This window comes from Ochlerotatus camptorhynchus, unplaced genomic scaffold (assembly GCF_037179485.1).
Source record: "Ochlerotatus camptorhynchus isolate MF236.1 unplaced genomic scaffold, CSIRO-AGI_Acam_v1.1 ptg000144l, whole genome shotgun sequence".
Classification (NCBI taxonomy): domain Eukaryota; kingdom Metazoa; phylum Arthropoda; class Insecta; order Diptera; family Culicidae; genus Ochlerotatus; species Ochlerotatus camptorhynchus.
Window position 1 is genome coordinate 1,868,681 of NW_027040634.1, and position 72,089 is coordinate 1,940,769.

General features: G+C 38.8%; 3 protein-coding genes across 5 annotated transcripts; all 3 read right to left on the bottom strand.

The window, feature by feature from the left end:
- Positions 1 to 26,907: 26,907 nt before the first annotated feature.
- On the bottom strand, positions 26,908 to 45,136 carry LOC135700908 (uncharacterized). 3 transcript variants are annotated; one of them, XM_065221578.1, is made up of 3 exons: positions 45,059 to 45,136; positions 27,174 to 27,556; positions 26,908 to 27,137 (listed from the first exon to the last, which is right to left on the bottom strand). In XM_065221578.1, exons 2-3 carry the CDS (start codon positions 27,544 to 27,546, stop codon positions 26,995 to 26,997), a joined length of 516 nt encoding a protein of 171 aa, XP_065077650.1. In that variant the 5' UTR covers positions 27,547 to 27,556; positions 45,059 to 45,136; the 3' UTR covers positions 26,908 to 26,994. The 3 variants fall into 3 exon arrangements, with proteins under 3 accessions (XP_065077650.1, XP_065077648.1, XP_065077649.1); XM_065221576.1 differs by having other exon boundaries at positions 26,908 to 27,556; XM_065221577.1 differs by lacking the exon at positions 45,059 to 45,136 and adding an exon at positions 33,630 to 33,732 and having other exon boundaries at positions 26,908 to 27,556.
- On the bottom strand, positions 43,655 to 44,125 carry LOC135700927 (heterogeneous nuclear ribonucleoprotein A2 homolog 1-like). Its single transcript, XM_065221597.1, has one exon. The coding sequence runs from the start codon at positions 44,123 to 44,125 to the stop codon at positions 43,655 to 43,657; it is 471 nt and encodes a 156-aa protein (XP_065077669.1).
- A 4,558-nt stretch (positions 45,137 to 49,694) lies between the features above and the next one.
- On the bottom strand, positions 49,695 to 50,334 carry LOC135700875 (acanthoscurrin-2-like). The gene is made up of 2 exons (XM_065221532.1): positions 50,184 to 50,334; positions 49,695 to 50,093 (listed from the first exon to the last, which is right to left on the bottom strand). The coding sequence occupies exons 1-2, from the start codon at positions 50,332 to 50,334 to the stop codon at positions 49,702 to 49,704; spliced, it is 543 nt and encodes a 180-aa protein (XP_065077604.1). The 3' UTR covers positions 49,695 to 49,701.
- Between the last annotated feature and the right edge of the window lie 21,755 nt (positions 50,335 to 72,089).

Below are 72,089 nucleotides of genomic sequence, written 5' to 3' on the forward strand. Positions count from 1 at the left end.
TTGGGAACACTAAATTTTACATGACATGTTTGTTTACGTTCCATAATTTACGTCAAAGATGGATTACGTCTCATGTAAAAATAGTTATTTTTAAGTGTGTGGCCTAGATTCAGCAGCTACATAATATACCACAATCAGCAGTCAAGGACCAATTCTATTGACCGCAAACGAAGTTTCAAGCTCAGGTTGTACCTCAGGTAACCGAAAAGGAGCATTCCCCTTTTGGAACGGGTCACTCCAGTCACTCCTGTACCGTCGTAGGCCGTGTCAATCCTCACCAACGAGGGAAGGCGCCTGAAAGGCATCCAAGCCCCGTAAAACCATCGTGCAGTCAAAGCACCACAGTAGCATTTCGTTTGTCCACAATTCGATTTGTTAAACGAGCGATTCGATCTGTCAAATGTGCGAACAGATGATTTAACGTCAGACGATATTTCTTTGATCAGAAAATCGAGACTACTTTGTTCATTTTTGAGTAAATATGAGTAACTCTAATTTACTCGATGCAAATATATTTACTCTGAGTGCAGCTGTCTTGCCCCCAGTCGCTCACTTTGTAATTCTACATGACATTTAGAATTACACGCATTTGGCTTTTTGAACGAATTTGCATAAAATCGAACTGATTCACCCAGCGCATTTTTGAATGTTATTCTATTTTTCCATATCCAAATGTTTGATTTTCTGCAGAACCTTAAAGTGCTCTCTGTATAAAACCGCTGTAATCACTATTTTGTCTGTCATCCATTTTCTATTTGTGGACGCGTGTATGCACAGGTATGCACGATAAATCGTTCCGCATAAACAAAACTGAGCGCACAAAACAAAACAAACCGAGCGGAGAAAAAACCGTCCGCCATATTAGATTTCTCAACGTTTGTTGATTTAAATTTAAACGAGCATGTAAATTCATAGGTTTTATCGTTGAAAATCCGATGTCCTTCTATAAGTTTTTACATCACGTGGTGATATTACACTGTAAGAGAAAATTAATCGAATAAACGTGTAATGTTATGAGTTTCATCATGTTGTTATTATGTGCATGATTTTTAATGTAAAATTAAACTAAAATATAGTTTAAAGCTATGTTATTTTAAAATGGTTTTGGTTTACACGTCATGTAATATTCATTATTTTTTGCTATGCATAAAATTAAAAATTAAAAATGTATTGAAAATCACATATAAAAATTTTGAGAGCCACCAAACTATCCGCTCTGCCAAAACGTACCAACAAGGTTACCTGACTTTTAACAAATATACGTTACTGTAACCCAATCAACGAATGTAGAAACTAATCATTAAGAATAATGATACCGACCCACAGATAGTTCGATCATGGATAAATAATAGGACAAAAAATGCCTCAAATGAGGATCATGAATGAGTTCGACCCAAATTTGAGTTTAGTTAATTCATAAATGGCCGTTAACTCATAAAATCCATAAATGGTAGATAGCTCATAAAATCTCTGGTCACGTCTTCCTTCGGAAGGGAAGCAAGCCGTTGGTCCTGACTAGAGCTTCCAACCCAGGATGTCCCGGGATGAAAATCACGGGATTGTTACATTTCCCGGGATTTCTGAATCCCAGGAAATTAATTTAAAAATCCCGGGATCGTGTGTACCCCAGGATTTTTAAATTTGAGACTCTTTTACCACTTTAAACCTTTCTTGGAATATCTGTAGCAGAATTTGAATCCAGAACTTTTACATCTTATGAAATATATCTCTTCCCTTAGTTTGCCATTCATTCTGATTTTTCGAAAGAATTGCACCAGACATCACGTTTTGTATATGATCGTTGTACAAGAAGCACTCGTGAAAAATAAGATCTAGCAGTGAAACAATGAGATGTCCATCATTCATAGTTGATCTATAACCATTGAAATGCATTGCTAAGATGGTTGGAAGTACGTAGTGCTAGTCTCAACTGATGAAAAGACTCAGTATTTGCAGTTTTTAGAGTCCTTCCTTAGATTAGCTAGCGGAATCTTGTCGTTACGTTGAAAGGTATGCATTACCTTTACCCGTTAGTATGAAATCTATGTAATCCTAAAGCACGGCAAAATAGTTTTTACAAATACATTCATGAGAGAAATTATCCACCATAATCATCATGATCTGCACAGACTATTGTGTAGTTTGGCTGACAGACATAATATCACGTCCCATTAGGGAACTTCTTAGATGTCAAGAGACATTTATTTGATTTTAGAGAACTTCATAGAAGTTCGTGGAACTTCGTAAAAGTTCAGGGAACATCATAGATCTTCAGGATACTTCGTAGAATGTTAAACAACTTTGTGGACGATGATTACGGAACATCGCATGAATTATTTGAAATTCGTACAAGTTCAGCAAGCTGGGCAGAAATGCAGTTGTACCCATCGAAAAATTAAAAGATGTAAGCTATGGAAAAAATATTTGAAGTACTGGGAACTTCGAAGAAGTTGACGAAAAATCCCAGGATTTCGTAGAATATTCTACATATTCAGGGAACTTTATATAGGCTTTGAGTTCATGGAACTGAGTTTAAATTCAAGAAACTTCTTGAAAGTACACGAATCTTCGTATAACTGATATTCACGGATTTGTGATGATATCGCTGGATATTATTCAAGACTTTCCAACTTAATCAAGTAATGTTCTGAATATTTGCAAGTGTTCAAAAATTCAAAAGACGTCTTCTTGACATCCTTCCCAGACGGAAGTTTGATGAGAGAGTATTTAAAGGATGTACAGCTGGTCGGAGATTTAAAGACTTCTGGATATTTTTCAATACTTCAGATCGATCAAGTATTATTGTGAAGATATTCACCCAAAACTGAACGTTGATCAGGAAGTATTCGAATATTTCCGTGAAAGTCCTGTGAATATTCAATTGGATCAAGTTTTATTTTGAAACATCCGATTTTGGTTACATTATTCATATTCAACATATTCAGGAAGAAGCTTAAAATATGAAATCAAAAACTTTATTTATTTAACAAAAATCTTCATATGCCAGCTTAAAATAAAAAAAATCCATCGGAAGTCTGCTTCAGCTTCCACATGTCTTGAAACAACTTCACATATCATTAAATGTCTTCAAAATGTCTGCATATCTGCCTTCACAGAATTTTAAATGTCTTCAAAATAAAGATATGTCGTTAAATCTGGTGTCCCTAGTATTAAAGAAATCTCCTTTTTTAATCATTCTTCTAAGGAGATGAAACATACATTTCAGAACATCGTTAAAAGAAATTAGATACATATGAATATTAAAACAATTTACTGCCTTTATTGACTTCCCGGGATCCCGGGATTTCCCGGGATATCAAATAAATATTTCCCGAATCCCGGGATGGTGAAAACAACCGGGAAATGGAAGCTCTAGTCCTGACCCATGTGTGTTTAAATGAGTACGATATCCTACGCAGGTGTGGAAGCTACCTGCACATTCGATTACCGTCAATGGATGGCAATCGATGTTCATCGGTGATTTGCACTAGAATGCGGAACAGAGACCGACGTTAAATAAAGAAAAGAAAGGACTCATAAATCACATAAAGTGCAGGAACTCAGAGATGAGTAAATTTGCCTCAGGTTTTCCCAGGTTTTCAAGGTTTTTCCAGGTTTGTCCAGGTTTATCCAGGTTTGTCCAGCAAAAACTTCATGAATATGAGAAAAGTAAAGATTGGATTCACTCAATCTATTTTCGTCATTTTTCCTCATTTACTGGTAGATTCTTGCGGATTTTTGAACCCGAACACGCAGGGGTGAGAAAGCAGTCTTGCATATCACTCAACAACACACGCCAACTAATTATTTTATACTTACATACTTAGAAAACAATACCGAGCTCGGTTTAATTTCAACCCAGTTTTTATCTGCTGAACGCTCGGAAGTCTGTTCGGTTCAAGAAGGAACAACCGAGCTTTCGTTAAATTTTCCTTTCCCGGAATCTGTCAAACTTACCGACTCACCTGTTGCAATTACGGAATTTAGTTCTTTTTGGTAGCGCTCGGATTTCCCTTCAAATATTACGTTGCTTCGAATTTCGAGAAATAAATCCAGTTTTGGCAGTAAATGAGAAGCATTATGTATAATGAGATGTATTAACATACATGCACCCGATCACGCCGAATCATTATTTTTATTTTGCTTCAAACCATGGGACGGACATTTGTACACGCAAGAAAAAATAGCTGACGATTTCTCTGGTTTATTCAACTCATCCAAGAAAACCAAGTTTCGATATCGTTTTGAACGCTTTACATTAGGCCTTTATTAAAACAAAGCAAAAATCACATTACAATTTCAAAGAAGTAAAAATAATGTGATAACCTATTTAGAACTAAATAGCCATCATTATTCAGCTAGAGTACAGTAATACACTTTAGAAAGTCAGATCGATTGATTGGAAAACAGCCGCATAATAACGGTGGGTTGAACTCATTGGCTACCGCATACATCAGAGGATTGACCTGGGACCAGGTCAAGGCAAAAGTGAACTGGGACACAGGATGGAAGTCTTAAACTTTGGCCCTATGCACCATTAGAGGCATGCACGATACATGAGTGAGTGAATGTACATCAGGGGATTTGTGTTCGTCTGGAAGCTCTCGAAAAATTCTGCGAAATCTGGAGTCTGCTTGAAAAATTTCTCGAAGTTTGGGAAATCTCATAAACCAAGTCCACAATAGCTGAACATTTTCATTGAATTCATTTTGCGGCCAAACATCTTCATGTAAATAGACCGAATGCCAAACGTCCTGGCCTCTTGCATACAAGGGCTGAGATATTCTTTATTCTGATATTTTCGGAGAAAAACGTAATAAATTTTTTTGTTTGTAGGTTCAAAAATACCACCAAACATGGTTGGGATATGGGAAAGTAACGGAAGTTCCTATATATATATCAATTGAAAATTGTTCATTAAGTCCAAAAATTCACTAAGAAAGCTGAAATTTATGTAATTTGACAGAACAAAATAAAGGATCCATATTCGATTGCATTTAGCTCCAGTGGTCCTATAATAAGTTAATGGCAAGGTTGACAAAATCCACAACTGGCCGTTATTATGGATGTTTCACCATGCCGCTTCGAATTTATTATAGCTGAAATCTAGGAAACAACAAAGTTTGCGTGTACAAAATAAGATCAACACATACGAGTTAATATAATTTCAGCAGGATTACCATTATAATGGAAAATTTTGGATTCTATCAGCCTTGTCCTGAATTATAAAAAAAAATTAATAACAACACAGAAAAAACTGAATTTTAATAGTGATGCAAACATACATGCAAACATTCATGCATGTTATCTGCCTTTAACGTAAACTAACAACTTGCAAAAAATATTATTTGCAAAGATGGATGGTTGCATACAATATTTTGCGTAAGGCTTAAATCAGGGCCCAACAAAGTCACTTTCAATCGAAAATCGTCAAGCGACGACGAAGCTGTCAACCATCGATTTCAATTAAAAGTCATTCTGTCTTCTCTTCGAGCAGATTCCCTTCAACATAAACAGAACCACTTTCGATCAGTTTTCATGATGTTTGTTTGGCTTGACTCACGTTTTCATCTCGTCTTTCATTGTCAAATGAACTTACGTTCGCATTGAAGCAAAGCTGTTCGATCCAAATTCGCGCAGTTTTCTGACTTTTGTGACCATCCAATATATTGTGATACATCCAAATGACCATCCAATTTCCGTATCAACGCGTTGTTCCCGTTGGGAAATTACCGATATCTTGTATTTGACACTTTTCTGAAAACCGATGGCCACCATATTGGATTTTCTGCATCTATGCGTCATTCCCGTTCCGAAAAAAATCCATATCTTAGGGTATTTGACACGTTTTCTGAAAACCTATGGCCGCCATATTGGATTCCAAAATGACGTTGAATATCGATTTTCGCGTCGTCCCGTTCCGAAAATACCCATATTGTAGGGTATTCGACACTTTTTCTTAAAACCGATGGCCGCATCTTGGATTCCAAAAAGGCATCGAATAACGATTTTCGTTCTACGTTCCAAAAATTCCCATATATTAGGGTATTTGAAACGTTTTCTGAAAACCGATTGCCACCATCTTGGATTCTAAAATAGCGTCGACTATCGATTTTCGGTATCTATGTGTCGTCCCCGTTCCAAAAATACCCATATCGTAATGTATTTGACACTTTTTCCGCAAACCGATGGCCACCAAATTGGATTACAACATGGCATCGGACATCCAATTTCCGTATCAACGTTCGGAAATTACTCATATCTTGTATTTGACACTTTTCTGAAAATTAGATTAGAGAAAAAATCATATCTTAGGGTATTTGATACATTTTCTGAAAACCGATGGCCGTCATATTGGATTTAAAAATAGCATCGAATATCGATTATCGGCATCTACGTGTCGTTCACGTTCCGAAAATACCCATTTTAGACTTTACTAGAGCCCTTGGATTGCAAAATGGTGTCGTACATCAATTTTCGTCCCCGTTCCAAAAATACCCATCTTCGACTTCAGAATGATCTCGTTAATTTAATTTTCGTTTAATATGAAATAACAATTTATATTGTGCGGATACTATCCGGATACTATATTTTGATGCCCGACGACGCGACGCGTGACAAGTCGAATGAGATCCAAATTCAAGTGAAAGTTGAAGAAACGAAGGAAGCAGTTTTCGAGTCATTCATTGCGTCAATTGAAAAAAATCTTAGTGTCAATTTAAATGAACTGATGATATTGACGAACGAAACAAACGATAGCCATGTCATGTTTGACAGGAGAAATGTGCATCGTGACTTGATTACAAGAATCACAATAGCTTACACGAAAATGATATTGCTCGAAATAAAGCGCTTCTGCGGAAAGTTCATTTACTTTTCCTTGCTTCAAAAATGCAGAACCCTGGCTTAAATACCAAATCGATAAAATGATTTCAAATTGATTGAAAAAATGTGCATAGATCGCAGGACTTGTTATCAAGATGTTTTCAGTGATAAAAAGTAGTTATTCTTGTGATATCCAACAAGAATTTTTTAATTTAATTTCTGCTATTTCGGCTGTTTATTCAACCACAATGATAACATAATCAGTTTTTCAGAGTTGGATGGAAACGCTATCTATCAATATTCAGTTATTGAACCGAGTATCAGAAATTGTTATCATTTTGGTATAAAATTTTACTCGGGAAGATGCACTCCAATAATGCACTCTTGTCTTTTAAAAGATGAAACATCCCAAAGGTATGCGATGATTAAACCTTATAAAACCTCTGTTTACACGTGTGTTCTTCGTGTAAACAAAATTAAAACATAGAACCAGAAAGTTCTTGATACACTGCCCATTGAAAAAAAAAGTTAATCAGCTGGCCTTCTACACGGGATGATTAGAACTTTGTTGCCTTAATATGTTTTCACAGTTCCATCAAATGGTTGAGCAAACTGATGGCACCTACGTGTACGGGCGCACGTGGAACATGAGAACCAGGTATGATGATGATAAGGTTAAGAAGGACGCAAATTATTTCATTTATAGAAATGATCGTCTTGATGGACCCTGTGGGGGCGTTGCCATCATTGTTCATAGACGAATCAAACATAAAATTCTTTCTTCATTTGAAACCAAAGTTTTTGAAACTTTAGGAGTTTCTGTTGAAACAAAATTTGGGCAACTTAGCTGCCTATTTGCCATTCCAATGCGTAGGCCAGCAAAAGAATTTTCTCAAGGGTGACCTTCAGAAACTTACCCGTCATAGGTCTAAATTCTTCATTATTGGTGACTTTAATGCAAAACACCGCTCATGGAATAATACGCAAAGCAATTCCAATGGCAATATTCTGTTTGATGATTGTTCTGCAGGTTATTACACTATTCAATATCCAAACAGCCCAACATGCTTTTCTTCTGCAAGAAATCCCTCCACTATTGATTTGGTCTTAAATGATTCGTGTCAACTTTGTAGCCAATTGGTTACCCATGCTGACTTCGGTTCTGATCACCTTCCAGTAACTTTTGAAATATCCCAAGAAATAATTTGTAATCCCAACCAGGCTTCCGGAAATCTCACGCGTACACAAATGCGACAGCGAGCTGTGAGACGGAGCGTCGCATGACTCTCAAATCCATGATGTGCTACATTAATTGTACAAAAGAGAAACCAGAACGATGCGCGCGACAAGCTACACGCTCTCAACAAATTCGAGCGTTTCAATTTTTTTTGTCTCATCGCATTGCTCTTTCAATGCGACGCATGCATTCAATCACATGCGACTGTTTCATTGAAACATCTCAATGCGCTCCCTCAGGGCGCCATCGCCGTGCGCTGTTTGGCATGCGTTGACTCTCGCGGTCCCATCATATGTGATGTTGTCGGGTGACGAGAGAAGGCACAGAAGACTTGTGTGCCCTTTTCACATGTGGCTTTTGAAATGGGGTGAAGTTTTTAGATGGTTCCAGAAATATCTTCTAGTAAAGATTCAAGCAGGCTCAACACATGGTTCCAGAGATATACTGGAAACACCGTAAGATCACCATTCATGCTCCTAGGAAGACGCAATTGCTTGTCGAAAGGATTCTAAAGGAAGGTAAAGGAAGACTACGTGAGCGGTGGATGGCAACCTTACGGTAGTTGGGATACCGTTAGCATGTTAGCACCCCAAATAATTCCGGAATATCTCTGGAGCTATTTGTTCTTCAACAAGTCCTTATGCGGAAATCTTCTAAATTACATTTTTTAGAAGCCTCTGAAGCTATCAGCCCATTTGGTGGAAAAATAAACAAGTTATTGCGCATTTGCACCAAATTAGACTGCCACGCCAAAAAAAATCCCTCAGAATACTTTTCCTCAGACCAGTAAAAAAATAAATGGACTATTTTGAATGTAAATAAAAACAAAAAATGAGTTAATGATATTATAAGATCAAGAATTCCCTCAGCTACATTTCACTTTTTCAGCCAGATTTGAAAAATTAGAGTAGCAAGAGAAAACGGTCGAAAGATTTGTACCATTACATAAGACACAATATTGAACAGCCAACTTTAAATTCGTTTTTCTCAAAATCAAAAAAAAAATGTCACAGTTCGGTCTGACTTGACCGATCATATCAACACGCTAGTAATGATATAACTCTAAAGATTAATATTGGTATGTTGTCTGGCTTGAGTGAACAATATTTTAAGGGCTTATTTTCAACGCAGAAGTGTACTTTGCTGCAAAAACGTTGGTGGTGACTTCTCATGACATACACACAAATCTACACTTAAAAGTTAACCAAGTTTAACATGCTGTAAATTTGTTCTGTTATGATCAATTGAGCTGAAATTTTGACTAAAAACTTGCTTTTTCATTGACCTTTGTCCGATCAGCGATGCACAAATTTTAATTTTTTTGTCACCTTCCAGCAGGTGCTTCAAAAAATTTGGTATATTTTACACGTAAAATTCAACATATTTGTAGTTTTGCGTCAAAATTTCAGCTCAATTGATCATAACAGAATAGATTTACAACATGTTAAACTTGGCTAGTTTGTATGAAAACGTCCTCTGTCCGATCAACTTTGCACCGCAGTGTACGTTTGTACAAAATGCTGGATTAAGATTAATGACGGATTTCACGCCAACTCATCCAGTGGTTGGCAGCACCCTCTCAGAACCTTATGGAACTTTGTGGGTGTGGAGACTTAGCAATTTTAAGCAACTTTGCGTACTTATTTATCTCGCCTAACATTTGATAAGGGTCAAAGTTTTTTGTCGATTTTTTGTTCAAATCGATATAGCTTAAAAATGACAAGCCCTACAAAATAGTGATGTATGGCGAACTTTTAGCAAATAATCTGAAATTTTATAAAAAAATTTAAATAAAATAAAAAATCGGTTTCTACACTCTAAAAAAATATATTTAAAAATTAAAAGTCATTTTCCCAAAAATGGTACCCTCAGATTTGCTTGATATTTTTTCTTATGAAAGGCAATATAATTACCTAACTTTTCTTCATACATCGCAAAGTGGGCGCTTTTAAGGAAAAAAAGTTGTTCGAACAACAACTTTTTCATGTTAATTTTTTTTTAGCGTGTTTCACTCAAAGTCGAATAGTAATACGCGCACAACCTTATTAAAATTCGATTAAACTTTATGGGTATACTTTTCGATAATCTGGGCGAAATCTAGCCTAACATTTGAAAAGGGTACAGAGAAGTTACCTGCAAATCGTCCAATAAGAGTTCAGAACAAAACGTTCTAATGAGGAACAGCCATCTCAGCATGGTTTGCACTTTCCTGTGATGGATTGTATTATAATATATGCATACACTCTATCCAACTTCTATAAAACCACCCTCAAATTGTTCCAAATCAACAGGTAAACTAAGTAAAAATCACTTAGTATGTTTTATTCATGAAAAGATTTCAATTCATGTATTTGTGATTAATTTAATTAGAAAAATAATCATTCATTTATTTTTATGTATTAGGTGTGTCCATTAGTAAGCAATATGCATATATGTTTATACCTCATCTCTCAAGTGAATACATATAATAGCACAGGTAACTTAACGATTATTTAAGGCATGCCTAAAATAATCGTTAGGTTACCTGCTATATAGCAGTTATATAACAACGCAGGTAGTCACATGAGAGATATAAGGTATAAACTTAAAGCACCGCAGTCTGTTTCTACCGACATAATCTAATATTTAAGTTTGGTGATATCACAACAATGCTCATAGTTGCTGTAGTGCATAGTTGTTGAAAGTGTAGTGCTGCATAGTTGTTGAAACGAAAAAGTGTTTATATATACAACAATGGAAAAATCTGCTGAATTGATTATTGAAAGGGTGCAATGTAGTGCCAACATAAACAATCCCAATTGCAGCCGCAATAATTTACGTAATTTACCATCAAGTCTCATAGAGAAAATACATTCATGGGGCTTTGATCATCAATTGGATGTAACAATGCGTATTTGTGAATCGTGTCGTGGAATTTTAGTGCACAATAGGACACCTTTCCCGAAAAAGAGGCGATCGGATGGAAAACAATCAAGCCATGCTCGGAAGTTTGAAGAGCCGCAACCATCAACAAGTCATCAGCAATCAGAACATCAGGAATTTGATGATACACTAGGTAAATAATAATAACTTTAACTGTTTCAACTGTGTGGTTTAAGAATTGTACATCGAAGATACAACTTCATTTTCAACATTTTTTTAGAGCACGAGCTGGATGAACCGCTTATCGTACAAATTTGATCGATTTGTAGGCCAACCTCGGTGAACAATCTATCAAATTTTCACGACTGTACGATATGCGGTTTATGCAGCTCGTGCTCCACAAACATGACGATGTCAATAAATCAAATGATTTTGACGAAATGATCATGCAGTTAAAAGAGAAATTTAATTTGCCTTCTACGAGTACAAATGACAAATTAAAAGTGTTATCAGTGCTCCCTAAATCATGGTCAGTGAATCAAATAGTTAAAGAGTTTAATGCACCCCATCATACAGTGAAACAGATGAAAAGGCTAGTCAGAGAACAAGGTATTCTTTGTAGTAAGAAAGCAAGAAGTGGTCATGGATTTAATGATACTGAAAAACAAATTGTTTTAAATTTCTTTGACAGTGATGATATTAGTAGGCCTATGCCAGGAAGTAATGATTATGTTTCTGAATATCGAAATGGATATAAAGAGCATGTCCAGAAACGTTTATTGATGATGTCTCTTAAAGAGGCTTTTATGATTTTTGAAGAGAAATACAAAAGTGTTAAAATCGGATTTACTTCGTTCACTCAGCTCCGACCAAAGCATTGCATACTGTTGGATAGTACAGGTACACATAATGTATGTGTCTGTACTATACATGAAAATGTTAAATTGATTATTAATAGTGTAAAATTTGATTCATATAAAGAAATTGCAGACAAAATACTTTGCAGTAGTCCTATTAGAACCATAGATTGTTTTTATCGTACATGTGAAGAATGCATTTCCACAGATAGTATCGTGAGGGAACTTACATCAGTATTAGAAGCAGATGATATGGAAGAAGTTTTATTTCAACAGTGGTTGACTACCGACCGTTGTAATTTGGAAACTATTATTAAACCTGCAGATGAGTTTGTTCAATATTTGACGGAAAAAGTTGAAAAGCTCATAACCCATGATTTTATTCATAAAGAGCAATCATCTTACCTAAGTAATAAAAAAAATTCTCTTCAAAACGGTGAAATTTTAGTGATTTGCGACTTTTCTGAAAATTATTCATTTATTATTCAAAACTCAGCACAGGGGTATCATTGGAACAATAATCAAGCTACGATACATCCTTTCAAAATTTACTACATAAAAGAAAACAAGTTGGAAAATTTAAGCTTTATTATTATTTCAGAAGTATTGACCCATGATACAATAGCAGTTCAATTATTTATATCAAAATTGTTAGATTTCATTAAACAATCTATTAGTTTCACAAAAATTACTTTCATGTCAGATGGAGCAGCGGCTCATTACAAAAATAAAAAGAATTTTGCCAGTTTGTGCAACTTCAAGTCCAAGTATGGCTTGGAAGCAGAATGGCACTTCTTCGCAACGTCTCATGGGAAAGGCCCATGTGACGCAATTGGAGGAACTCTCAAACGAATGGCAAAGAGAGCAAGTCTTGCTCGAGATTATGGAAACACAATCACAACTCCACAAGAACTGTATGACTGGGCAGTTAAACAAACAGATACAAGCATAACAAAATTGAACTTCTGCTTCATATCAAATGATCAATACACAAAGATGTCCGATGAACTCAAGGAGCTGTTCAGTCATGTAAAAACTATACCTGGTACACAAAAATTTCATTGTTTTGTACCTATTTCTCAAAACATAATTTCTACTAAGCGATTTTCACATTCAAAGGAAACTCCGAAAAATTTCACTCTGTTTCCGATAGACTAATAATCAATGAAAAACTCAAATTATGTATGGAGAATTATAGGAAAATAAATTATGCACTAAACAAAAACACTAGAATTTTCATTTATTAAAACACCATTCGAAATGCAGGAAAATCCTCTGTATTAGGCCCTTTCAAATGTTAGGCTAGATTTTTGTTTAAAGCACGCCCAGATTATCAAAAGGTCAAAATCTTTATGCTCATTAAGTTTCAACGGATTTTAATAAGGTTGTGCGCGTATTACTATTCGACTTTGAGTGAAACACGCTAAAAAAAAATTAACATGAAAAAGTTGTTGTTCGAACAACTTTTTTTCCTTAAAAGCGCCCACTTTGCGATGTATCAAGAAAAGTTAGGTAATTATATTGCCTTTCATGAGAAAAAATATCAAGCAAATCTGAGGGGTACCATTTTTGGGAAAATGACTTTTAATTTTTAAATATATTTTTTTAGAGTGTAGAAACCAATTTTTTAATTTATTTAAATTTTTTTATAAAATTTCAGATTATTTGCTAAAAGTTCACCATACATCACTATTTTGTAGGGCTTGTCATTTTTAAGCTATATCGATTTGAAAAAAAAATCGACAAAAAACTTTGACCCTTATCAAATGTTAGGCGAGATAAATTTTGAAAAAAATAAGTACTAAAAGTTGCTTAAAATTGCTAAGTCTCCACACCCACAAAGTTTCATAAGGTTCTGAGAGGGTGCTGCCAACTCCGAAGACGAGTTGGCGTGAAATCCGTCTAATGTAATAAATTTAGGAAAAAGTTGTGTCATATCTGTATTACGGATTGTTGCTAAGCTTCTTGCTTCAGGAATTGTATTGAATACCTGTCAATCAACAAAACTTACTACGGCAGCATCTGAATTCTTCAGATGTGTTAGTGCTCACAGGATAGTTCATACCAGCCATCATGATGCTGAATTGAAACAATCAATTTGCGACAACAGATTTCCAAAAAGACCTAGTGTTAGTACCGTAGACCCCCGGTGAAATTTAAAAAAGCATATTAACGAGCAAATAAACCACAACATGATTGTACATTTCGCTTACCAAAGCCACATCTCTTCCTTCGTTCGTTATGAATGGGCTATTTTTCAAGTTAATCCTTTAGTCAACGAAAATTGCCGTTAGAAAAACTTTGTTGGTCATAGACATCTGACACCTCATCTCCATGTTAGATAAGCGTGTAGTAGCTAGGTCGCTTTCCATCGTTTTCAAAACAAAGCAACACTTTTCCCACATCAAGAACACGAGTTGGTCTTCCAGTTGAGTTTGTTATTTCTATGTCGTATTGAGACGTCGCTTAGCGACGTCTCATTGCGAAAAGCGCATGAGCTTCGCCTCACGCGATGTCGCATGATACTCGTTCTCATGAAACGCATACATCCGGAAATGTGCTGTGCTTACAAAACAGTGCGACACACAGACTTTATGAGAATGTGAGATGCGACAAAACTGAAGAGAGAGAAACAGAGTGCTACAAATCTCTTGCGCATGAGACTGCTATGATTATGAGACTATTCGTATTGCGTCTCGCATACGGTAGCGCGCGCACTGGAAGCCTGATCCCAACAGCTCTACTTTCAATTACCATAGAGCTGATTGGGAGCAATATCGAACATTTATGGAATATAACTTCGATCCAAACATTCCTTTGCAAACCAAAGATGAAATTAATTATGCTCTTGAATCTCTGACTACTTCTATAGTTGAAGCAAGAGCTGCCTCAGTACCAAAATGCGAGGCTAAATTCGATTCAATTATAATAGACGACGATCTTCAGCTCTTGATCCGTCTTAAAAATGTCCGTAGGAGACAATATCAAAGAACACGCGATCCTGCCATGAAAGTTATCTGGCGGGATTTGCAAAAACAAATTAAAAAGCGATCTGCCGATCTGCCCTGAGGAACAAAACTTTTGAAAATAATGTTTCGAAATTAGGCCCGAGTTCCAAATCTTTTTGGAAACTCACAAAAATTTTGAAAAAAAACCTCAAAAGCCTATTCCAGCGCTTACAGAAGGTGGTAAAATTATCGTTATCGTTATCGTTGTTATGATATACTTCGTAGATTGGATACTAGCGACACTCACGTCTCTTCTGGAATTCTCAGTTAGACTACTTTCAGGAATAATGCTGGGGAGTAAACATTGGTTCCAATCTAAACAAGAGTAACAGAAGCATGACTGTCGCTATTCCCGGCCACGCCCATCTTTACCATAACTAGGGATAGGGAAGGAAATGTTGATGTAGTACTTACTTAACGAGAGGCCACCGACTTAGCGACACCCCCATAAGTGCTACGGAGTTGGAGGGTTGGGTAGGGTATTCGGTTAGGATTCACCTCAAGTTGGCGATGCAACCAAAAGTATGTATTGTTTATTTGCTGTTTATTTAATCTCTCGATAGCCGGCTATCGAAAGAACATATTCATTTTGTTTAGTGAGTCATGACGGAGAGCTTGGGATTAAACCCATGATTTTCTGCTCAGTAAGCAAAAACGATCCCTCCAGGGTCATCGAGCATCTCAGAACCATAACGCTTCGCAAAAATACAGGACTACATTTTCGCCTGATATGCAAATAGTTTCCAAGGTTAATGTTCAATATCAAATATACAAATGATGGTGGCGATTTATTGTGCTGTGGAAGAGCTTGGGATTAAACCCATGATTTTCTGCTCAGTGAGCAAAAACGATCCCTCCAGGGTCATCGAGCATCTCATAATCCAGAGCGCTTCGCATCAAAGTACGAATATATGGATAAAATATATATTATTGAATAACTATTATTTACGATAATTACATGAAAGAAATAAAATATAAACTACACACAAAACGTGACTACTAAAATCTCAAAAAGATATTCTCACAAATATATTTCACGCAACCAGGAATCTCAAAACCATTAGACGCTATAATGAAACTCTGCACATGTTAGACACAAAAAGAGGCCAAAAAGCAAGCGTCCGACACACAAAACCCGCCAAATCCACTTGCAGTCACAATCAACGATTCTACGAATCGCGAGCGCTCACGAATCATAAAACCGCTGACTGCGACACTCTGAAAGCGAAATTAACAGGCTCTATGCGTCAAACACCCACCTTCCAATATCCTCCTGCATCCAACAACACAAATCTCCATTACAACATCTAACGCATTCAAAACTCCGAAAATCACGCATAGCAAGTGAGTGGAAGCAACCCTACATGCAACCATTCTTCATGATAAACTTTTTCTGCCTATCTTTCTATTAAGCCTGTGGACATGCGTTAGCTTCGAAACTTCTAACCAAACTGGAAAAATTTTCAGATCACAAAATAAACATGAAAAAAAACTTTCAAAGGTTATTACAAGTAAAATAAATTTTGATTATTTTACGCAAAAACGAGCAAGTAATATTAAATCTCTTTTATTGTATGCTAATGCTAATTGACTGTAACAAAAATAATATGCTTAAATAAAATAAAATATTAATAAATTATATGCAAAATTTACTAGAAGATTGGTGAGAAGTTTCTAATAAGCCCTCCCAGTTCCTCTGTATACAGAACAAATCTGATACTATAATCAGAATTGCTCAGTCTGCATGAAGCAGTCGATTTCATCAAGGAAGTTCTATTGACAACCAAGAATTAATCGTTTGAGGCATACTGAAGCATTAAGAAGGTGATATGTGTCACTATAGGAAATCATCATCGTTGCAAATATAAAGAAAATAAACATAACCCTTTGCTTCAGTACCGTCAACCTCCATGTCCATGGGGAGGGTATACAGAAGGTGGTAAAATTTAGATCACAAATTCGGAAAAAAGCTCAGAAACTTGCTAAGCAAGTCGAGAGTTCCCATAATTTCAGTTTGGGTCTTACTAGTCCTATTGAGAATCAGGTTGCTCGGGATTATCTGAATATTTTCCCCGGGAAATATTTTTGATGATTGCTGACTGATTTGGACGAAGTAAGGTCTTTAACTAAAAAGTTTCAAAATATGGAAGCTCCAGGTGATGACGGAATTTTCTATATCCTCATCAAAAAACTCCCAGAGAGTACCTTGGTAAAATTATTTAACTGATGTTTCCATTTGGCATACTTTCCTGATAAATGGAAAAATGCAAAAGTTGTTGCAATTGTGAAGCCGGATAAAAATCCAGCTGAAGCTTCTAGCTACCGTCCAATAAGTTTGCTTTCTTCAATAAGTAAACTTTTTGAAAAGGTAATTTTAAATAGAATGATGCTTCACATCAATACAAACCCAATTTTTGCAGATGAGCAGTTTGGATTTCGCCATGGGCATTCAACTACTCATCAACTCTTAAGAGTTACCAATTTAATTCGTTCAAACAAATCTGAAGGCTGCTCAACTGGAGTTGCTCTTCTAGATATAGAAAAAGCATTCGACAGTGTTTGGCATGAAGGTTTGATTGCTAAATAGAAAAAGTTTAATTTTCCACTTAACATTATGCAATTAGTTCAAAATTAATTAACTGACAGAACTCTGCAGGTAAATTATCAAAATTCCAAATCTAATCGACTACCCGTTAGAGCTGGAGTTCCTCAGGGTAGCATTCTTGGGCCTATATTGTATAACATTTTAACTTTGGACCTCCCTGATTTGCCCCAGGGTTGCCACAAATCTTTGTTCGCTGATGACACAGGCATTTCCGCTAAAGGAAGAAGTCTTCGTGTTATTTGCAGCAGACTGCAGAAAAGTTTAGATATTTTCTCTTCTTATTTACAAAAATGGAAGATTTCTCCCAACGCTTCCAAAACTCAGCTTATAATATTTCCACATAAGCCTAGAGTTTATTTTTTGAAACCTAGTAGTAGTCACATAGTCACTATGAACGGAGTTCCAATTTCCTGGTCAAACCAAGTGAAATATCTTGGATTAATACTTGACCAAATTAACTTTTAAAGACCACATTTGTATCCTCTTATAAACAGGAAATCCAAACTTTGCCTGACGAATAAACTTCTAATATTTAAACAAGTTTTTAGAACGGCCATGCTTTACGCTGTGCCAATATGGTCTTGTTGTTAAGCTACCAGTTACGCCAAATCGACGATCAAATGCATTGTGTACAAAAGCTGATACGTCCCTTTGAAAAAGTTATCGAGATTCACTCAAAAGAATGTTGACTTATCCGGGCACAAACCGTACACGGCGAATGAGAACACCCCAAATTTAAATCACATAAAGTGCAGGAACTAAGCAATGAGTAAATTTACCTCATGTTTTTTCCAGGTTTTTCCAGGTTTGTCCAGAAAAACTTCCCTAATATGAGAAAAGTAACGATTGGATTTTAGGGGGCGACCCCGGCCTAGTGGTTAGAATCCATACCTCTCACGCCAAAGTCACGAGTTAAAATCTCACCCCAGACAAGTCACGAATGACAGCGGTGGTGGTGTAGTGGTAAGCATGATTGCCTCTCACCCCAGCAGGCCTGGGTTCAATCCCAGTCAGCGCCGCCGGGATGTTCTGGGGCATAACATCTCTGATGACGCCTTCCTTCGGAAGGGAAGTAAAGCCGTCGGTCCCCGGTTCATGAATTGATGGGTCGATAGGTAGCGTCCAGGTGTGGGAGCTGTCTCCCTGGCGTCAGTAGCATTGGTGCTCAGCATGGAAAACAAGATCGACGGAAAACAAATTAAAGAAAACAAAAAAGTCTCTAATTACCCAAGAGCGTTAAAGTGACTATAATTTATAAAAAAAAAGATTGGATTCACGCAGTCTATTGGTTCTACTCCTAGACTGCGTAACATTTTCGTCAGATCAAGACCAACAGTTGAACCTTCATTCGCAAACCTAAACCACAATCGGGTAGAGGAGAATTTCCCCTACCTGTTCATTATGTTGGTTTGCCTTTGCGGACTTCGGTTCGCGAGAAAATGGTCTTACAAGGTTTGTTTACAAAATGGAGTTAAGGCCATTTCAATTGTTGGTCTTGAGATTTCCTCATTATTTCGGCAATTTTTTTTTAGGTTTCCCACAAGAAACCACGAGGCAAATTTTCTCATCGCTGAGTTCTTGCACTCATCCTAGCGATTATGAGTGAACTAAACTCAAGTTTGGGTCATTCTCATTCGCCGTTTAAAAACTAGGAAAAACTTTTCTAATAACAGGCAAATCATATGCAAAGGTCTAGGTACTATAGACTTAGTGAAAACTCTATCGATGATCAATTTTGTGTTGGTCTGAACGACCGTGTATGCAGTGATACTTTGCTGAGCAACCAATTTAACACTTCGAATACGATGCCTCCGAAAAACGTGTAACGGCAAGTTTGCAATGACATAGCTTAGCCATTTCTTAATGAATTTCAAAAATTGTCGTACCTTTAGAATTCCTAGGGTTTGAAGATGATTTTGATTGCAGAAAGATTGAAAATAGAGTCGTCTACTTTTTTGAAAAGCGAAAAGAGTTGTCACACGTTTTTTTTTTAAAGTGTGCGTGTAGGGTTTTGCAAGTGGCGCAAGATCTGTAATTTAGTTTAATGGGCACAAATGTTCACAATTAGCCAGAAAACAGTCATGGTTCCTATATATCGATCCTGGAGACAACGGAACGGTCCTCAAAAAATCCGGAACATCCGTAAAAGTGGTCAATCCATGAACCTGATTCTAGAGCTCTGCGGGTTTTTTTTTGAAAACATTAGGAACTGTGATATAAAAAAATATTTCCAGATGGCCATCCGTCCAGCGGAAGATCCGGAACATCCGTAAAAGTGGACAATCCATTAAACTGATCCTAGAGCTCCACGTTTTTTAACATTAGGAACTGTGATGATATAAGCAATTTGGGGTTGTGACAAAAACATGAACCTGGATGTCCATGGGACCGTCCTCCGGAAGATCCGCAACATCCGTAAAAGTGGTCAATCCATGAAACTGATCCTAGAAGTCCGCAATTTTTGAAAAAAAAAACTAAGAACTGAGATAGTAGAATGAATTTGGGATCGTGACATAAACATGGACCTTGATGGCCATGAGACCATCCTCCGGAAGATTCGGAACATCTGTGAAAGTGGAAAATTCACGAAACTGATCCTAGAGCTCCATGGTTTTCTTGAAAACGTTAAGAACTGTGAAATTAGAATGAATTTGGGATCGTGAAATATGGCCATCGGACCGTCCTCCGGAAGACCTATGGCCATTCAGGTTCATGTTTTTGTCACGACCACAAATATCACAGTTCCTAATGTTTTGTAAAAAAAAACTGCGGAGCTATAGGATCAGTTTCATTGATTGACCTTTTTTTACGGATTTTCTGGACTTACCAGAGGATGGCCCCATGGCCATTTGGGTCCATGTTTATGTCATGACCCCAAATTCTTTCTTATATCGCAGTTCCACATGCTTTCGAAAAAAAACGTAGAACTCTAGGATCAGTTTCGAGGATTAACCATTTTAAAAGATGTTCTAGATCTTGCGGAGGACGTTCCCATGTCCTTCTAGGTACATGTTTATGTCACGACCGCAAATTAATTTATATATGACAGTTCCAAGTGTTTTCGAAAAAACCGTGGAGCTCTAGGATCAGTTCCACACATTGACTACTTTTCCGGATTCTTCGGATCTTCCGGAGGACGGTCGGATGGCCATCTGAGTCCTTGGTTATGTCACGATCCCAAATTCATTCTAATATCAAAGTTCCTAACGTTTTCAAGAAAACCACGGAGCACTAGGATCAGTTTTGTGAATTTTCCACTTTCACAGATGTTCCGAATCTTCCAGAGGACGGTCCCATGGACATCCAGGTTCATGTTTATGTCACAACCCCAAATTCTTTCTATCATCACAGTTCCTAATGTTAAAAAACGCGGAGCTCTAGGATCAGGATCGTGGATGTTCCAGATCTTCCGCTGGATGGTCCGATGGCCATCTGGTTCCATGACCCAAATTAATTCTATCATCTCAGTTCTTAGTGTTTTTCAAAAACTGCGGAGCTCTAGGATCAGTTTCATGGATTGACAATTTTTACGGATGTTCCGGATGTTCCGGATCTTCCGGAGAACGGTCCTATGGACATCCAGGTGCATGTTTATGTCACAACCCCAAATTGCTTCTATCATCACAGTTCCTAATGTTTATAAAAAATCAGGATCGTGGATTTACTACTTTTACGGATGTACCGGATCTTCCGCTAAGATGGCCATCTGGGTCCATGACCCAAATTCATTCTTATGTTACAGATCCTAATGTTAAAAAAACGCGGAGCTCTAGGATCAGTTTCATGGATTGTCCACTTTTAAGGATGTTCCGGATCTTCCGGAGGACGGTCCCATGGCCATACAGGTACATGTTTATGTCACGACCTCAAATATTTTTTATATCACAGTTCCTATTGTTTAAAAAAAAAACCGCAGAGCTCTAGGATCAGGTTCATGGATTAACCACTTTTACTGATGTTCCGGATTTTTTGAGGATCGTTCCGTTGTCTCCAGGATCCATATATAGGAACCATGACTGTATTCTGGCTAATTGTGAACATTTGTGCCCATTAATCTAAATTACAGATCTTGCGCCATTTGCAAAACCCTACACACACACTTTTCAAAAAAACGTGTAACAACTCTTTTCGCTTTTTAAAAAAGTAGACGACTCTATTTTCAATCTTTTTGTAATCAAAATCATCTACAAACCCTAGGAATTCTAAAGGTACCACAATTTTTAAAATTCATTAAGAAATGGCTAAGTTATGACATTGCAAACTTGCCGTTACACGTTTTTCGGAGGCTTCGTAGTCGGCGTAAAGTTTTTTACCCACCGTATTCGGAGTGTTAATCGAGTCCCAATCGGACATTATATGTACGAAGTATACTTAAAGGCGTATGGCCATTTAGTGGGTTGAGGAGGTGGGTCAACAACAATGGGCTAGTACCGTAATTAGCTGGTGGCGAGGGTGCCACCTAAAAATCCCTGAGCGGGTGGAAAAATAGTTAGTATGTCACAGAGAGAATTTTTGATTATATAACAGAGAATCACGATGCATATATCTGTAAGATAGATAATAAATTGTGTTGGTTGGAAATGCTATACCAATATGAGCATTAGTAGCTCTATTAGTATAGCATTTGCGAGTCGGGTGATAGTGATGGCTTTAGTGTGATAATTTAATAGCTAGAGAATATTCTGAAGAGGGTAGGTTGATATTTCCGCTAGAGTACGGCAGTGTGAAAATTGAATGAAAGTTGAAATTGAGCGGAGGGCCATTGGTGATTTAACGATAGCGCTCATCTTTCACTTTGCTTTCCTTTTTCCTTTAGTTGCTTCTCCGGTTCCTTCCGAGCCTTCCGCTTGGGACAGGAAAATATTTATCTTTGTTGCCATCATAAAATATATTTCCTTTGCGATTAAAGAAATACAATGACCTGGGGATTTCCTTCTTCACATCCATATATATACCGCGTATCCCTGTATATACCTCAAAGCACAGATCAGATGGAAATTTCTCCCGGATGATGCGTTTAATTTTTCTATATTTCCCCAGCACTTTATCCAGCTCGTTGTCCGGTACCTCTGGTGGAAAGTCATACACACACACACATACTGGATAAATTCACCAGTATGGGACATGCATACCTTTGCCGCCATTCGCATAATGGAAGATTAAATCCTCCGAATTGTATGTCAGAGCATGGAGCATCACTTCCTCTGATTTGAACTTCATGAAGACTCCCTTTTCCTCACCAATGCGATAAACAGCTTCCATTCTCAATCCTCTCTCAACATAACCAATTTTCCACTCACGTTAGCTTTTTTTTTTGCAGATATCCTTATGAGATACTTTTAATTTATATTTTACAGCGAATCCTGATAATGAAGAAGTTGAAGACGAAACATTACAATTATTATTCGACAAAATATCTTATTTTGGTCTTAATCAAATTAACCATGTGAAAAATCAACAAAACTCATATTTAGACCCTTTATTTACAAATTGTACTGAAGACTTCTGTGAGTATACATCATTAGCACCTATATGGAAAAATGAAGTGTTTTACACAGCAATTCAATACTTTTCAGCAGGTGAAAAATCTAATTACAAGTAAACAGCACGGCTTTTTTAAAGGTCGGTCAACTACCTCTAATCTTCTAGAATATGTATATTTCATTCTTAAAGCGTTGGATAGTGGCAAGCACGTTGAAGCGATATACACCGACTTCAGTAAAGCATTTGACCACATCGACATACCATTATTAATCCTCAAATTGCAGAAAATAGGAATGGAGCCTGGCCTTTTGAATTGGCTTCAATCATACCTAACAAATCGTAAACAAATAGTCCACTTTAAAAATAAACTTTCAGAACCAATTTCAGTCACCTCTGGGGTACCACAGGGTTCTCATTTAGGCTCACTTCTTTTTATTTTGTATATAAACGACATTTCTTACATACTTAAAAAAATAAAACTGCTTGTATATGCAGACAAGATGAAGCTCTTTATGAAAATAAGTAATTCTAGCGATGCAGAAGAACTCCGGAATGAAATCAAAATATTCCACACCTGGTGTGGTAAAAGTCTATTTCAACTGAACGTAAAAAAATGTACCGCAATAGCATTTAGCAGAAAAATTGAAGCACCGCATATTGATCGGTCAACTACCTCTAATCTTTTAGAATATGTATCTTTAATTCTTAAAGCGTTGGACAGTGGCAAGCACGTTGAAGCGCTATACACTGACTTCAGTAAAGCATTCGACCGCATCGACATACCATTATTAATCCTCAAATTGCAGAAAATAGGAATGGAGCCTGGACTTTTGAATTGGCTTCAACCATACCTAACACATCGTAAACAAATATTCCGCTTTCAAAATAAACTTTCAGAACCAATTTCAGTCACCTCTGGGGTACCAGAAGGTTCTCATTTAGGCCCAATTCTTTTTATTTTGTGTATAAACGACATTTCCTACATACTTAAAAAAAATAAAACTGCTTGTATATGCAGACAAGATGAAGCTCTTTATGAAAATAAGTAATTCTAGCGATGCAGAAGAACTCCGGAATGAAATCAATATATTCCACACCTGGTGTGGTAAAAGTCTACTTCAACTGAACGTAAAAAAATGTACCGCAATAGCATTTAGCAGAAAAATTGAAGCACCGCATATTGAAATATCATTAGGCAACCAAATAGTAGAAAAAAAAGCAAAATTGTAAGAAATCTAGGTGTAATCCTAGACTCCAAACTAACTTTTATAGAATATTATAATACTATCATTAGTAAAGCAAACAAAATGCTAGGCTTCATTAAAAGGTTCAGTCATAATTTCGAAGACCCATGCACTATTAAGCTATTATATACCACATATGTAAGGCCAATTCTGGAATACTGCCAACTAGTATGGAATCCATACATGTCCATACACGAAGAACGCATAGAATCTGTCCAAGATTCAGAACCATCTTTAGGATGATCCTAAACAGTCCCACGTTGAGCTCTGAGGTCCACCGTCTGGCTGGAATTCAGACACTCATACTAATCTAGGCCTCCACTGTTCAGTATTTTTTTTAACTACGGAACAGAGCGGTAAAAGTTTCATAATGAGTGAAACATTCAAAAAATATTTAATTTATTCCAAACCTGTACATACTTTGTTCAGATAACCCGTTGTCTGTATGTATGTATGTATGTATGTATATACAATCCAACTTCCACTGTCCGGCAGTGTTTTTATGGAAGAAAAATGTTTGCAATATAATCTATCATTATTATACTGATCTCATTGCAAACAATTTTAGCCCGGAAGTTGAAAGGTGATAGCTCTGTTGAGATTCAGTAACCCATTTCAGAATGTCTGGTCACTCACGTCCATTCCGAGGTTACTTTCACTTACAACAAGCCCCGCATACACGTAGTACCGATATAAAATGTATATTGGTACTGCGTGTACACTTCCATCATCAAAGCAATTCCTGCTTTGTAGATGGCACGTATTTAGTAGGATGCATTTCATATTTTTATATCTAGTTGTAATCAGTTAGATCTCACCGCTTATGTATTGTGTCCTCGACGTGGAAGCATCGTAGTCTAATCTGCAAATTCATCTTTCCCGGTTTTTGTCTAGGGGCAGAACGCCAATGCTTCCGGAAGTGGAGGCGTAGCACCGGAACACACTAGCACGACGCTACAGCAACACAACTATTCAAACAAAATTCTAGCCCGGGAATTTTCACAATAATTCACAATATTAAAACACTGATAAATTAATCATAATGAATCTATATACACATGATAATAATAAAAACGAATTACTTTTTGCCTTAGTACAAGCCAAAAAGCACGCGGAAAATACGGAATTTGTGACAGCGAAATTAAAACAGCCCGTTTGCGGGCAGAGCCTACTGCGCACTCAGCGTTCAGTTAACCCGTTGTCTGTACCTCTAAAATAAAGTTAAGTTCATTGCGGAAATCTTTCAAAACATGTAACGGTCATTTGAAATTTTACTTACTTTTTCAGCAGCGACTTCTGTGATCTTCAATTCAGTGTGCTGGAGAAGTTGGTAAATATCCTAGCCGTCATGTGACAATGAGAAAACAGGTCGTCTCACTATCACTGTCTATTCTGTTATTTCCCAATGATCAAGCATTCAAGAGTAATTCTCATACGGTTGTGACATCAAAATTTCTTACTGATTTAGATGAATTAAGGCAAAAAACGGTATTCAATCGGTGAAGTGAATATATGTTTGAAACTTCCGCGGTATAAGTAACAACTTACATCCGTTCCCATATTCGAGAACGAGAACCGTTTGTTTGAATGCTGGTATTGAATGCTATTGAACAGTAGTTCGTTAGTTTAAAAAAATCACTGCTTCCGTGAGCTTGTAATTGCTATATTCACAACACTGTCACGTTCTGTCATGGCAAAAAATCGATGACATTTTCAAAAAAATCTCTATCATCGTTTTCTCATCCGATGAAAGTGACAAAACTACATATCTCTAAAAATCGAGTGAGATTCTTCATTGAAAATATCATTTACCAGCCCTGGTTGTGAGCGATCTGACCAGCAGATCATACGTGATCTTACAAACCACAAAAATGTTCGATTCTAACTACCCCCAAGGGAGTTCTCAAAAGAAAAATTTCATATGATATTATTAAAATCCAATTCAAATCCAAAGATGAAGAACCCATCAGGCAAAATCAATTAAAATTTAAAAAAACAAATGCAACACTTTGATCAATGGAATTAAATTGTCATTTGACAGCTTCAATACTGCTCTGACATGTCATCATAAATAATTGTTTTGAAATCATTTTATCACTCAAAGTATATATTTCCTAAAATCGTTCTCGCAAATCATGCTCGTTTATAGAATACATTCACTTCGTTTTCCAACAACCTACAACACTCTCATCTTCAAACTCCACTCATCACAAAATAATAGCTGGTGCAGCAAACACTGGACTATCATAATCTATATCCGGTGCGTAATACTCCGGTACACTGTAAATCGGCGGAGATATGTAGTAAGTGGAAGGGTACGGCTCAAACCCGACTCCGAAACCTCCGAATCGTCTATAGCCATAGTGTGGAGCTGGTGCGGGTGCAGGAGCGGGAGCAACAGAACTGATCGCGAGCAATACAAACAGAAACAGAAGTTTGAAGATGACAGCCCCCATTGCTAGATCGAGTAGCTTCGCTTGGTCTGGAAATTGAAAACTACCTTTATTAACCACCGACGACTCCTTATAAACGGTATCAATGAAATAAGCCGGTGATCGTGATCTTGGCATATCCCACGGATTCGAATACTGGTTTTACATCGGTGTTAATTAATTTGCAGATGTATTGTGCGTTTTCTTTGGTGATGGCAGCAAAGTGCTAAAAAGATTAGCAGACGAACGACATCATACTGGTTTTGCGGTCAAATGTTCGGTTTTGGCCAAACTTGGGGAATTCCAGGTTCCAACACATAAGAATTTTTCTGATTCAAATCATCACAAACAAGAAATTTTTGCATCGTTCGTTTATTATAAATAAATTATCACAATCTCATTGAGTTATGCGTCGCACTTTCCTAACACGGTATGGTAACTTATCCGTGGTGGTGGTGATGACGGTGTCCGTATCCGCCGTATCCACCGTATCCACCATACCCTCCATAGCCACCGCCATAACCTCCACCGTATCCACCGTATCCGCCATGACCTCCACCGTATCCACCGTATCCGCCATAACCTCCACCGTATCCTCCGTATCCGCCATAACGTCCACCGCCATAGTATCCAGGTCCACCGAATCCACCTCCAATCAAACCTACGCCAACACCGAGTCCGCCGAATCCAAACTGACGCTTGGCACGGACAGCCTCTTCACCGGTCACTTCCTGGTCCTGGTTGACCTGAGCCAACTCAACCGGATCAACAACAGCCGCAGCTGGGGCAGGTTCATCATTTTGTGGCTCTGCTTCCGGGACTATCTCCTGCTCAACTGGGGCATTTTGTTGAAGCTCTACGGGCAGCGGTCCGGATGGTCTCGAAAGCAGAATCGTTCCATCCTGGGGCACCGGAACTGGCTCCAGGCCCTGCGGGAAGGCAATGGCCGATCCGACCAATGCCACTAGCAGCACTGCGCAAGTGGGGTTCATCGTTCAAGTACTGGAAAGTGAGGAAACAGAGAGTTTTTGTTTATTAATTGGTGAAATTCTGTCAAAACCCAGTAATTTTTTGCTACGGGCTTGATCAAGCCTTCAAAACTGATTTGAGATGATTTAGATACACGCCACGCTGATTTAATTTTTCTAAAGCGAACCCCACACGGTAAGAAATATTGTCAATACTTACAAGTATTGACAATAATATTGATGATGTGAATACAGAAATATTGTCAATACCGATGTATTGACGTCAATATAAAATGTATTGACAATACGATTATTGTCAATAAAAGCAATCGTGTACGGTCCACATAAGACGTAAAAAAACCGGAAATTTATGGACTGTTATATAACAAAACCAGACGCTATAATTTGACGGTTCATGAGTTGATGGGTCGATAGGTAGGGTTAAGGTGTGGGAGCTGCCACCCTGGCGTCGGTGGCATTGGTACTCGGAACAAGATCGACGAGATCCAAAAGAAAATGCAACTAATTAGCTTGGCTCAGTAGAAGTTTCTGCTACATGGCGATAGCTATGATAGCGTTAAGAACAAGGTTAAAAGAATTCACAAATGACCGTTGCCTTACCACTTCGAATTATTGAGGGCACGAATCTCATAAACTACAGGGTAGCCAGTAATTCAAATTCAAATCGAGCCTCGTTAGTTCAAATAAAAGCGATGAAATAGACTTTGCTTAATACTGAAGACAGCAAGAAAAAAACTACTACTGCCACCGTCTCCAACCAGAGGTTGCATAGACTGAACACTCAACACTGGACAATGGCCAACACATAACACCCAGTAGACCAGCAGGGATATTTCCTTTTTTCGAAAAATTCTTCTGGCTGGAGCGGAACTCGAACCCTTACTTCGTGCCACACATAATTCGCCTAAACGACGGGTGACGCCACTAACCGCACGACTACGGGGCCCAGAATTCTAAGGACAAGTACAGCAGCACTGCTCTTGAGCAAGACCAAAGGTGGAACCACAGCGAAGAACAAAATTCGCAAACCTCTCTCTTGAGGTTGGCCCGTAAAAAAAATTCAATAACAATACAATGGTGTTCATTGTCATTGTAGCCATGATATTTACTGTCAAAACATTTGACATTTTTGTCGATTACCATAAAATCACAATTAAATGCATGGTTCACAACAATGAAAATCATGGTATTTCGTAACGCGTTACGTTGCACCAGCTACCAGCAAAGGCAACACAAGTCAAAGAAACGTGAACTCTGTTCTGAAAGTCATGATCTTGTTTTGGTAAACGCGATTTGAGTTCATGATTTGTACATAATATGAGAACTAAAGTCGGTGTATAATGAGTCACGCCAAGAGAAAAATAGTTGAACTCGCATCACGGTTTTCGAAAGATCCCCTTTCTTTTAACTTGGCAACAGAGGACTTCTGCATCAACTTCAAATGACTTCTAGCGAGGAAAAAAATTAACGGCTGTAGTAAATCATTATATCAGTGATTTTGTCGAATTATCTTAAGAAAAAATAGTAGAAATTGTCCTTACTGATCATTACAAAACGTATCGCATGACAAATGTAATGCTCACTGCGTGTATATGAAAATTTCATCGGTTTTATTTAATATTTCATTGCAATACCTTTCGTGGACCTTTCATAGCATCGTAATGCTTGTTTACTTTGCACGATAGGTAGCCGGTTTGACAGTTCAATAGGTAGACTTGGCTTCACTCTTGGCGTGACTCATTATACACCGACTCTAATGGGAACATGGTTCAAAGACTGTAAACCGTAAACATCAAAATAATTTTCAATGTGTTGTTTGGATTGTACATCATGGAAGTGGAAGGAAACTGTAAACGATGGCAGACTTGACTGAAACAGCCGAACTATGCAGGTTTCACCCATACCATAAATTGGCAGCAAGCATCTGTCCAGCAGATGGGGTGGACACATTTTCAGTTCATCAATTCAACGGATCTTCCGTCATAATTACGCAGCTCCCACCACCTTCATCATCATCATAACAAGCCACAAGCACTGATCACATCCACTTCTTGCACACCTTCGCTTCCATGCTATTTCTAGTGTCCGAACTAGCGGAAAACATATCCACCGGCTCTGGGGCAATCTTCAGCGTTTTCTCAACGCATACGAGCACTCAGTAGGGATAAGTTTCACAACAACCTGAAAATGACAGCTTTATATGTGATCCAAGTTCACGATTGCAGGAACGAACATCAGGATTATGGGTTCATGGTATCACGAAATCATGATTTTATTTAGTATTTTGCTTAGCCACAGAGAACAGACATCCAAGTCAAATTTCTAAAGTGTGTAAGAAATTTAACTGCTATTTTGAATAGACATTTGAAACTAGCAATATCGTGGTGGCGCTAGTGTCGCTGCCCATCGACTTCGATGACTGGCAGACGTCATATTAACATAAATGTCAAAATTGTTGTGAGCAAAACATTGTTTGGTTAAAACCGATCAAAACATGGGCCGCAAGAGCTAGTTTTATGAATGCGCAAATAAACCAAGCGAAAATATTTTCACAATTTTCCTATGGATGCTGAATTTCCCAAACTACAGGAGTCTTTCTTCTCACATGGAGTCCAAGCGCTTGTAACGAAAAAGTTATGTGTCAACCACTTTCCCCCGGAGGCTTTTCGAATTCCTGGAAGAACGGATGCAGGGTAAGCAGTGTTCAAATCTTACCACATTTTTCTGAATTTAAATAAGGGTTCATTGGAGTTCACACCCTCACTGAATCATTTGAAGATACGCCGCCAGTGAACTCAAAAAAAAAATTAGTTTTGCTCCTGACTACTATGTCCAGATAAAATTGATACGAAAAACGGTTATAGATCTATAGGAAACTGTAAAAGAGCTTAAAATAATAATGGTTCCGTAGAAACTCGATTGATTTCCGTTGTTTTGTCTTGTTTGTTTTGAACTGATTTGACAGTTCATTTGGAAACACGGTCAATAAGATCAACCCAAATTTTAATCGCAAAAAGTGATAACTCGAGTCGCAACATTCCATATGGCGGCGCTAGTGTTTGTAACGTATTTAATTTGAATTCTTACACATTATTTTTCGAAAAATTTGTTTAAGCTTGGATGTCTGTTCTCTGTGGCTTAGCGATACGAAATTGCTAGTTGCCCTGAACAGGTGTGAACTAAGTTCAAAGATTTGAGATTAAGTTCATGAAAATCAAAAACTGCTATATTGTAACAGTATTGCAACTATTATAACAGTGCATTCTGTCTAGAAACGTGTACATAGATATTATAATTATATACGCATTTCTTCTGCATTATTTTTTTTTAAGCATTGCGTTTATCCACCACAAAACATTTGATGTTTACTACCATTCTTCCGTGAGCTCAGCAGAGCGGTTGTATCCGAGTGTGATGTGCATGATTGAGATAAAGACATGCGAATGTGCTGTATCATAGTGATGAATAACACAAACTCGGTGTTTTGCCATCTGGGTAGTTCTGCGAGCTACTAGCATCCAGTGCTGAGATTTGTGACAGTCATTGACAGACTTTTGCGCGATATTGACACAATGGTTTTCACATAGTCACTGACAGACTTGATCCTCAAAAAAAAAACCATCGTCAAAATCTCATTCATATTTTTGTCAATGACAAAGATTCACCTGGTAACAAAAAGTGTAATTTCGTGCATTCTATATGTCACATTATTGTAATTCAATCATTTCAGGACGTAGATGCGTGTTCACTTTAACCGGCTCCATGTAATTCTGTTGCCCAAGTAATTTAATTTCGTTACAAATTTAGTTAATAATAAAATCTACACATGTTCGTCACTGACAGACAGCATAGTCATTGACAATGGACATGGTTTGCCTTGACGATGACTGTTAGCTCAAATGAGTGACCAAACCAGGATTGTCAATATCGCCGTGTATTGTCGAGATTTTGCAACACTGCTAGCATGTCGTTCAGGAAAATAATATCAGCGATTAAAGGCGACGACCTATAAAATAGAATTTGATATTATTTAACTATTTTGGGAGAAAATTTGATGAACATTGTATTTTCGAAAGTCGACTAAACAATACAAAACTTTTTTTTCTCCTTTGATTCGTTTTCCGTTGATCTTGTTTTGTGTGCTGAGCACCAACGCTACCGACGCCAGGGAGGCAGCTCCCACACCTGGACCTTACCTATCGACCCATCAACTCTGAACCGGGGACCAACGGCTTTACTTCCCTTCCGAAGGAAGGCATGATCAGAGATGTTATGCCTCAGAGCATCCCGGCGGCGCCGACTGGTATTTAACCCAGGCCTGCTGGGGTGAAAGGTAATCATGCTTAACGCTTACCACTACACCACAGGCGCCGCTGAATACAAAACTTTGCTGTATTAAAAAAATCTACTCCAGAAGCCGGATCCTGTGCTATTCGGAATACCCGCAAAACAATATTTCCTTGGTTCTGGCCTATTGCTGGTGAAGACATATTTCAAGTAAATGCTCATTCAATTTGATTTTCTTCTTTTCATATACTTCAGCTTGCTATTATCAGAATTTACACAAGCAAAACATTAGCAGCTCTTATTAAAGAGAAAAACTAAAACGCATAAATACTATAGTCGCTATATTCATAGTCTGGCGGATAGAATTTCGATCTATCAAAATGCGGAACCATTTCAATATATTGTAGACCAACAATTGAAAAGGTACTATCAACTTTTATAAACAAAACGTTGATTATTCTTTCCTCGACAATCGAAGGTAAATTACCAGCAGGGGAAACTTTCCACAACCTAAAGATAGCCTTTAGTCACGAGGAAACGGTTTCCAAAATTTTGTTCGCAATAGCTGATGTGCTCTTTTCTGTTGTTGGTCGTGATTTGCTCGATTGGTTCCGCTCTTTGACAGCTCAATTGGTTCCCGAGATTCTATCCACCAGACTATGAATATAGCGACTTTAATAAATACGTGACGGTCTTCGACGACAGTGCCGTATAACAGAGACTGTCATATGACATTTTAGTTTGGTGACCGCTTACAGCATGGAGCACCTAGTTTATGTAATGGATTTTTTTTTAATTAAAAATCAACTCTCAACTAAGTGTAAATCATTTTTGTAAAAAATCCCATCAAAGTAACAACTAAATTAACATACTACAATCAAAACCCCTGCTTATTTATTCAATCTTCTTTCAGGCTCATTTATTCAATCAGACATTTTTAGGTAATAAGCAGGTACCGTAAAACGGGATAACATTGATAGTTTTTTAAAGTATATTCTAAATATTTTTTACAGCAATGAATGTTTTTTCAAATTTTATATTTTTAAAACAAGTTCTGCGGATCCAAGAATTAATTCGTTAGTAATATGTTGAACGAAAATTAGAGCATTTGCGCTATTTCTTTAGTTTTGTGACCGAACTTCAGTACATATTTTGATTAGGGGTTACTTTGATAATGCTCGATGAATGTAGAAAAAAAATGAGTGAAACTCAAACAATTTAGTTCTTTAAATATGAAACATTGAATGGGTATATAATCAGAAATCTTCATAAGCAATAAGAATACAACATTAAATTTGTGACGGCTGTATTGGAAATACATTTCATAGGTGATGGTTTGAGTGTTTTTTTTTTCAAAAAGGCGAAAAACACGAAAAATGGTTTTTAATATTTTTATAAAATTTGCAACACATACTTTATAAAAACTATATACGATATCAACGAAAATACCCTAAGCTACAATATGGAACCAATGTTTCTTATTTGGGAAAAGGACAGCGAGTAAATTTATTCTTCATATTATACTATCAAAGTTACCCGCATTATCAATTTACCGTTATTACCGTTTCACTTAATTCAATTTTCACTTAGTTTTAAAAGCTCTAAATGTTCATCATATATTTTCCCAGTCATTGCATTTCAACTACTTTTCAGCAAACTTTGCACAGGTTCCCACATTTCCTAGCTCGCAGATAACAAAAACAAATCACTTGTCACTCTTTACTGTATTCCATCCCATTCAATTAGCACTCAAGATCCGACACAAATCAGCAAAACCTATTCATATCCACTGATCTTACCTTACAATCGGTAACTATCCAAAAGAAATTCACAACACCACGTCTTTAATCCTCAAGCTCTGTCGAAGTACTACAACTGCTCTTGACCATCCAGCAATCTTTTATATACATACAGTAAAAATCGAGAATTACGAGCAAAAAGGTCGCCGCGCATGGGAGAGAAACTTAAGAATTGCTTCTTAAACCACTACCACCAATATCATCGCGTCACAAAATACTCCGCCCGCCTTGCTGTCACCCCACACACAACCACAGGGCAAACCGACCGGTACAAGTACTCGCCATCATGCGTCATGTTGCGTCGCGCCTCTTGTTTTTCGATTTAAACTTGAAAACCGGTGGTGGACTTCCAGAAGCCTACAACAATGAAAAAACTATTCAAACCGCCGACGATGACGTTCTGTCAATCTTGTTCGTGTGGGGCCAGATGATAGCTTTTGTTGTTTGTGGTTTTTGATTCGGCATTGGAAGGGTTGAAACTAGTAGCCGGCGATGATCTTCCGTTTCGGATGTTTACTACGCTCACAATCACACAAAGAAGCGGTATCTCGCACGTCGTCAGAGCGTCATCGATGTGACACTTCATCTTTCAAGCCGCTAGACTCACAGCAGCAGGGAGGGAATGGGACGATGACAAACTATTATCCATGCTCGGCGGCCGCAATGATTTCGGATTTGATAGGGGACAGGTTTCCGAGGGAATTTCCCGAGGTCGCGAGATGCGTTGGCGCGCTAATGCTCTAAACTGCCGCAGACAGAGGTTTTACGAGAGATGATAATTAGGAAGCGGCATTCTAATTAATTTATTTGGATGGAAGAACGGAAGTTTAGTGCGTTGAATATTTAATAAATGACGTAAAGATTAGATTCGATGATTTGCAACATTACAAGATTACGTCGTGATTCATAGTTAAAAACACACTCTCATTTCGATTTAGTAAAAAATCATGCATAATTGGGACATACCCAGTGTTGTGGTTAACATGCATACCTCTCACGCCAATGTCACGAGTTCAAATCTGATCTCCGGACAAGTCACCCAAGAGTGATAAAGTGTATAATAAGTCAAAGGAAACGACTGGGTCATAGATTTTGTATTTGTTCGAATGCCTCCACCATAGGACACTTAACCCTTCGTTACTCGCGGCAACTTTTTTATTGGAACCGACCAACGGCAAAACAAAATGCTATTGTGTACAACCTCAGTATTCTGCGATGAAAATGAAAGTGAATGAACTTACACAAGATTTCCTTTAGTCCTACTTTGCACTCACCGATCCGCTCTAAACTATCAACCATTTTAACAAATATAGTGGAAATGGATGTAATGTAGACCTAAAGCCCCTAATCGACTAAATATTCAATAGCGACCAAAAATATCCATTAGTACCGTCCCAATGACGCGTTCAACTAGATACATAGATACGTCTACATAGATAGATAACAGATTTTTAGCGATGGGCCTAGTTTTAGATCCATAGGCCAACATTAGAGCCATTTCCCCTACATGAAGTTTTCCCGAAAATTCACAAAAGAATTGATTTTTAGCTTCCTAACAAGAATTATGCCTATACAATGATGCCGTTTAAAAAGTTTTGACACTGTTCCACGAGTGATCCAAATTAACAGTTTGTTCAGTAATTTTGTACAAATGGTCGGTAACAAAATGGTCGGAACATCCAGTAAAACTAGCATCAAAGCAAATCACAATAAATAATTTAATAATTTAATATACTTCTGTAACTCTTATTATGATTTTCTTAATACTCTAAAAAATTCGAAAGTTTTGCTGGGTCCACAAAACAAAGTACCGAACATCGAGTATGCTGTTAAGTGTGTACGGAGGAGAAGCGAAAGGGTAATGGGTCCTTCTTCTTCTTCATTCCCTTATTTAACGTCGGTCTCTGTTCCGCAATCTAGTGCTAATCACCGACGGACATCGATTGCCATCCATTGACGGCAATCGAATGTGCAGGAAGGCAGTTTCCACACCTGCGTAGGATATCGTACCCATTCACAACACACATGGGCCGGGACCAACGGCTTTACTTCCCTTCCGAAGGAAGACGTGACCAGAGATTTTTATGCCTTAGAAAAATCCCACCGACCTCGGCTAGGATTGAACCCAGACCCATCGGGGTGTTAGAAAGCAGTCACGCTTATCTCTACACCACCGGCGCCGGCAAGGTAATGGGTCCGATGCTACTGAATATTTTTGGTGATCTGGTTCTGGATATATGGCCAGAACATGTTCCGGCGAGTATGAGTTACAAGTGTGAAGGTACCTAAAACGTGTTAAACCTTTCATGTGACACCTCTAATAACATTAAAATTCAACATCAAGTTCATTGGTCGATTTAAAGGTTTGGGAAGCCCACCTTGTCGGCCGGTTTCTGAAATATTTTATACTGTGAAATTTGGGTATGAATTTTACGAGCATCTGAACACCCCCCAAATCGCGATTAGAGCCATATGTAAGGCGATAAAACGATTCAAATGTTTGGGAAGCCCACAGGCCGAGAAATAAAGGCTTTTGAAATATTTTATACAGGGAAATTTGGTTATGAAAATTTCGAGCATCTGAACACCCCCACATCGCGATTAGAGCCATATTTAAGGAGATAAATCGATTTAAAGGTTTGGAAAGCCCACAGGCCGACAAATAAAGGTTTTTGAAACATGTTATTCTGGAAAATTTGGGTATGAAAATTTCGAGCATCTGAACACTACCCAAATCGCGATTAGAGCCATATTTAAGGAGATAAATCGATTTAAAGGTTTGGAAAGCCCACAGGCCGACAAATAAAGGTTTTTGAAATATTTTATACTGGGAAATTTGGGTATGAAAATTTCGAGCATCTGAACACCCCCCAAATCGCGATTAGAGCCATATTTAAGGAGATAAATCGATTTAAAGGTTTGGGAAGCCCACAGGCCGACAAATAAAGGTTTTTGAAATATGTTATACTGGAAAATTTGGGTATGAAAATTTCGAGCATCTGAACACTACCCAAATCGCAATTAGAGCCATATTTAAGGAGATAAATCGATTTAAAGGTTTGGAAAGCCCACAGGTAGACAAATAAAGGTTTTTGAAATATTTTATACTGGGAAATTTGGGTATGAATATTACGAGCATCTGAACACCCCCAAATCTCGATAAGAGCCATATTTAAGGAGATAAATCGATTTAAAGGTTTGGGAAGCCCACAGACCGACAAATAAAGGTTTTTGAAATATGTTATACTGGAAAATTTGGGTCTGAAAATTTCGAGCATCTGAACACCCCCCAAATCGCGATTAGAGCCATATTTAAGGAGATAAATCGATTTAAAGGTTTGGGAAGCCCACAGACCGACAAATGAAGGTTTTTGAAATATTTTATACTAGAAAATTTGGGTATGAAAATTTCGAGCATCTGAACACTACCCAAATCGCGATTCGAGCCATATTTAAGGAGATAAATCGATTTAAAGGTTTGGAAAGCCCACAGGTAGACAAATAAAGGTTTTTGAAATATTTTATACTGGGAAATTTGGGTATGAATATTACGAGCATCTGAACACCCCCAAATCTCGATTAGAGCCATATTTAAGGAGATAAATCGATTTAAAGGTTTGGGAAGCCCACAGGCCGACAAATAAAGGTTTTTGAAATATGTTATACTGGAAAATTTGGGTATGAAAATTTCGAGCATCTGAACACCCCCAAATCTCGATTAGAGCCATATTTAAGAAGATAAATCGATTTAAAGGTTTGGGAAGCCCACAGACCGACAAATAAAGGTTTTTGAAATATGTTATACTGGAAAATTTGGGTATGAAAATTTCGAGCATCTGAACACTACGCAAATCGCGATTAGAGCCATATTTAAGGAGATAAATCGATTTAAAGGTTTGGAAAGCCCACAGGTAGACAAATAAAGGTTTTTGAAATATTTTATACTGGGAAATTTGGTTATGAATATTACGAGTATCTGAACACCCCCCAAATCGCGATTAGAGCCATATTTAAGGAGATAAATCGATTTAAAGGTTTGGGAAGCCCACAGACCGACAAATGAAGGTTTTTGAAATATTTTATACTGGAAAATTTGGGTATGAAAATTTCGAGCATCTGAACACTACGCAAATCGCGATTCGAGCCATATTTAAGGAGATAAATCGATTTAAAGGTTTTGAAAGCCCACAGGTAGACAAATAAAGGTTTTTGAAATATTTTATACTGGGAAATTTGGGTATGAATATTACGAGCATCTGAACACCCCCAAATCTCGATTAGAGCCATATTTAAGGAGATAAATCGATTTAAAGGTTTGGGAAGCCCACAGACCGACAAATAAAGGTTTTTGAAATATGTTATACTGGAAAATTTGGGTATGAAAATTTCGAGCATCTGAACACTACGCAAATCGCGATTAGAGCCATATTTAAGGAGATAAATCGATTTAAAGGTTTGGAAAGCCCACAGGTAGACAAATAAAGGTTTTTGAAATATTTTATACTGGGAAATTTGGTTATGAATATTACGAGTATCTGAACACCCCCCAAATCGCGATTAGAGCCATATTTAAGGAGATAAATCGATTTAAAGGTTTGGAAAGCCCACAGGCCGACAAATAAAGGTTTTTGAATTATTTTTTACTGGGAAATTTGGTTATGAATATTACGAGTATCTGAACACCCCCCAAATCGCGATTAGAGCCATATTTAAGGAGATAAATCGATTTAAAGGTTTGGGAAGCCCACAGACCGACAAATGAAGGTTTTTGAAATATTTTATACTGGAAAATTTGGGTATGAAAATTTCGAGCATCTGAACACTACGCAAATCGCGATTCGAGCCATATTTAAGGAGATAAATCGATTTAAAGGTTTTGAAAGCCCACAGGTAGACAAATAAAGGTTTTTGAAATATTTTATACTGGGAAATTTGGGTATGAATATTACGAGCATCTGAACACCCCCAAATCTCGATTAGAGCCATATTTAAGGAGATAAATCGATTTAAAGGTTTGGGAAGCCCACAGACCGACAAATAAAGGTTTTTGAAATATGTTATACTGGAAAATTTGGGTATGAAAATTTCGAGCATCTGAACACCCCCAAATCTCGATTAGAGCCATATTTAAGGAGATAAATCGATTTAAAGGTTTGGGAAGCCCACAGACCGACAAATAAAGGTTTTTGAAATATGTTATACTGGAAAATTTGGGTATGAAAATTTCGAGCATCTGAACACTACGCAAATCGCGATTAGAGCCATATTTAAGGAGATAAATCGATTTAAAGGTTTGGAAAGCCCACAGGTAGACAAATAAAGGTTTTCGAAATATTTTATACTGGGAAATTTGGGTATGAATATTACGAGCATCTGAACACCCCCAAATCTCGATTAGAGCCATATTTAAGGAGATAAATCGATTTAAAGGTTTGGGAAGCCCACAGACCGACAAATAAAGGTTTTTGAAATATGTTATACTGGAAAATTTGGGTATGAAAATTTCGAGCATCTGAACACTACGCAAATCGCGATTCGAGCCATATTTAAGGAGATAAATCGATTTAAAGGTTTGGGAAGCCCACAGGTAGACAAATAATGGTTTTTGAAATATTTTATATTGAAGAATTTGGGTATGAAAATTTCGAACATCTGAACACCCCTCAAATCTCGATTAGAGCCATATTTAAGGAGATAAATTAACGGCGCCGGTGGTGTAGTGGTAAGCGTGATTACCTCTCACCCCTGCAGGCCTGGGTTCAATCCCAGTCGGCGCCGCCGGGATGTTCTGAGGCATAACATCTCTGATCACGCCTTCCTTCGGATGGGAAGTAAAGCCGTTGGTCCCCGGTTCATGAGTTGATGGGTCGATAGGTAGGGTCCAGGTGTGGGAGCTGCCTTCCTGGCACGTCGGTAGCATTGGTGCTCAGCACGGAAAACAAGATCGACGGAAAAAACAAACCAAAGGAAAAAAAAAAGGAGATAAATCGATTTAAAGGTTTGGGAAGCCCACAAGCCGAGAAATAAAGGTTTTTGAAACATTTCATACTGGAAAATTTGGGAATGAAAATTTCGAGCATCTGAACACCCCTCAAATCGCGATTAAAGCCATATATAAGGAGATAAATCGATTTAAAGGTATGGGAAGCCCACCGACCGGCAAATAAAGGTTTTTGAAATATTTTATACTGGGAAATTAGGGTATGAAAATTTCGAGCATCTGAACATCCCCCAAATCGCGATTAGAGCCATATTTAAGGAAATAAATTGATTTAAAAGTTTGGGAAGCCCACAGGCCGACAAATAAATGTTTTTGAAATATTTTTTACAGGAAAGTTTGGGTATGAAAATTTCGAGCGTCTGAACACCCCCCAAATCACGATTAGAGCCATATTTAAGGAGATAAATCGATTTAAAGGTTTGGGAAGCCCACAGACCGACAAATAAAGGTTTTTGAAATATGTTATACTGGAAAATTTGGGTATGAAAATTTCGAGCATCTGAACACTACGCAAATCGCGATTAGAGCCATATTTAAGGAGATAAATCGATTTAAAGGTTTGGAAAGCCCACAGGTAGACAAATAAAGGTTTTCGAAATATTTTATACTGGGAAATTTGGGTATGAATATTACGAGCATCTGAACACCCCCAAATCTCGATTAGAGCCATATTTAAGGAGATAAATCGATTTAAAGGTTTGGGAAGCCCACAGACCGACAAATAAAGGTTTTTGAAATATGTTATACTGGAAAATTTGGGTATGAAAATTTCGAGCATCTGAACACTACGCAAATCGCGATTCGAGCCATATTTAAGGAGATAAATCGATTTAAAGGTTTGGGAAGCCCACAGGTAGACAAATAATGGTTTTTGAAATATTTTATATTGAAGAATTTGGGTATGAAAATTTCGAACATCTGAACACCCCTCAAATCTCGATTAGAGCCATATTTAAGGAGATAAATTAACGGCGCCGGTGGTGTAGTGGTAAGCGTGATTACCTCTCACCCCTGCAGGCCTGGGTTCAATCCCAGTCGGCGCCGCCGGGATGTTCTGAGGCATAACATCTCTGATCACGCCTTCCTTCGGATGGGAAGTAAAGCCGTTGGTCCCCGGTTCATGAGTTGATGGGTCGATAGGTAGGGTCCAGGTGTGGGAGCTGCCTTCCTGGCACGTCGGTAGCATTGGTGCTCAGCACGGAAAACAAGATCGACGGAAAAAACAAACCAAAGGAAAAAAAAAAGGAGATAAATCGATTTAAAGGTTTGGGAAGCCCACAAGCCGAGAAATAAAGGTTTTTGAAACATTTCATACTGGAAAATTTGGGAATGAAAATTTCGAGCATCTGAACACCCCTCAAATCGCGATTAAAGCCATATATAAGGAGATAAATCGATTTAAAGGTATGGGAAGCCCACCGACCGGCAAATAAAGGTTTTTGAAATATTTTATACTGGGAAATTAGGGTATGAAAATTTCGAGCATCTGAACATCCCCCAAATCGCGATTAGAGCCATATTTAAGGAAATAAATTGATTTAAAAGTTTGGGAAGCCCACAGGCCGACAAATAAATGTTTTTGAAATATTTTATACTGGGAAATTTGGGTATGAAAATTTCGAGCATCTGAACACCCCCCAAATCGCGGTTGAAGCCATATTTAAGGAGATAAATCGATTTTAAGGTATGGGAAGCCCATAGGCCGATAAATAAAGGTTTTTGAAAAATTTTATACTGGGAAATTTGGGTACGAAAATTTCAAGCATCTGTACACCCCCCAAATCGCGATTAGAGCCATATTTAAGGAGATAAATCGATTCAAAGGTGTGGGAAGCCCACAGGCCGACAAATAAAGGTTTTTGAAATACATTATACTGGGAAATTTGGGTATGAAAATTTTGAGCATCTGAACATCCCCCAAATCGCGATTAGAGCCATATTTAAGGAGATAAATCAATTTAAAGGTTTGGGAAGCCTACAGGCCGACAAATAAATGTTTTTGAAATATTTTATACAGGGAAATTTGGGTATGAAAATTTCGAGCATCTGAACACCCCCGAAATCGCGATTAGAGCCATATTTAAGGAGATAAATGGTGATACCGAGCGTCCAGATACACTTTGTTCACATTGGGACATGTTCTGGGCACCCGCAGGGAATTATCCAGTTTTTGACTTGACTTAAACCCATCTTGTGACACCTGAAATCACATGAGAATTCAAAAACAAGTTTATTTATAGCCATACCGCATAGGTCGTATCGGGACATATTTCGGGAACCCCCGAGGAAGTGCCCAGTTCCTGACTAGAACCCACCATGGGATACATCAAATTAAATCAGAATTAAAAAACAATAACAATTGCATCCAAACCGAGTGCCATAGACCACATTGGTCGCATTCAGCTATGTTCTAGGTACCCCGAGGAAGTCGCGAGGGGCCATTAATGCGACAATGCAAGTCAAACGCACACTCTTTGCCTAACCCGTACGATGTACGAGAAGGCAAAAAATGTGCGCTTGACTTTGCTCAAATACTGTCTGCGGTTGTGGAATAGTTCTAGCGACGTTTTACTACCTTGACTTGCACTGTCGCATTAATGACCCTTCGCTCATTTTCAATTTCTATTCAATTTTCATACTGTTGTACTCTAACAGAACTATCTACCTACCCTCTTCTAAATATGAGAATAATTATTAAGTTACTCTTGGAAAAAATACGTATTGGCTAGAGGTCAAAATACGACTTGAGCATTAACGGGTTAAATCGTTATTCGTGACAAGGTACCCGAGTACCCAACACTTATTTGAATAACAAGGTGTAGAAAAAGCAAAACAAACCCTCACGCACATATGGGATAAGGTGTTTTATTTTTCCTTAATTTGTTTTCCGTTGATCTTGATTTCCGTACTGAGTACCAATGCTACCGACACCAGGGAGGCTGCTTCTACACCTGGACCCTATTTATCGACCCATCTACTCATAGACCGGGAACCAACGGCTTTACTTCCCTTCCCAAGGAAGGCGTGATCAGAGATTTTATGCCTCAGAACATCCCGGCGGCGCCGATTGGGATTGAACCCAGGCCTGCTGGGGTGTGCCACTGGTGCCGCTGGGTTAATGGTATTTGAGGAAATTTTGGAAATTTTAAGGCAATCATGGCCTTATTAAATCTGTCATCAATATGGGTTGTGAGCAGGGCTCTACAATTTCGAAGCTCTAAAATGAACTCGTGTTTTGTTTCTCTCATACATACGTGTTCGACGCTTCATTTCTATAACGCCTAGCTAGACTATCAGCAAGAAACGAAAATAAAAAAAGAAGGACGCTTAGAAGGAAAGGCTGGCTGTGGAACTTCTCGTCGTTGCTTTGCTCATCGCTTTCAATGTAACTAACGTCGATTTTCTAGTTAAACGAACTTCATTATGGCTTTCAATCCCCTTTCACGAACACTCTATCACCGCTCTTTCAATTTGTTTAAAATGCGTTATGTCCCGTTTTCGATCATTTTTTTTCGATAAATATATGGATGGAAGATAAATTAGAAATATGACGTGTAATCTTCAAGTGTTTTGACGTGAGAAATGCTTTAAATGTGTTATTTCATTTTCCGTCATATACGTCATGAAACCTCTGTTGATGTGTTTCATGAAAGAGAAAACTATCAAAGTCGAGCGCTCTTTCGCTCATCCGTTTCGACGAAGCTTGAAAGGAAGACCAATGGAGCGACGGGAGAAAGAGAGACAAGCGATTGAACATTTGTTTGTGCACGCCGACTGAGGTTCTAGAATGCTGCGAAGCTGTTCGACTTTAACAGAAAAAGAAAGCCAGCAGTCTCTTCGTCGCATCGATTTGGTCGATTGAAGCTGATATTGTGACGCCCTGGTTGTGAGTTTATGATACTGGTTATGGTAGGTTTATTCGACTTTCAGTCTAAATAAATTACGATCATTACTATTTTGTTCGTTTATTATAAATAAATTATCACTATCTCACTATCACACTTTCCTAACACGTTATGGTAGCTTATCCACGGTTGTGATGACGACGGTTTCCGAATTCACCGTATCCGCCATACCCTCCATAGCCTTCACCATATCCGCCATAACCTTCATCGTATCCACCGTATCCTCCGTATCCCGGATAGCCACCACCATTGAATCCACCGCCTCCAACAACATCGATTTCAACATCTATTTCGCCGTATCCAAACTGACGCTTGGCACGGACAGCTTCCTGGTCCTGGTTAACCTGAGCCAACTCAACCGGATCAACAACAGCCGCAGCTGGGGCAGGTTCATCATTTTGTGGCTCTGCTTCCGGGACTATCTCCTGCTCAACGGGGGCATTTTGTTGAAGCTCTACGGGCAGCGGTCCGGATGGTCTCGAAATCAGAATCGTTCCATCCTGGGGCACCGGAACTGGCTCCTTTACCTGCGGGAAGCCGAAAGCCGATCCGACCAATGCCACTAGCAGCACTGCGCAAGTGGGGTTCATCATTTAAGTACTGGAAAGTGAGGAAACATATGGAAATGTTAGTTTTTTTCTTTTGAAGCAGAGGTAAAATTCTATCAAAACCTAGTGATTATTTGATGAAGCCTTAGATTGATTTGAGACATTTGAGACACATTGGAAAAAAGAAAACAAATACGTAACAAGTATTCAAAACTGACACAAAAGGAGATGCGAAAAGATTATGAAACAGCCGAGCTATATTTCGTAAAGACGTAAAAAACCGGAAATTTATAGACCGCTATATAATACATCCAAACACTATAAACATGTCCTTCAGTAGATGAAACGAAGTGAAGATAAAATCGGAACCTTGCTTCTGGAAACTCAAACCAATATCCTTTTAAAGCCTATTACTCGTTGCAAGATATTTCAATTTGTAGCTCATTAATTTTTATTTTATTTTCCATTGTTTCTCTGTTATGATTATGTAGGACACTTAGATTAATTAGAATATATACTTAACAAAGAAATAATATTGTTATATAAAAAGAATCATTACGTATCAAATTGATTTATAGGACTTTTTCTGAGTGAAATTCATCTAACATTCAAATAAATACCATCTTTTCAAAAAAAATTCCGCCAAAAGGACAACAAAATTAAAATGTTACAATCAAATTCTACCTTATTTATTCAACCTTCTCAAAAAGTAAGTGTTGATGCTACTCAGTTATTTTCTGATAAAAATCAGTCACTAAAACATTTCATTAAATTATAATGAACAATTTCAAAAGCTTTCAATGAAAACCATATATTTGAAGTACTTTTCAAAATACTTTTCACAATTTCCCACATTACATAGCCCACAGATAGCCAAAACAAATCACTTGTCTATCTTTAGAGATTCCGTCCATTCAATTAGTGCTCAAGATGCAACACAATTCAGCAAAATCTATTTCTATCCACTGATCTTACCTTACAATCGGTAACTATCCAAAATAAATTCACAACACCACGTCTTAAATCCTCAAGCTCTATCCAAGGACTACAACTGTTCTTTACCATTATGATACCGTTTATATACGGGGAATAAATACCGAGAATTAGGAGCAAAAAAGTCAACACGCATCGGAGAGAAAATTAAGAATTGCTTCTTAAACCACTACCACCAATAATATCATGTCACAAAACACTCCGCCCACCTTGCTGTCATCCCCCCCCCCCCCCTCGGTGCATGTAATTTCACACACAAATACAAGGCAACCCATCCGGTATATTTAGGGGTACATGGGGTAAATTTTGCCAAACTGCCAATTTTGAATACATTTCCAAAACTAGCAATGCTGCTTTACAGCTCTCCGAAAATGTATTGATCCTATAAGCTCAAAAACTCACTTTGACCCGTAGATGAATTTTACCCCAGGAGCCCTTACTAGCCACCATGCTGCATGTCGTGTGGCACCTCTTGTTTTCCGATTTTAATTTGGAAACCGGTGGTGGACTCCCGAAGGCTTCAACAATAAAAGAAAGGTATTCATACCTGCTTGGAAACCGACATTCGATAATAGGCATGGGATAATTTATATCAATCGACTTGGCTCGACGAGATTTGAACATGCCTGTGTGTATGTGTATGTTTGTGTGTGTGTTTTTATGTGTGTATGTATGTGTGATGAAATTAAGGACGTCGTGTTTCTCGGCAACCACTGCACCAAAGTGGATGTAACAACCATCAAACGGAAGTTACCATGGTCCAATAGAGCGCCATTGAATATTCTAGGAATCGGACAACTGATTCCGAAGATATCACATTCACAAAAACATGTTCCACTGAATACAAGCCTTAAAGCTGGGCTTAGACTAGGCAAGTCAAATGATCAACTCAGTTGAATTCAATTGGCTTGCAAAGTTGAGCCTGGTTCAACTTTTTTCAATTCAAGTGAGTTGATCAAGTCAGTTGATTGGCATGGTTTACACATTCAATTCGTGTCAAGTCAGTTGAATTCAACACATTTGTTCACATTCGGTTGGTTCACATTTGCCATGCCCGGAAATGTCTCGGAAGCCCATGTGACCAAACTGAACCAAAACTTATCATACCGCATGCGAGTTTAATAACAAAAATATTTAGAACCCTCTGGTACACACATGCCGAGAAAATTCAGACATGGACGCGCATGTCATTCAGAAATTATTATACTTCTCTTTTCTGAAAGAGAGCTTAAGCAAATTTATCGGAATTTAAAAAAAAGTAAGAAAGGTGCGATCTCACCATAAGTGGATAAATTAGTTTTTTTTTCGACAGTAGAAGGGTAGAAACTTGTATTGCGTCTAGTCACGTTAAAGTAGTATGCACAGCGATGCCACAAATTCTGATTTTAATTTTGTGCACGAAAAAAGTTGGGATCTCATTGTTTATATTGATAGCGTAAGGCGCTATATCAAGTTGGTACGCTCAACAAATAGTTCCTAAAATTAACTATTTAAAAGCCTTTGAGTACCAACGAAATTAAAAAAAGAAAATAACACAATCTGTAATTTGCAACTCGCTCAACGTGAAACTAAACATGTTGCATGAAATTTAATACCCTGTTCTATAGCCCAATACTTGAAAAATATTTTGGAGAACATCAGGTTTCATGAAATGCCCTCAAGGAGAAAATAACATATTGTTTTATTTTGTAAAATGCACTTGTCCTCGTGTTACAAAAGTTGGCGCTTATACTGAAAGGTTAAGCTAACAAAGGGGCTATTCATAAACTACGTAGACGTATTGAGGGGAGGGTGGCTGGCGAGTGCTTACAGTTCATTCAGTTTTCCAATAAAATGTATCGATGGTTGTCAATGCGAGGGGATGGGCGGTTTAATACATCTCCAAATTCGTTTACGTAGTTTATCAACAGTCCTAAACTTGCAACAGTACCTTCTTATTCTTATTCTAGGTTTTTTACTCTTCTTTTGGGAGCGTTTTGCCAGTTCCCAAGTAACGTTGCAGGTTTTATCGAGGTTTTATAGCATTCTACAAGTCTAAATCATGGTCTACAGAACCCTCATAAAGCCAAAATTGTTACTTGGGTTCCCAACTTAGTGTTCTACGTGCACTTCCACAGCTCTAAAGGCCCACGCACATTAGATCCGGATCGGACGCGTTGCGGCAAAGTGACAGCAAAATCTATTGTCAAATTTACGTCAACGCAACGCAAACGGATCTAATGTGCGTGGCCCTCAATAGAGAGCTTTTTATACCAACCAATTATAACTGTGTGACAAGCATAATGAAACTCTACACACTATTTTAGAACTACCCAAATTTGGGTAGAATCCACCCAGATCTGTCAAAACTGAACCTACCCAAAAATGGGTAAACTATTTTGGGAGTTGACAAATTAACAACGTCGATCGGATTAATGTCGTTGTTGTTCATTTGTCAACTTGCAACTCCCAACACAGTTTACCCATTTTTGGGTAGGTTCAGTTTTGACAGATCTGGGTGGATTCTACCCAAATTTAGGTAGTTTTGAAATAGCGAGTATGCCCAGGAAAGTAAAAAAAATAGCCCACCCGAACGATTTGCTCGATCGAACCGGGAATCGAACGCGCCACCTCCGGGTTGAGGATACCGTGCCTTTACTTACTAGGCTATCTGAGGCACCAGTATCTTCCGGAATCAACACAAACAAGGGGTCTCAACTATTTTCATGCACTAAAATCTGTATTTGTGACATCGCTGAGCCGTCAATTATCTTCCATTTCAGATGTTTACTACGCTCAAAAACACACAAGAAACGGTTTTTCGCACGTCGCGTCGTCATAGCGTAATCGTTGTGATACTTTTCTTACAAACCGATAACCGGCGAGGTAGCCGGCTCGCAGCGGGGACGGCCGCTAGACGATGACAAATTATTATATGTGCTCGACGGGCGCGCAATTGTTTTGCGTTAAGAAGGCTACAGGTTTCCGATGGGATTTTCCGAAGTCACCAGATACGTTGGTGTGCCAATGTTCTAAGCTCTCGCATACAGATGTCTGTTATTGCAGCTTTTTTATCTGAGTTGGAACCAGTTTCACTTTTTGTCAGTGCAAACCTCGACATGAGGATAAGGTAGGATTATACGTGCCACAGGGTGATATGACAAACAGTGTTGATTTACGTGGTTTTCATGACCAATTCTAAGGGTTTTCACCCAGAATTACGAGATGAGCTGTTGTACTACCATTTGAAAATCTGTTCAGATCAATTGGTATTTGAAAGGCACGAAAAAAATGCCGTTGGTCATATTACTCCGTGGCACGTATTACTCTACCCTTACCCTTACTCTACCTGATCCAGGCTGGAACTGAAGCAAAATCAAATTCGGTATTAGAGATGACAGTTAGCAGCAATCTAATTAGCTTATTTGGATGGAAGAACGAATGTATAATACGTGAAATGGGGTAAATGACCGCAACCCGAATCCATTTTGCGTTGTTTTTCCTTTTAATTCAACATAATAAGGTATGTAAAGATTAGAATCAATGTTTTAAAATAAGATATTGTCGTGGCCACTTCTGTCCAGTCTACGAATTTTAAAATTTATTACGAATCTACGGACCAAGCTTAAAATTCTACAAAATTTCCAGATTTTTTAGGATTTTTCTAAAAGTGCGGATTTTTAAAATACCCTAGAGTGTTTATCTTACTAATGACTGGATAGAAAATAAGTTGTAAACAGATTTTTCCTTCTAAATCCTTAAAAAAATATTTCAAAATGGGAAAAGGTTCTTCAATTATGTAGGTCATTCTTAAGACGTTAGCTTCACAAAGACAAATAAAAACTATTTGTTTAGATGCATTGCAGCCTCTCGGGGTATGGTAGTTTGAAGTACCTTTTTCCTCCGCAAGGATATCCACAAAGCCACCTGACCAACACACAGAAAACCAAATCGATCACGTTCTAATCGACGGGAAATTCTTCTCCGACATTATCAACGTCCGCAGGTACCGCAGTGCGAACATAGATTCGGACCACTACCTAGTTGTAGTATGCATGCGCTCAAAACTCTCGACACGGTGCTTATTAAATTACCAAAATGACTAAAACTCGGAAAAATAGACAAGAATACATTTTAAAACGCCAAAATGTCTTAAAAACCCCTAAGACGGTTCTTGTAATAATCTCGAAAACGACAACTCTTATTCCTGAAATTAAATTATTGAACAGTCCTGAAAACACCAAAATATTGAACCCATTCATCACAGAAATGGCATTGCAATTCTAAATATTAAAGGTAGAAAGATTCCATTAATATATTAAAATGAGTATTAGAAAATGTAAATGCTTCTGACCAGGTTGTCTGAGTTTCCGCGACCCAGCTATGGACAGCCCGCGACCCACCAATGGGAACTTTGCTCTTGGGTCATTCGTGGTCTTTTCCGGGGATGAGATTTGAACTCGTGACTTGGACGTAAGAGGTCTGGATTTTAACCAACACACCAATACATTTTCAGGCACAGATTCGGCAAAGGGAAATTCGCTTCAAAACATAATTTGCTTATCTAACTTTATTCTTCAGTATTCATTTTTATTTTGCGCATGCCATTTTCAATCAGTTAAATATCATTTGTCACTCCACTCCAATCAGTACCCACGTCTAAAGGGGATGGACGGAATGAATCCTCTCGAACCGAAAGAGCTGTAGGGGTCGTTGGCAAACTGGTTGTATCCGCCGTATCCACCATTTAATCCTAGTCCACTGCCACCGTACAAACCGCCACCATTCAATCCACCATACTGGCTGCCTCCATATTGACTGCCACCATACAGGCCGCCGCCGTACAATCCCCCACCACCACCGTAAACACCACTGCCGTACGAACCGCCTCCGTATGGACCTCCGCCATATAAAGCTGTGCTGTACTGTCCATTGTTGAAGCCTAGCCCGGTGGTTGGAATGCCGGAGTATCCCGAATAACCCGAGACGCCACCATATGCTCCTTGAGACAATCCTCCTCCATAGGAATATCCTGTGCCTGCGAAAGATTTACAGAAAGGATCTGTTGACGAATTCCCATCACTCATCCAAGTACTCTTCTAAAATTAGTTTATAAAATTCAACTTACCGAAAAGCTGCCTCGATTTCCGACTCAAATCGAATACTCTATCTTGAGCAGGAGGCTGATCCTGGACCGACTGTTCATGTTGCTGATTTTCAGCCGGTTTTCCCAGAACAACTCCCAACACTGCACAAGTCACCAGTAGCGTGAGTTTCATTTTCCTACAGAGTATCGTTTGGTGCTTTGGTCGTTCGTACTAAATCTTGTCTATTGCTAGATCGCAAAACTACTGATTTTTCTAAAACTTACCAACAGCTTTATATACCCCGAAATGGAACCACACGCACTCGACAGGTGTAAATTTAGCCCGAAACCAACCGGCTGGAAGCTGGAAGCCCTGTACGGCCCAATGAAACGATGTAATTGTCCTCCGAATTATGTCCATTTTCGGAACAGTCTGGCAAAACGTGGCCGCACGCATGGTTAATGCATTGTTTTAGCGAATCGACTCGGTACCGAAGGGGGGGCCAATTTACAACCAAGTGCTAGAAATATGTGAGCTATTCAATTGAAGTCAAGGGTATGGGCTTGCGAGTTGCCACTGCCCAGTCCTATAACTAATTGTCTACAACGGGATGAATCACTTGTGTGGACCATAAAAGTGCGGTTGATTGAGTTTGTTCAAGGGGGTAAATGAACTCTTGAGTCGTTGACAAGTTTGCCAAAGTATTTTGAGTTATGTGGCACAATTGGTCCGTAGTGTGGTTCAATCACACCAACAAAGTTGGTTCTGACTTCTTCTTCTTCGCATTTCAAGCCTACTGCTTATCGCATATTAGCTTATTACGTGGTTTCAACTTAGTGTTTTAGATGCACTTCCATTGTTATTAATTGAGAGCTTCCGATACCTGTACCATTTTTGCATTTGTATAATTGTGTGGCAAGTACAATAATACTTAATGCCCAGGAAAGTCAAGACAATTTTCATACCGGAAAAAATTCCAGACAGGACCGGGCAATGAACTCAGCCACCTCCATGGTCTTGCTTTGTATCTGCGCCGTTACCGACTGAGCTAAAGGAGGGAACAGGAATAATAAGATTTTTGATTAGCAATAAATCAACGAAAAGCTTATACAAAAACGGATACCATATTTTCGTAAAGTGGTTCACATAATCGACACCGATCTGCGAAAAAACGGTTTATAGACCCGATGACTCGTGGTGCTGTAAATTTTCCCAAGATACCGTGGATCTTGTGCGTTTAACTGCTCAAACTGTTCACGATCAGATTGGAGCGTATCGATAGCGGGATTGCTACTCTGAACAAATTCATCAACAGGCCCAAAGCCCCCACTATGTTCGCTCGTATAATCGGTATCCCTAACTACTTGTTCTGCTACTTCCTGGAAATCTCTTCGAAATTATCGTCGTGATCACTCATCACAACCCGGAAAACCCAAAACGATCCAATTAGCCTCATTGCAACAGTGAAAATGCAGGGGTGAGACGGACAGTGGAAGTAATACGGACACCTGTTCGTTTGAAAGCTTAACGATCGAATACAGGTATACCTCGATATAACGTAACTGTCACTTTTCACTTCCATCATTGATTTCTCGCAAACGATCATTCATCACGTAAACTGATAACACCATCGGAAACATTATCTAATTCCCCATCCACTGGTGTTGTCGATTTGTGTGATTGAGTTGTTGTTTGTGAGAAATCAACGATGGAAGTGAAATGTGACAGTTACGTTATATCGAGGTATATCTGTAATCGGGCTTTAGTCACACCCACTCTTAATTAACGATATCTAATGCATTCTACAATATACTACTTGGCAAGGGAGTTGTTAAATTTAACAAAAACAAAAAGTTATTCCACTAGCGGTGCACAGCGGAGAATCACCGGTCATTAGACAAAATTGGAAAATTAGCATTTTCTCCTCCATGCTATTTTATCTATCAGTCTATACTGTTGACCAAAATTTGAGCGCAACATGAGAAAATTTAAATTTTAACGACTAAAACGGCATTATTACTCAATCCACTGGGGGCTTAACCAGTAGCTTGGATTTTTATATTTGATTTTTATGGGCTACAAAATGGTAAGTTGACAACCTGGAAGGAGCGGAATACCTAGCCCTGGTCCTCACAAGTTCCTACTTCACGCTCCTCGATCAAATTATAACAAAAGACTAACTTGGACACAGCTGGGTGGCGTAGCCTGGGCAATGTTGCCAGTCCGGCAATAGCAAAGTGAAGAGGTGCGACGCGGTAACCATACTACGGTGATAGAGGAAATACTTCACCAAACCTGAGCGTCTGTCCATCATGGAGGTGCGGCTCAAAACGGCGTCTGTTCTTCATGTTAGGAGTGGCTGAACATTGTCCTAGTGCCAGCGTGGGACTCTAAACAGAGCTGTGCATGATGGTCCCCCGGCGAGACAGGGGGTTGGGGCAGGCCCAACAAGCCGCCCTGGAAAAAAAACAAAGTTGAAAATACTGAAGAAAGAAATACGGATCGTAACAATCGGCACAGACCTACGCAACGAAATAAGGACTACGCTTGGAAACTCGGAACATGGAACTGCAAATCGCTCGACTTCCTAGGCTGCAATTGGTTAATCTATGACGAACTTCAACCACGCAACTTCGAAGTCGTAGCACTGCATGAACTTTGCTGGACGGGACAAAAGGTATGGAAAAGCGGGCATCGAGCGGCTACTTTCTACCAGAGCTGTGGCACCACCAACGAGCTGGGAACCGGCTTTGTAGTGCTGGGTAAGATGCGCCAACGCGTGATTGGTTGGCAGCCGATCAACGCGAGGATGTGCAAGTTGAGGATTAAAGGCCGTTTCTTCAACCACAGTATCATCAACGTGCACTGCCCACACGAAGGGAGACCCGACGACGAGAAAGTAGCGTTCTATGCGCAGCTGGAGCAGGTGTACGATGGCTGTTCGCAACGGGACGTCAAAATCTTCATCGGTGACATGAACGCTCAGGTAGGACGGGAGGCAATGTATAGACCGGCAATCGGACCAAACAGCCTGCATGCCGTATCGAACGACAACGGCCAACGATGCGTGAACTTTGCAGCCTCTCGGGGTATGGTAGTTCGAAGTACCTTTTTCCCCCGCAAGGACATCCACAAAGCCACCTGTCACCTGACCAACACACAGAAAACCAAATCGATCACGTTCTAATCAACGAGAAATTCTTCTCCGACATTATCAACGTCCGCACGTACCGCAGTGCGAACATAGATTCGGACCACTACCTAGTTGCATTATGCATGCGCTCAAATCTCTCGACGGTGCATAACACACGTCGAAGTCGAACGCCGCGACCCAACGAGCAACTTCAGCCACCGCACGAGATTGAATGTGGAGCGATACAGACAAGCGCGCACCAGACAAAACTCGGTTTTCCGAAGGAAGAAGCGTCAGCAGGAAGACCGAGATCGCGAGACGATGGAAAATCTAAACAGCGTAAACGACACACGGAAGTTCTATGAGAAGATAAATAATTCGCGTAAAGGCTACGTGCCGCAAGCCGATATGTGCAAGGACTTGGACGGTAACCTTCTCACGAACGAGTGTGAGTTGATTGAGAGGTGGAAGCAGTACTATGACGAGCACCTCAATGGTGAAGCAGCAGAAAACAAAGGTGGCACGGCAACAGACCTTGGAGCACGCGCAGAAGACGACAGGCTACCGGCCCCTGATCTTCAAGAAGTTGAGGAGGAGATCGGTCGGCTGAAGAACAACAAAGCAACTGGTGTAGATCAACCACCAAGCGAGCTACTAAAATACGGTGGTGAAGCACTGGCTAGAGCGCTGCACTGGGTAATTGCCAAGATTTGGGAGGAGAAGATATTACCGGAGAAGTTGATGGAAGGTGTCGTATGCCCAATCTACAAAAATGGCGACAAGTTGGATTGCTGCAACTACCGCGCGATCACACTGCTGAGCGCCGCCTACAAGGTACGTACTCTCCCAAATTCTATTCCACCGTCTGTCACCATTTGCAAGAGAGTTCGTGGGGCAATACCAGGCGGGATTCATGGGTGCCCGCGCTACCACGGACCAAATTTTCGCCGTTCGGCAGGTTCTGCAGAAATGCCGCGAAAACAACGTGCCCACACATCATTTGTTCATCGATTTCAAATCCGCATACGACACAATCGATCGAGATCAGCTATGGCAGATTATGCACGAGTACGGATTTCCGGACAAACTGACGCGATTGGTCAAGGCGACGATGGATTGAGTGATGTGCGTTGTTTGAGTATCGGGGACACTCTCGGGTCCCTTTGAATCTCGAAGGGGGTTACTGCAAGGTGATGGACTTTCGTTTATGCTATTCAACATCGCGTTAGAAGGTGTGATCAGAAGAGCTGGGATAGACACGAGTGGTACGATATTCAGGAAGTCCATCCAGCTCCTTGGCTTCGCCGATGACATTGACATTATGGCACGGAAGTTTGAGATGATGGCGGAAACGTACATCAGACTGAAGGCTGAAGCTAGACGGATTGGACTTGCCATCAACGCATCAAAGACAAAATACATGAAAGGAAGAGGTTCTAGGGAAGACAATGTTAGCCTCCCACCCCGAGTTCAGATTGACGGTGACGAAATCGAGGTGGTCGATGAGTTCGTGTATTTGGGCTCACTGGTGACCGCCGAAAATGATACCAGCAGAGAAATTCAAAGACGCATTATGGCAGGGAATCGTGCCTACTTTGGAATCCGGAGGACGCTCCGGTCGAATAAAATTCGCCGCCGCACGAAGTTGACTGTCTCCAAGACGCTGATTAGACCGGTGGTCCTCTACGGCCACGAGACCTGGACTATGCTCGTGGAGGACCAACGCGCTTGGTGTTTTTGAACGGAAGGTGTTGCGTACCATCGACGGCGGAGTGCAGATGGATGACGGAACGTGGAGAAGGCGAATGAACCACGAATTGCACCAGCTGCTGGGAGAACCATCCATCATCCACATTGCAAAAATTGGGCAACTACGGTGGGCTGGGCACGTGCCGCACGACGAGTCGCGCAGCGGGCAAGGTGGATCTACCAAGTAGAAGGCGACCTGCGGACCCTTCGCAGACTACGAGGCTGGCGAACTGTGGCCATGGATCGAGTAGAGTGGAGACGACTTCTTCGGACAGCAGAGGACAACAAGGCCTTAGCCTGATTGGTAAATAAGGTAAGTTGGATTTTTATGACGTCTGACAGAAATTTGTTTGAAATAGAATGTAGAGCAAATCTGTTTCATTCTATTATGTAGAATGTTATTAAAGTAGGCTTAAATTATTATTTAATTGAAAAATGATAGTGTGAAAAGAAAAGAAAAAGTTGTTTTCTCAGGTTGCATTCTACAATATTAAATTTGAATAACGATCAGCAGATTGGTTTATCGCTCATTTTTAGTACCGTAAAACGGGGTAACATTAATAATGTTTTAGAGTATATTCTAAATTTCTTTTGCAGCTATGAATATTTTTTAAATTTTATATTTTTCAAACAAGTACTGAGGATTCAGGAGTAAATTCGATAGTTATTTGTTTAACAGAAATTAAAACATTTGCACTACTTTTTAAGTTGTGTGACCGAACATCAGTATTTTGATTTGGAGTTACTTTGATAATGCTCGATAAATATTGAAAAAAAAATCATGAAGCTCAAACTTTTCAGTTCTTTAAATATGAAACTTTGAATGGGTATATAATCAGAAAACATGATAAGCAATAAGAATACATTATTGAGTTTGTGATGACTATATCGGAAATACATTTCATAAATGATGGTTTGCGTGCTTTTTCAAACAGGCGAACAATACGAAAATGGTTTTTTAATATTTTTGTAAAATATGTAACACATACTATTTAAAAATTATACACGATATCAACGGAAATATACTAAGCTACAATATGGAACAAATATTTCTAATTTAGAAAAAGCGCAGCGAGTAAATGTGATCTTTATATTATACTATCAAAGTTACCCGCATTATCAAAGATACCCCGTTTTACGGTTCATAATAACAGCATCATTCATTAACCATTTTCTGTAATTAAGGTCCGTACACTAGTTACATAATGGTTTATGGGGGCATAGATTTGTTTTTTTCGGATTTGTTAAAAGAAATGTAAGGACAGAGTTTAAAAGTCGACGAAAATGTGTAACGCATTTAGTGTACGACCCCTTAGGCTAAATGTATCACTTCCTAAGAACTTGAACACTGCATCTAAAACTAGAAATTATGCAATTTGCACCAAAACTGATCTACAAAGGCCCGTTTTCAGTCTGCATTTTTTTTTTTTTTTTTTTTTTTGTGTTTGTCGACAAACCGAGATAAGGCAGAGAGATCGACACTCTTTATCACATCACTTCATCTCTCTTCCATACGTAGTAGCAGCAACAGTAAGAAGATATGAGCATCAGAATATCCATATATTTTATAAACACGTTTAACCGGTTACATTTGAAGTTATTGTTATTATCTATTATCATCGAACTTAATTATAGAATCCAAATCAGCGATGGATACGGATAATGTGAATAGAAGTAAATTGCCGTTTTGGGAACAAATTAAATGCGATGAACCCTAAATAACCTATACGAGTGATCATCTGTACCACTACAATATGTTTTAATGTGTTTTAATATGTGAAATAGTGATCTAAAATTTCGTTTTAATTCATAAATTGTTATAAAATTTGTTTTGTTTTCATTTAATCTAAAGGAACAGATAAAGGAAACGATGAAACATCAACGATCGCTAGAAAAATTGAAAGCAGCCGCAGAAAATCGCTTTCCTTCGAATGCGAGGATTTTGAGATTATTTGGCAAGCATTTCAAAGAGGTCAGTCGCCGAATATTGATACCGAGTACGCAATCCTATACGTCAATCTACTGTCTTGGATACAACCTCTTACTTTTTTTTTACTTTTCTACATTTTCGTCATGTTATATTTTTCGGCATGATCTGCAAAGTTATACTTTAACAATGGATATTCCCAATCGTGTTTTACATCATGCTTTATTAAATACGCGCTGGATTCAAAGCATTGATCTGAATCTGAAGGTGTGCTTGCAGTTCCATTAGCCATGTGATATCGGAACTGTAGAAATGTGGAGCTTATGGCTTCTGAAAGTGACTTCGGAATTGGTATGAATTATCAAACATTTTAAAATGGGTTTTTAGATCAACAGTAGAGCTAGCACCTTCTAATTCCCGGAATAAAGCTACTCTCAGTTATCGCTAATATGATAATTTCAAGTATATTTCTTCCATAATACCACTTGCAAGAAATGTTGCAAACAATATTTTGAATGTTAACTTCGACAGTGAGCATGCATGAGGGCCTATACGCGATGATCGATTCTCTTCGTCGATTTTCTCTTTCGTTAATAACTCGCTAGATTGAACGTTTATCGGTGCGTTTGCTGTTGCTTTTGATAGCCAATATAACCTGTTACTACTCTGCATTGAACAAATTCTAGAAAATTGTTTCGCTTAGCTGTAGCAATGCAAAGAGAAAATCGATGAAGAGAATCGATCATCGCGTATTCGCCCTTATGCATGCTCACTGTCGACTTGTATGATACATGACGCTCCTTTTATATGTATCATAGTGATAGAAATTCACATTACTTTTTTCAACTGTGTAGGCTAAGAACCATTTTCAACCAACTCAACTCAAAATGTGCCTATGCTTCAACCACCATGTTCGCGCTCAGAGCTCTGTACAGGATTTACATGGAATGTTCCGAAGAATTTGCTTAGAATCATTCCCCTTCTATAAATATTTTTTTTTTCAATATGTATAGACATTAGAATATATTCCTCTAACGGGTATGCTAGCGTCACAGACAAACAGACGTAACTCTTTCAAAACTTGTTCTTGAAAACATAGTATTTCAAAACATATAACCTCAGTAACGACATCTCTCTGGCTTCTCGCGGAAAACAAGCTTGCTCGCTAACTCGTAAACAATATTGCATAAAAGTTCTATAGAATGTATAGAAACGTCAAAGTGATCCGATGCCAGCGCTGCGGCGAGTAATTCGCGGAACTGATAATATTCAAATCAACCGTTAAATGCATGAACGAAGATACACAATGAAGAGTTACGTCTGTTTGTCTGTGCTAGCGTTGTGGTTACCATTTCTGCTAACTGAGCAGAAGTTCAGGAATTCAATACCATCAGGCCCGACCTCTTTCATTGCAATGTTTCGCTATGCCTCATTCTATCCCCATTGCTATTATAAATCATCCAGCGACGTTAACCTGTGGCTGTTCCCTCCCTATAATAAACTTCCAAGCTCATGTAGCACTTATGAGAGGTCGTAAAATTCTCTGCATTTCGCTTAAGTAAGTGTCCATCTAACAATCCTTCCCATCGTCAGCAGTTGCAAAGACGTGACCAGGACCGTTTTCGATTGTTGGAGATAGTACTTACCTTACCAATCAGGCTAAGGCCTTCTTGTCCTCTGCTGTCCGAAGAAGTCGTCTCCACTATACTCGATCCATGGCCACAATTCGCCAGCCTCGTAGTCTGCGAAGGGTCCGCAGGTCGCCTTCTACTTGGTCGATCCACCTTGCCCGCTGCGCGCCTCTTCTTCTTGTTCTTGTTGGGTCGCTTTCTAGAACCATTTTCACTGGGTCGTGGTTTCGTGGTTCATTCGCCTCCTCCACGTTCCGTCATCCATCTGCACTCCACCGTAGATGGTATACAGCACCTTCCGTTCGAAAACACGTAGTGGTCCTCCACGAGCATAGTCCAGGTCTCGTGGCCGTAGAGGACCACCATTCTAATAAGCGTGCGGCGGCGAATTTTATTCGACCGGAGCGTCCTCCGGATTCCAAATTAGGCACGATTCCCTGCCATAATGCGTCTTTGAATTTCTCTTGTTTCATTTTCGGCGATCACCAGTGAGCCCAAATACACGAACTCATCGACGACCTCGTAACCATCAATCTGAACTCGGGGTGGGAGGCTAACACTGTCTTCCCTAGAAGCTCTTCCTTTTATGTATTTTGTCTTTGATGCGTTGATGGCAATTCCAATAAGCCTAGCTTCAGCCTTCAGTCTGATGTACGTTTCCACCATCGTCTCAAAGTTTCGTGCCATCAGGGTTGCTTCCACTCACTTGCTATAAAAAAAAATGATTTCCTGAATTTTGAAATCATTAGATGTTATAATGATATTTTGTATTTGTTAGATACAAGAAGAGGTTGAAAGGCAAGTGTTTGACTCATAAAATCTGTCAATTTCGCTACCAGAGTGTTACAATCAGCGATTTTATGATTCGTGAGCGTTCACTCAGAGTGAGCGCTCGCGAGTCGTAAAATCGCTGATTGTGACTATCTGAAAGCAAATTTGACAGGTTTCATATGTCAAACACTTGCCTTTCAACCTCTTCTTGTATTTAACAAGTACAAAATATGATTATAACATCTTATGATTTCAAAATTCAGAAAATCATGTTTTTATAGCAAGTGAGTGGAAGCAAGCCTGCGTGCCATAATGTCGATGTCATTGGCGAAGCCATGAAGCTGGATGGACTTCCTGAATATCGTACCACTCGTGTCTATCCCAGCTCTTCTGATCACACCTTCTAACGCGATGTTGAATAGCATAAACGAAAGTCCATCACCTTGCAGTAACCCCCTTCGAGATTCAAAGGGACCCGAGAGTGTCCCCGATACTCGAACAACGCACATCACTCAATCCATCGTCGCCTTGACCAATCGCGTCAGTTTGTCCGGAAATCCGTACTCGTGCATAATCTGCCATAGCTGATCTCGATCGATTGTGTCGTATGCGGATTTGAAATCGATGAACAAATGATGTGTGGGCACGTTGTTTTCGCGGCATTTCTGCAGAACCTGCCGAATCGCGAAAATTTGGTCCGTGGTAGCGCGGGCACCCATGAATCCCGCCTGGTATTGCCCCACGAACTCTCTTGCAAATGGTGACAGACGGTGGAATAGAATTTGGGAGAGTACCTTGTAGGTGGCGCTCAGCAGTGTGATCGCGCGGTAGTTGCAGCAATCCAACTTGTCGTCCTTTTTGTAGATTGGGCATACGTTGGAGCTAGTGCTACTTCCATATAAATGGCCGAGGTCAATCCCAAATCTCGGTCAATACGGTACTCTTAAACAATGCTCTAAAACTTGCACCACCTACGAATTTGAGCAACTTGCGTATGCGTATGCGATATTGAAATATGTTCCTCTGAATTAAAAATGTGATTCTCTCTCGTATTTCCTTTACATTTTCTTCACAACAGTTCGGAAATTATTAAATTATTCAAAAAATGCATGGAATTCGCTCTGAGATTATCTAAATTATTAATGACTTATTCGAGAATTCACTAAAGTTTTTGTTCGAAAAAAAAATTAAATGCAAGAAATTTTATCTTAAAAATTTACTTCCAGTAAATTCGTCAAGGAACATTTTTAAGAATGCTTAGGAAATTATTTTCTGAATGCTCGATATTCTGTTCGAACTCAGAAAACCTCATTTTTTGTGGAATTATTCCTGGAGTTTCCATGGAATTATATTCAGATTGTCCTCATAAATTGTTTAGGATACTCCTTATATCCAGATGTCCTCTCTGACCTTGGCGTTACCATCGATTCGAGGCTCAGATTCAACGAACACGTGAGCATTACCACTGCCAAAGCTTTTTCTGTGCTGGGATTCATCCGTCGCCACGCTTCCGAGTTCACCGACATCCACGCTTTAAAAACTCTCTATTACTCGTTGGGTCGTAGCATTCTGGAGTACGCTGCTCCGATTTGGTCCCCTTGTTATGTAGCTCATGTTCTCACGATTGTACGGGTTCAGAAAAGGTTCTTGCGGTTTGCACTGAGACAACTTCCTTGGGACGATCCGATCAATCTTCTTCCTTATTCTGACCGATGCAAGCTCATTGGTACCACTATCTGTCAGACGAGTAACGATGCAGCGGCTATCTATGTTCGATGTCATTGGAGGATCTATCGATTGCCCTGAACTGCTCGCACAGATCCCGCTCAACATTCCTCCTCGACGATTTCGGAGCTCAGCTTTAATAGCAGTCCCATACCACAGAACAAACTACGGCTACAACAACCCTTTTGATTCGTGTCTTCGCTTGTTCAATGTTGTCTGTGACGAATTCGGTTTTAACTTGACTAAAAACGTGTTTAGAAATAGGATGAGTAGTAATTTCTAGTTTATAAGTAAAATAGTTCAGACTGTACGACTAGTCGAAGACGGTGATAAATAAATAAATAAATAAATAATTGAGCTTGGAATCCTCCTCACAATCGTCATGAAATCTTCTTCTTCTACTATTCTCAAAATTCTTCTCAAAAGCTGTTCGCTCAATTACTTTGGAATTTTTCAAACAATTCTATTGGAGTAATTCCCAGAACTCTTTTGAAAATATTGCCTGAAATACTTTAATGTTATCCCTAGAATTCTTGCTAAATTATCCTCAAAATTCCTAGAGAATTCTCATGCTAATTATCAAAATTATTGAAAATAATGACCAAATCCTAAAAAAAAAAACAGTCCTGTAGATGACTCTTACATTTTCCAGTTCCACAATATTTTGACGTAGGACTACGTCTGTGATTTCTATATGGGGTTACACTTTGTGAAAAACAAAAATGGAGCATGTTACAAAATTATGAAAGATTTTGAACGTTAATAACTCAGCTGTCTCTGGGCCAATTTCAATAATTTTATCACCAATCGATCAGAAATATTTTAACGCATCTGTTGAAATCAAGACTTCATCATTACTCAAAATGTCACTATTGAAAATTGCACGAATGTGCAACTGTTGCTATGATAGTTAAAATTATCACCGATTGCCTGAGAGAATCGATTTCTCTAACACAGATTTCAAAGTTGAATTCCATCCGGTCTTACCAAATGGTGTTTATTCAATCACCGCGTGGTGAGTGGTGGTGTTCTCCAGTACACAACAAAATGCTGCCTGCAAGCAGCGAGCTGCAGCCCACATGAGCAAGCCGCACCGCTATTGATCGGAATCAGTAGCTTTTCGTGAGTTGCTGTGGTCCATATTATATCCCGAAAACTTCGAGATTAGGGCGTTATTGCTTTTGGAAAAAAAAACACGTCATTTGACGATTTCTCGCGAATTAAAGCTCAATCTAAAAAACTAATAACCCATACAGGTAGAGGAATAGTTCCTCTATGATTTGGCATAGTTAGTTTGCAAGATTGTTATTTTATTCACGAGAAATCGGCGATTGACTTGTTTGTTAACAAAAGCAATTAAGCCCAAATCTCAAAGTTCTCCGGATATATCAAGCGCGTCGTACTAAATAGTATAAACAGAGAGAACCCCGCTCAAATTCCTATTCCTACACAAAACTTAAGCTCCTGCTGCAGTGAACAAATAAAATTTATTATGTAAGACCACGTAGTCCTTCGTAACCATTGCGTACAACCCCATAGGGCTGTCCCTTGTAGTTTTTGTTATAGGAGATCACATGAAGCATTTTTCTCGTTTGTGCTTGTGAATATTTGAGGTGGACAACAAGGTGAACAATGAGGTGAACGCCTAAGCTGTTTCACATTTATATCACTGTGAAGCAGCTTAAAAGTGTCGAGGGAATTTATATCTGTAACTGTAACCAGTTCGTTTTGTTTGCTAATCTGGTTCAGATGTCATATTTAATTATATTAAAGATAAATCGGCTAGCTCAAACCTTTCTAGGGGTAAGAGATGGGACCAGCATCATCATAACAGCCTACCTAGTAGGAAACCTGTCGCAAAACGATTGAGGAAACATCTACGTAACTTATTTCAGTCGTAAACGAATTGCTACAAATTGTGACTGAAGTGTGCTGCTTATGCTCGAAAATGCGTCCGACTCTGATTCCACAGCCCTGGATTTGTGGGAGCTGATATTTGTGACCTTAAAAACTTGAGGCGATAGTAAGATCAATCAGAAATAAGGTTTCCGCAGCGATTGACCTTAAGTTTATTTTCTGATACGCTCAATTTTTCATCATCTTCAGAAACCAATATGTATAAATCTTTACAACACCAAACAGCAGATGCAGCCACGCTACTTACTCACCAAAGCCATAAGCGGAAGGCAGCTTCCGCGATATCCGAATCGCTCACAAATTGGACCGACTGCCATTTGAATACAGTGACCTTAAAAGAGCCAAAATAAAACCAGCAAAACCAATCATCAAACTTAGTATTTCATCCGCAACCGGTGGGCGAGATCACTAATCAGACGACAACCACTTTATATACCTGCCTAACGAAATCAACAACAAGACGCCCATTTCACCATCGTCCACCAGCAACGCGCACCCCGACAGGTTCAGAGTTTATTCACACCACCGCGCAGCACGCTCCAGTGAGCAGTAAGCTGAGGAAACGGATCTTGCTCTTTTTTTGTATGTTTACATTGATGACATTGAAAATTTTCAACCCCATAAAACCGGTAGATGGTGCGACTGATTCACTTAAATGCTGAAGCTTGTTTGCCCTCAAGCAACTGCGAGTTCGGAAGTGAATCGACTGGAAAGCTTTCCATCCTATCTTGGCGTAATCGCATTTCAACGTTAGCTTGGAAACATTTTCCAATGCTTATTGTATATTAATCAAAACGTCATCATTTGGATATGGGTAATCCCCTTGGTTGACACCTACCATGAGATGACAAAACAAACAATGATAGTCAAATAATGCCCGTCACACAGTAGACTCGGTGCGAGACTTCAACGGGCAAGTAAACAACGAACCAGAGACATTCGATACACTCGCGCTTCGAGCAAAAAACTTGATGCTGAAAAAAGCTTAGAAAAGACTTTGGATGATACGCAAAAAAATAAACCGTTAAAGCAACGTCTTCTGCACGGCGGGGGAGTTTTAGTATTTAATGCAGAACGAGATCAAGCATGGAAGTGAAGACGATGATGATGGTCTTGGATGGACTTTGGGCCAAGCTCGTCGCAATTTATCAGACACGATACCATAGCGAATTAAGCCCGGTTGATGGTGTGAGATGAAAATGATGATTAGTTGAAACGTTTCGTACGGAGACGGATACTAGACACACATTTATAATGGGTACCAGAAACAGATTTAGGCAATTCACCGCAAAGCAATAAAATTTTTCATTTTATAGTCGTTGAAATTGGTTACGTTCTTCTACACACATGGATGAGGAATGGATGGGAAAATCCATAAGGAAGTCAGATCTAGTAGATTGTTCTTGACTAGTTTAACCAGACAATTTCAGCCGAGTGTTATTGTGAGAGGTACTAAAAAAGGGTAGGATCCTTCCTCCATCCCAAGGTTAAAATAAACTACACACAAAGCAGAGCCAAAGAGCACTATCCTTTTCAGAGCCATGTGCTCAAAGTGGTGTCTGGTTCATATCTTGAACAAAGTGTTTGCTTAAAACCATTGCATGACATTGTCTACAAAGGGAAGTTTAGAAAATTACTTGTTCAAATTTTTAGAAACAAATCTTATCATCAAGAAGAAGTTCTGAGCATTAAATTAAACTCGATGCTTGATAATCAGTAGATCGTAGAACCCAGAACCAAAAGGGTAAATTCGAGCATTCCCTTGTGCAAGGTAAACTAGTTGAAAATAGAGCAAAACAACTCGTATATAGGTAGCCATTGTTACATAACTCTTGAGGGAACCCGAATCACTAGTCATGGTCGTTGAAACATGAATCACGCGAGTGCAGACGAAAATTCAACCTTCCAACAAAACAGGTTCTAGCAACCGGAATAAACGTGTATTGATTAAGCGTCGTCATATCAGTTCAATATCAATCCTTGAAGGATCACAATAGCAAACGTAATGGTTAAGCTCCACTGAAAAGCTGTAGGACTAAACCACACCGACGAATTTTATTCCAGTGCATTGCACCCTCAGGGTTATCGAGAGGAAGTATATCAAATACCACACGCAAGACTGTCATCGGAATGGAAGCGTGTTCTGGAGATTAGATGTTCGCACAAATGTCACTGTTTTGACCTTTGATATATTTTGGAAAATGTAAATCAATGAAGTAAAACACATTTATTCAACATCATATAAATCCAATTCACACTACTTCCCACGATGGTGGTGGTGGTGGTGACGGTCACCATTCTCGCTCCTTCTGTCATCTATAATGCACGGTCCATTACGGCGATCATTAGGCCTACGTCCATCATAGCCACCGCCGTTTCCGCGTCCCCTATTGTCCCTTTCGATACCGTAGCCACCATAATCGTTGTTATTCTTCCCAAACAATCCTTCCAGCACGCCCCGAACCTCTACGTTCTTTCCCATCTTATCTGCCGTTTCACGTACCGAACCATCACCGTTATCGCTGAGCATTTCAACTTCGTCTGAAATGTCGGCATCATCCGACGAGCCTGAGCCCAGCTTTTGACCACAACTGACGAATGTCACCAACTGAACAGCCAAACAGAAGAATAATAAAAATTTTAAATTCAAACCGTTGCTTCCGTTTCCGCACTGCTGGTAGTACATCATTCCCACTGTCGAGTGCTTTTAAACTTTAGAATTGCAGATTCGACGTGGTGTTCTGTTTATATACCCAACGGGTGAGGCTTAATTGCTCTTTGTCCAAAATTGAGCTTGTAATTATTGTTATCTGCCTCATCTCGATGTCAACAGTGGAGAAGTACCGTTAATTTATGTGGCTTTTGACAGATTTTAGACTGCATTCAAATCTAAAACCATCTTCTACGACATAAATCCGCACTATTTCAAATTCTTTTGCAAAAAACCGGTTCAGTGGAAACGTTCAATTGATTCCATCCGCCGCTTTATGGACTTGAACATACCGCGGCATACCTAAAGGTTGCAACACGAAGGGGTTTTTTCCACGCCGGCCATAGTTTATTTCAGACTTTAGGTTTCTTCTTCCTGGATTGGCACAAGCAAAAGAACAGATCAAAAGTTACTCTACCGTACCAACATCCGTTTTCCTTTGTTTCTGTTCAAAATGGGTTCCAGATCAGATGATTCATGATGCCACTGACCGAATTCAAGCTCATTCGGAAATTTTCATATCAAATGGTAAACAATAAATTGCCGGACATTTCATTGACATTTGCCGTACTTTGTTTTGTGTCACATCGGAACAGAAGGGAAGTATCTAATTGATACATCTTATAAGTCAGTACTTGGTTGTATAAAAAGTCGTTCTAATTATCTTTAAGGGGTCTCCCACGAGCTTAGTATGTGTTGATATAGCATAGTATGCGGAAGGTGGCGGGCTCAATTTGGTCGAGCTAGTTTTCTGATGGAAAATGTATCGCTGTACTTGCCAAAAAATGTATGCAAATTTATATCAATTAGTAAACTACTGCGATGAAAAGCGAGCAGCAAAGCCAAGTCTGTTGTTAATCATTTTTAGAAAATCTGAATATGTATATTATTTACCTAATAGGTACATCGATACAATCGTCAACACACGAAAGAATATCAAAAGAAACGAAACAATTTTTTTCGTTTTACGATTCTCTTGATGTTTATCGCATCGTGCTCCAATTTTGCTTGACCGGAAATCGAGATGAGTTTCCGTCGAATTTTTAACTTTCTATCATGTTCTAGTTCCGTTGCTAATTTTGTTAATGCCCGGTTTACACTAGTGCTGGTTCACTAGCGCTGACGCTGGCATAAATGGTTATCAGCATGAAAAAGTTTTCAGCATATGAAGCACTAGTGAACCAGCACAGGGTAACTCAGGCCTGATGGGGTGTTTACACTTGTGCTGATTTACGTGCTGGTGAACCTTGTACTAATACTTGAGTCGAGTATTAGAACAAGACACTGAAGAAATCTGCAAATTGTAGACGAAATACGCGTATTTGGCAAGGATAAGCAATTAAATGGAAGTTACTAATCCTTCTCTCTTTCATCACGCAGGTATTCCACTAAGACGTCCCCATTCAGCAGGATGATGCAAAGATTTTTTTTCAATGCTGATTAACTTTAGCGCATTAATTTCTGGCACAAAATTGATCGGATTATACCAACTTTCGATAATCAGCATCATAATGGCATAATCATTTTTCCGATATTTTTCCACTTGAATATGCTCTCAATATCAGGCGTGATATTGAAGCAAAATATCACACATGATATTGATTTTACATTTACCTTTCAAGCGAACCCCACACGTATCAAAATATTGAAACAAAGAGGAATTATTGCCTGTAATATTGATGATGTGAATACAGAAATACTGTCAATATCGATGTATTGGTGTCAATATAGACTGTATTGATAGTAAGATTATCATCAATGAAGGCAATCGCCACCCCCTTGATATTGCGAGACTTTTAACAACGTGTTAAGTTGAAGCTGAGAGTTGAATCGACGTTAAAATGATTCCTTTGCACCTTGTTTTCTCAGGAAGAGATGATATAGAGGGTGGAACAGTTAAAAATTGGTAAATCGTGATTAAGTGCACACTGATTATGTAATTGTATAAATGATCACTTTATTTCTTTTTGAGGTTCAATGATTACAAAATACAGAAAAATTATTTGATTAGACTTCCGATTTTCCAAACGTGAACTGTCGAGCTTTACGTTTCACGTCTTCCATCAGATTTTTTACCGCTGTTGTATCATCAACCTTATTTGATGCTGAACGTCAATTAGCTTTGAACTGTTTCTCATCTCCAACTGTTTTTCTGAGTTTTCTTGAGGATCCGCTTAGCGATTGCTCAATATTCTTCAATTGGGTGCAGCTCCGGAGAGTTTGGAGGGTTTTTGTCGTTGAGTACGACTTGCAAGTTGATGGCGGTATACCGTTCCTGAGCCATTTTCCCTCAGTGACAGGAAGCGAGGTCTGGCCAAACAGCACGGAACAATCGTTTTTGCAAACATTTCTTTTCATTGATTGACAATGCCCGTTTTCTGATATAACGTTGAATACATGTTAAGTACATGTTTTAGAACTAGTGAAATTGCTCCTTGAAATCTCCTTCTCCCTTTCCACATCCATAAAATTGTCATGCACTAGCCTCGAGAAGACCGCGAGTATTCGGTTCAATTCCTTTAACTTTAGATTTAAGACATTAATAATGTATAACGGAAATTATAATTTGGCTCTGTAAAGTTTATTCGATTGAGCCTGTACAAATAAATTAATTACAAATAAAAAAGCCAGTTGTCACGAAAATTTAGCTTTTCAGCCCTCAGGTGCAAATCAAGCATTTTTCGGGAACTTTGACAACTTTTCTGCATAAACTTATCTTGAACCTTTTCTTTTTCCGTAACCGTGTAAACTCTTAACCTGAGAGCTTCTTCTTTGCAACATAATAAAAATGAGTGATGAGTGATAAGACCACACAATTCGAAAAAGTAGTGTAAATTTTTATTTAATATGATAGAGCATCCTTTCCTTTCTTGTTTTGTTTTCCGTTGATCTTGTTCTCCGTACTGAGTATCAATGCTACTGACACCAGAGAGGCAGCTCCCACATCTGGACCCGACCTATCGACCCATCAACTCATGGACCGGGGACCAACGGGTTTACTTCCCTTCCGAAGTTTTTATGCCTCAGAAAATCCCGGTGGTGCCAACTGGGATTGAACCCAGGCCTTTTGAGGTGAGAGGCAATCACACTTACCACTACACCAGAAAATGGAGCGTCATATATCATACAATTTTACATTATAGATCATGTAAAGTTAGGAGACATTTAATGAAATATTACAAATATTGTAAGCATCCATCAATCTTTGTTAGCAACAGTTCTTGTAAGCTTGTAAGTTTTCATAATAAGAAATACTAGTTTACACGCAAGGATGTTTACATCACCAGTAAGATTCGTTTTTTTTTTTTTATGTGCATGATACAAGGTACGTGCTATTTTGAGCATAGTAGAAAGTGATAATTAACCTTTAAAGTGTCCAGAATTATGGACTAAGTGTCCGGATTTCAAAGCTTTACGAAAAATAGAAATATTTTCATATCCAGAATTTCCAGAAAAATCAAATTCAAAAATCTGACTCTTTTACATAAGTCACAATGGTTCACAGATAATTTGTTTACTGAAAAGTTCTCATTGAATGAGAAAGCTCAATTCTATGGCACTTATGCAAAAAAAAATCGAAAGGAATTCTGTGGACCCTCCACGGGATTTAATAAGGAAAATCAGGCATAGAAAATACTTCAAGATATGTGGCTGAGATTCTCAGAATGAAGTTTTTTGAGCTTCTCAAATTTAAGTTAAATTTCTCAATGGTTAAACTTGAGCAGGAAAAAAATATAGACATGAAAAAAAATCCTGGATTGTGTGTGTGTGTGTCATCCTCTATCCCTCACCCAGCCGGGGGCGTTGGACAAGTAGAACTGCGAATAATTTGATCAAATCTCATGCTCCGTAATGGTGCCCTTTATGTTGTGAAGACTAGTACTTCAAAAAGGGTAACTTTTGAGGCAATACAGTGTGTCCTCAACAAGTTAAGGGAACAGGATGCACTAAATGTCCACAACAGGTACAGCAAAACATCACATAGACGCCCTTATTCACACTAACTACTCAGGGGGTAGAAGGTCAAGAAGAGCCACCGCCGCCAACTAAAGCTTGAACCGGGTACCTGGGACTCCCACGATATACCCACGGCAATGGTCAGCAGACGATGCCCTGTGCGTATTTAGTATGTAATATGTTTTATTTGGATACACATGAGACATGAAAAAAAATCCTGGATTAAGGAAAAAACTCAGGGTTCTGAAAAAACTTGAAATGGGAGTAATGACAAAAAATTTATAAATATACTGCCATCGAGGAAAAAATTCTGTATATAACAAATTCAGGTTGACCTGTAAACAGGGAAATTGGTAAAACCAGGAAAGAGCGGGGATCTTAAATTCACTGAAAAAAAAACCCAGGAGAAGCCCGGGAATTTCTAGGACAAATCGGAAAAAAATAAACTGCATCCTCTCTCCACACTAAATAATATACTGGACCATACACAAATGTCAAGACCCCCTTATACTTAACTAGATGTTCAGCAAATAGTCACTTTGATGAACTATTAAGAAAAAATTAATGATGAAAAGTAGTTCTGATGAGATTTTAGACAAAGTTCTAGTGATAAAACCGAAGTATTTCAGAGAAAAATGCCATGGGAGTATTGGAAAGAACTCTAAAGGGCCACCCACATTAGATCAGGATCGGACGCGTTGCTGCAATATGACAGGTACATCTATTGTCTGACTGACAAATTTTCGTCAACGCAACGCATACGGATCTAATGTGGGTGGCCCTTAAGAGAGTTTTGACTAGAACTCCAAGTAAGTTGTGGAATGAATTCCATCGTAATTGCGTAGTTGAATTTTTTGGTTGTTCTGAAGAAAATTCAATTACGATTTTGATTCCTGGTTCTTTTCTTATGAATATTCCTAATAAGATCTGAGAATTTTTTTTTATGTTTAAATCTCAGGATAGCAAATTGCAAGGTAATTCTAAAAATTATTTCTGGTGAATGCTTAAGATTGTTTAATGTTTTATTTAGGAGATTTTCAGCCAAGGGCTAGATTATCTCTGACAAGCTGAATGCTGAAGAAAGTTCCATAGAAATACAGAGATGAATATCAAAGTTATCGAATTTTGAAAGTAAAATCAAGTCAAATAAATAATGAGAAGATTTTTATGGTTATTCTGAGGTTCTTTGAATTTGTGTCAGTACGTGATATATATATGGGAAAATGCGTGACATAGGGGCGAGGAGGAGGTTAGAAATTCGAAAATGTTGTTTAATCCTCCATTTTAGACGAACCAGATGATTTCTAAATTTATTCACCTATCATTGTGATTTGATTGATTGGATTTGATATAGAGTCAAAAATTGTTGAGATATTGTATAAGATTTAATACTGCTTCTTGATTCTAAATTCTTCCTACGAGTTTCAATTCCGTCCTAACGCATGAAGGTAGAAAAAGCGAGTTCGCTAGGATCGCTACTTTTGTTTTGAGAACAATGAGCGTAAATATTCATACAATACGCTCTAATAGGATCTATGTTGTAGCCAGGGCTCTACAATTTCGAAGCTCTAAAATGAACTCGTGTTTTGTTTCTCTCATAGACGAGTGCACGGATGGGTTTGAGTTCACTCGCTCGACAAAAAGTGACACAACAGCGGGGCCCTGTTTACTAAAAATGAACACATGAATAATACTCACGTAACATTTGAAACCGGCCTATCAACTTTCGTACACAAAACTTGTTAAGCCCTTTTCGCGCGAACCGAATACGCCCACGCAAACTAACAACACCATCGGGTAGGAGAAATTCTCCCCTTCCCGATAGTGCTTTTGGTTTACGTAAGCATACTTCGGTTCTCGTGAAAAGGACCTTGCAAGTTGTTTAGAAAAATTGATAATCCATTTTCAAATGTTATGCGAGCATTATTCATGTGTTCATTTTTGGTAAACAGGGCCCCGCTGTTGTGTCACTTTTTGTCGAGTGAGTGAACTCAAATCCATCCGTGCACTCGTCTATACCTACATAGACGAGTGCACAGGTGAACTTTTGTTCATCTACTGAAAAAAAGTTGACACAACAGCGGGGCCCTGTTTACTAAAAATGAACACATGAATAATGCTCGGGTAATATTTGAAAAAGGCCAATCAGCTTTTGTAAATAATTTGCTAGGTCTTTTTCACGAGAACCGAAGTACGCCCACGCAAACCAAGAGCACTATTGGTAAGGGGAGAATTTCCTCTACCCTATGGTGTTGTTAGTTTGCGTGGGCGTATTCGGTTCGCGCGAAAAGGGCTTAACAAGTCTTGTGTACAAAAGTTGATAGGCCCGTTTCAAATTTTACGCGAGCATTCTTCATGTGTTCATTTTTAGTAAACAAGGCCCCGCTGTTGTGTCACTTTTTGTCGAGTGAGTGAACTCAAATTCAT

Excerpts from the sequence above, each read along its gene's own strand:
- LOC135700875 (XM_065221532.1), bottom strand. The coding sequence starts at position 50,334 with ATGAAACTCACGCTACTGGTGACTTGTGCAGTGTTGGGAGTTGTTCTG. Across the intron at positions 50,094-50,183 it reads GAAATCGAGGCAGCTTTTCG|GCACAGGATATTCCTATGGA; the intron begins GTAAGTTGAATT and ends AATCTTTCGCAG.
- LOC135700908 (XM_065221576.1), bottom strand. The coding sequence starts at position 27,546 with ATGAACCCCACTTGCGCAGTGCTGCTAGTGGCATTGGTCGGATCGGCC.
- LOC135700927 (XM_065221597.1), bottom strand. The coding sequence starts at position 44,125 with ATGAACCCCACTTGCGCAGTGCTGCTAGTGGCATTGGTCGGATCGGCT.